This window comes from Cupressus sempervirens, chromosome 6 (assembly GCF_028749045.1).
Source record: "Cupressus sempervirens isolate cs-2001-9-10 chromosome 6, ASM2874904v1, whole genome shotgun sequence".
NCBI lineage: Eukaryota > Viridiplantae > Streptophyta > Pinopsida > Cupressales > Cupressaceae > Cupressus > Cupressus sempervirens.
In genome coordinates, this window is record NC_143123.1 from 214,420,744 (window position 1) to 214,492,832 (window position 72,089).

Here is a 72,089-nt window from a genome sequence, read left to right on the forward strand (position 1 = left end):
GATTTCTTCCCTTAATAATTATGCTTGCATATTAGGCAGAAATATGATCTTTGAGTAGTGAGTAGAATTGTAGCTCTAGTCAAGTGACAACTAGTGTACACTTGCCTTCATGTCTTCATCTATATTATATAGTTTATCATTGATTTCTTGAGTGAAGATAGATGTATTACATAGCTTTCTGAATAATGATGTAACATTATTTGTAGAGGTGTCTAATGAGCTAAGAATAGTAGACAAGTCTACTTGATATATTTCAATTGTTTATGTAATTTTCTCCAATACTTTGTCTTCAAATTTCCTCTTTGCTCTCTGTAGAAACCTTTCTTGTCCATTCAGATCTTCATTGAATTTATGAACAAATTCTACTAACTAAACCAAAATAGGTTGTGTACTATCAACCTAGGTACTTAGTGCATCTACAATTATGTTCTTCACATCTTCCAACGCTTGATTTTCTCTACTTTTCTCTTCTCTAAGCTTCTATTGTTTAGATTTCTTTTGCAATAGTTCATCTATGATGTTTATTTGATGAGGATTCATAGTAGAGATATCTCAATTTAGGATAACTATATCATCATCAAGATCAATGTCTTCTTCTTTATCTTTGTCCTTGCTTGAAACTTTAGTACTCGGTTGAGGCTCACTCTCAACTATCTTTGTACTTACTATTTGCATACTGGTAATTGCAACAATAGTAGAAATAGAAGTGCTAGCAAAAAAAGTAGATATTGCATTGATAGTGGAAATACCTAGTTTTTGTAAAGCCAAATTTGATGATGGAGGAAGTACTAGCTACTCAATAGATGAAGTGTTGATCACTTCACTCAATATAGTACTTAGCTGAATAGGTGTAAAGATTGATTGGGTGCATGGAGTTTTAGTGGTTGCCACAACCAACTTGGTAGAAGCTTTCTTTAAGCTTGATGGCTTTAAAGCTTTGCTCAAAGAGTGAGGAAATGAGGCCATAACTGTTGCTACAATCTTCTCCGAGTTGGTTTCCTCAATACTTTGAATCTCAAGGAGATTCTCCTCAGTAGCTTCTTGTTCTTGCTCATCATCATCTAGATTTAAATTAACTATTTGTATATCTTCTTCATCATTATTTTTCCTTTTCTTCCTTGTCATCTTCATCATCTATATCACTAACATGAACACCAAAATCACTCTTTTGATGAAGATTGTAGATATTCTTCCATGTAGTTGTAGCTATCTTTACTACATGTTCAATTTCATTAACCAATATCATGCAAGTGTTGAATTTCAAAGTGAGTTTTCTTCATTTTTATTCATGGATTTTTTCACTTCCTTATCACTAAGACTCGACATGAGCTACCTCAGAGTTTGATCAAATATATCTCTTACAATTTTCTTAGCATTTCCCATCTAGGCTTGATTCTTTCCATAAGCTCATTGGGAATTTGTTGTGCAAGTTGATCAGGTGAGTATTTCCATTTACTAATTTGGACATTATCATGTCTTCAACTTGCTTCTTCTCATCTACATTCTTGGTCTCATATTTGAGAGATTTGAAGTTTTCCATGACAAGTCCTGCATCAATCTCTTTTAGTTTTTCTTAAAATGTAGGTGGAGTTCTTTTGAAAATAATATCCTCTACATCTTCTTCACCTAATTTAAATTTCTATCTAGATTCGGATGCCCTTCTTGTGAATACTATAGTATATGACTTGGTAGGTCTGGTTATGATAACCTTACCCTTCTTCCTAATTGGCTCTTCTTCTTCAATTTTTTTTTCTTCTATCTAATCTTCTACATCATCTCCTTTTACTTATATCAATAAGAGAGTAGAACTTGCTTGCCTCATTTTCACTATCATCTTCTTCCCTTTATTGACTGCTTAAGGAATCTTAATTTCAAGTTCTATTCTAGCTTTGGCTTCATCAAAAGTACCAAAATATGTGGCCTTGGAATCCATAGGTTCATTCAATAGTTCCTTAATGATATCTTTGGTGTCATAAATGTTAACATCATAGCTTAGAGGCTTAACCCACACCGCTCTAGGTTTGACTACTTGAATGTACACCTTTTCATAGTCTACCATAAAAAAACATCATCCTTGTAATCTTCTACAAGTTTCTCAGGGATTCTAAATCTTTTGTTCATCTTTTCCTTGAATGAATCAAAACAATTATCCATGCTACTAACAAAGTTCTCACCCATCTCTACTATATATTCATTAATCTAATATAGTAATGGTACATCTTTTCTCCATATTATTGAACCTTTTGAAGGGAAAAACTTTTTCACAAAGAAGAATAAACAAGTCAAGAGTGAACCAAACTTACATGGGTTATTCTTTGAAGTCTTGATGCTCTCAATGTTCTTTTTGAATTGAATCAACATTAGCTCAGCAAGGTTGAAGGACATGTTGTTCTTCACCACCTTGAGAGCTAGATCAACTACCTCACATGATACACTATTGAGATGATTGGAGCTACAGATCTTATGTGCTATCACATGAATTCCAAATTTCAACTCCATGTCAATCACACTTTTGATCTTCATACCTCTTCTATCTCACTCAGCAAGAGTTTTTCTTTCCAGTTCTATTTGACTTAGGGTTTTGGTAGTCTTTGTCTTGTTCAACATTGGGAGCCTTGTGATTCGATGAATCATTTTCTTTGTTATTTTCCTATTCTATACATGGCTAGGGATAAACCTTATACATTTTATCTAAAAGTCTTGGGGCATATACAAAATGTATGTTAAACCCTTGGTCTCCAAGTGTTGATGCTCAGGTTTCAACACACCATTCACACATAAATTTTGCAGAGTCTCATCCATCTCTAGGGTTACAATATCTTGCATCGAACAACAAAAATGTGAACAAATATCATTAACAATTAATACCTTTGGTGGAATGTGTGACTAAGCTTCGGTTGGATCAAGTGCTTCTACAATTGCTGAACTCAATTTGAAGTCTAGTGCCTTTAAAATCGACTCCTCAAACTAACATCTTAGATCCTTTCTTGTTTTTACTATTGGAGGATGCCACGCTCAATAGCCTTTATTGAAAAATAAAAATCTTCAACAAAAACACATAGATCACTTGGAAGCATAGAAATCGCTCTCAACAAATAGCTCTTCAAAAATTCATGATGATAAGTGAATTTGATTCAATTCCTATTAACAAATTTTCACTTTCCAATCATGATAAATGCTTGGTATAATCACTTATTTGGTGACAGACTATCTTCCACTTAGTTAAATCTTAGTGCTTGACAAACTCATTCATAACTCAATGTCCACACAATGTTTTTGTGTATCTTGACCTTGCTTAATAGGGTCTTGCAACCCGAACTAGCTCGACAAGGTCTAGATTTTCCTTAGACACTTGGTGATCCCTTTACATCTTGAATGTTGATATGGATCTTTCCTTCTAGTTGGTTGGAACCAATGTAAGATGTCTACTTCAAAGTCTTAGTTGTAGTCATCCTTGTGGGAGATCAAGTAGAAATACTTGAGTGACATGTGCTTCATGGCTTGAACTTGCATTCTTAGAAGATTTTAGAATCCATTGCTACCTCATCTACTTTTTGATTTTGTCAACCTTTTCTTTCTTTTCATCTTCAATCCTTTCAGTGTTCATACAATTCTTGGCAAGATCTTTGAGTTTTGTACAAATAAAACATCTTCTGGTGGTGTCTCTTGTCCTCATGTGATGTTTCACAAAGTTTGCTCCAATGTGCCCAAATTTTCCAAAGTAGTGACATCTACACCATGTGTTGTAGTCCAAACCAAATATAGCTTTGACAATCTATTCTACTGGGTTCAATATCTTGGTTTTGCATTTAGAAGATTTGTGCCCATGCTTCTTGCATTTGTGACATTTGCCTTCAAATTTAGGTTTCTTTTTGCATTGATTAGCTCTATGCCATGCTTATTGAAATTGTAACACTTTCCATTGAATTTTTCTTTACCATTACTCCAACATTTGTTTGATGTATGACCTAACTTACCACAGTGATTGCAAGTAGGCCTTTGATTCTTTTGATCTCCTTGTTGGTGTAAATAAGTATTTACTATTTACACTTACTTAAGTTTACTTAGGTTAATGAATTATTTTAATATTTATTTATTAGCCACATAGGAGTTAGCACACTAATTAAGCACATGGTGTCTACAACCTTGTCATTCTTATCTACTCATCTAGAATGATGGATAAGGCATGTGGTTAGTTGTCATGATGATTATCTTATCTTCTAGTTCTTCTAGAGACATTCTAGGTGCTTCTTGAGAGGCTTTTATATACAAGCACTCCTAGTGTGTGCATACATCATATACTGAATAGAGCAATGTATTAGGACATACTCTAATTAATTGATCATATCCATTTTTGGTCTGCTGTTGTGCTTGTGTTTGAGTTCTTAGTTCCTAAGTGAATTTTTTCCTAAAGAAAATTCTTACATGGTATCAAAGCTATACCAAATTCTTATATGGTATCAAAGCTTGGAGATTTTCTCATCACATAACCGTTCAAGACCATTATTGCTTTAGCACCACAACCTGACTCTAGAGTATCACTATTATTGAGAGTGTCTAGAGCTAGATCTAACCTCACCATTGCTTTCAGAATGCTGATTTGGTGAAAATCAGCTATAAAGTTGCCTACCCTAGGCCAAAGTTGATTGTGAGGCAAATTTTTTTCACAAACCAGCACCCGAATGACCAATTTGTAGAATTGGTATGATCATTTCAAATCTATACATTTAATTGTCAAATCTACTTGTTTTCATCTGAATCTTTGCTATTTTTTTCAGATTTGCATTATTTTTCAAAAAAAATTGGCCATCGGGCTATAGGAGAGGTTTTTTGTAGGTGAATATTGAAGCTTGCTAGTGCAAATTAGATATTTGCATCACATTTAGAAGGTCCAAAAACTCCCAGATTGGATTTTCTTTCATCCAAATTAGACATCTAAGGAAAAATCTAGAGCCATTTGATTTTTGGAGGCGCAGAGGTAATTCAGAAAAAATAATAGCAGCAGTAATTTTCAAACAGTGATATCTCCCTCATACGGACTCCTTTTTGTGAGATTTTTTTTTTTTTTTGTGGTAGGATTTGGTGATCTACACATTGGTGTAGGAAGTTTGAGATCTCTATTCCTGAATTTTTTTGCAACTCGCAAATCCCAATTTTTGCCAATTAAAATGCTTAGTACGAGCTCATTTGGACTCCAAATCAGGTTCCATTTTTTTTGAAAGTGCATTTTTTTTGTCTACTTTCTAGACATGCAATTAGATTATAGGTTCTATGGACATAAATATTACTTTTAGAAATAGGCCCTAAATTGGCAAATGGCTATAGGGTGCCCAAATCATTCATTTTTTTTTTTTTTTGGGGGGGGGGGGGAGTGGTGGGGGGGGTCTTTGATTCTTTGGGGGTTCATTGATTGATCTCATGGAGGAGTATTGTTTCACATGTCAGCATGACATTAGACCCAGGTTGACAAACAACAACTATCACAAATAGAGTGATACACTCCTTGATCATCTAAGAAGAGAGCATACAAAAGTATTTCCTTATTTATGTTCTAATGAATTGATCTCTAACACTGAATCACAAGAACCTATTGGTAGACTAATTTGTATCATTCTTACTAGTCTCTCTTCTTCTGATCATTGTAAGCTAGTTGCCAAGATATGGCCACCACATGATTATTGGATGTATCTTCGAGAGAAGTATGGAGATCCAAACATTCCTCCATTCCTAGAAGATATCTTACCTCCAGTTGTTACTACATCCTCTTTAGATGAGATCACACCTCCAACTCTTTTTTCTCCTACTAATCCTATTCTAGCTACAGATGCTTCAGATTTAGTGTAGTAGGACCCTTTATGTCTTCCTACTCTACCTTCATGCGATGACTTCCTTCCTGCCCTTGCAAGACTATTCATGGAGTCTTACATTGAAGATATGGAAGACACTATTAATGATATTCATCTTCTCTTTGAGGCAAATACTTCATTCATTGATGCAGTGATAGATTCATGAGTACACATGGTCTTCTAGCCTCAGGTGATGACTTCTTGCTAGACATTTTAGCTCTATTCTTGGAGTCACACACAACCAATTTGGAAGACTTCTTTGATGATATATCACTTCTCTTTACTAAGAATGATCCTTCTATAGTTTTTGTGAGGGCCCACTCTGACCCTCATGTCCATTCTCTACATGATCAATCTTTTTGGGCTGATGTGATTATGGATACTTATGTGCAACATTTGTAGGAGGTCTCTTTGTCATTTGAGAAGATTGTTGGTTTTTTGAAATAGGTTATACAAAACTCCTTATTTAATATGCACTTCTTCTCAATAGTTTTGGAGGAAGCCATCATTAGCATCAACACAGGGACACTTGAACAAGTTTCAGAGACACCGGTTATCTTAGAGATTCCTTCTACATATAGGAGATGCATCTCCTTTGTACCCCTTCATTTGTTTCTTCCAAAGGGGAGGAACATCATACAATGGTCATGGATTAGCTTCTTCATCAGAGCATTTCTCACTGGTCGGCACACTACTTTTGGGGGGGCGAGTGACTACCTCGTCTCCGTCTTCTCCTTTTTGGGGGGGACTTTTTCTTCTTAGGGGGTTTTGTCCTTCTCCATTTTTCTCTTGTATATACTAGATGTATGTCATAATAGGGGGGTCTTGATTACTCCATCCATCCATGCATCCCTTTTCATCTCTCTCTTTTTGTGGGAGGGTTTTTCCCATGAGGTTTTCCCTCTTTCTCTACTTTATGAGAGATTCATATTTCATTATGTACATGGGTACCTAACATGGCCTAGTAGCCAGGACCCATCTTGCACTTCATCCTTGTTTTTGTAAGCTTAAGGGCGTTCCCCTAAGTTGCACTTAAGGGGGGGTGTTGGTGTAAATAAGTATTTACTATTTACACTTACTTAAGTTTACTTAGGTTAATGTATTATTTTAATATTTATTTATTTATTAGCCACATAGGAGTTAGCACACTAATTAAGCACATGGTGTCTACAACCTTGTCATTCTTATCCACTCATCTAGAATGATGGATAAGGCATGTGCTTAGTTTTCATTCTCTGATCTTAGATTCACGAGTTCTTCATTTGCATTAGTAAGTTGATCAATGAAGTTTTCCTGTTGAAGGGATAGATGTTGAATTTCATTGTTCTTTCCTTCTATCTCTTCTTTGGCCTTGTCTTTTTCTTCCATGACTTCACATGATCTTACTAATTAAATTTCTTGTTCTCTTTTCAGCTTTCTAACTTCTTCTTGAAGATTACAATTTTTTTCTAATAGTTTTTTGATTGCCTCATTAGCTTCATCTGAATTTCTTTCTAAATAGATATCTTCAATTCTTTCTTTAGTATGGATTTTTTCATTCATTCATGTTGCAAGATATTTTCTTCTTTTTAAGGATTGAGAGAGTGGCTCCTTTTCTTTCTTTAGTTGCCCAATAGCCAATTCTAAATCTAGCTTTTCATTGTCAATAGCCTTATCTAGTCTGAATACCTCCATTACCTTTGATCTTTGCTCAAGCTGTTAAACTTCTTCTTTGATAGTCTGATACCAATTGTTGGAAATATAGGATAGGCTAGGTTACTGAGAGGGGAGGGGTGAATTAGGAACCAATAAAACTTATTCTTATTTCATCAATTAATCCTTCATATATATTTTGATCTAATTGCATGCATGAAAAACTTAAAGTATCAAAACATTCATAACACTTTGACACAAGATATGGTGACCTAGAAACCTTCAAAATAGAAAGTAAAACTGGGGTGGGGATGATAACCACAAGATTTAGTACTATAGTATAAAGTTGGCTAGTTAAGGCTTACATTTGACCACTTTTGATAATCTTCCCTATTAGGAGCAATAAGGACTGCTAGGTCCACCTTGCTAAAGTATTTATATTTTTAAAATATTATAAAGGAATTTGTTGGTTGAGATTCCTTTGGAGTGTAATGATCATTTTGTTGTGATAAATAAATCTTTGTTGCTCCTTATACTTCTTGTAGCCTTCTTGCTTCGCACTTCTACTCTTATTATATTTTCATCATATGTTCTTCTATTATATCTTTCATTTGGATGTGATACAATACATTACATATGTACCAATTCAAATCATTATTCATCAAAGTCAACTATAATACAAGTTTCACCAAAATACAAAAAGTTAGCCCAACTACTGGTACTTGGGTTCTAAAGACAAACTTGGTGAGGTTCTGATACTTGGAAACCATTTTCAACACTCAACATTGTCATGCTCTTGGTAGATGTAGAAGTTTGGTTCATACTAATCACCTCCAAGTAATCTAAACTCAGTCAACACCGGTGACTTAGTGAACACTGAAAAACTTAGCATATATACTGAATCACTTGGTTGACACTGTAACCTGCAAGATAAGCTCAGTAGTTGCTAACCATTTGACTAAGAGTGAGTAACTATCAAACAAACTTGACCATAATGTGAACATTCACTTTTTATTTATGTTCATTATGACATATTGAGCTATTATGACTATTTGGTAATGTCCCCAAATTTTAATAAAATATCTTAATTAGGTTAATTATTTAAATGGTCCTAAAATTAAATAATAATATCACAAGGACTTATTTATTTAATTAATTAAATTAATAAAGAGGCCCAATTTGATTTAATTATCCTAAGTGTTTGTCATGTAGGCATTCTCTTGTAAACCTTAAGATTTATCTTTGAAGAGCTATTTAAGTGTGATATGTAGGTAGTTGTTAATATGTGATTTGGATTATTTTCTTTGTTCAATGAATTCTACTTGGAGTTTTCTGGTGTTCACTATTACAGAAGTGAGAGATCTTCCCTACTTGGCTCTCATGGTTTTGGTGGTGTTCAACCCTCACCTTATTCTGACCTTTGTACTACCTTTCTTGGATCTAGAAAATCTAGGCGTCATCTTTGTTTAGGGATATAATATTGTGCTATAGTGATAATTTGTAACATCTCTATATTTAGCGTACATATTGTATTTGGCAAACATTTTGAATTCAATCATCTAGTTTAGTTTTGCATTCTTAAATTTTACATTAACATTTCCCCTAGACTATCCAACCTTCCACTTGTATGGCTTCACACTACTTTCCCCTCAACACAACTTCTCCCTTCATACTCACCATCACCACACTATCTTTTGTCCCTTCAAAATTCTTGTATGCATCTCACCTCCCTTCTTCCAACTGTACCATGAATCACTTTATACAAACTTTTTCCCTTCCCATACTCCCTCTTTCCCTACCATCATACCCACATATTCATATGGTCCCGTCTTTGACCCCGTACACTACTCCCTCATGGACCCCATATGATGTACAGTCAATGATAGGAACATTTCAATGGTATCAAAGTTGGTGATTCTACTAGCTTGTTGGGGGAATTGAGAGTTTGGACTTGGATCACATTATGGCACCCAACAATGCCATACAATCTCTATCTTAGTTTCTAGCTGATTGGAAGGCACATCTATTGGTTGAATACTATAAGAACACTTTTGCATGCAAAAAAATAGATGACGATATTCAAGACGGCTAATACAAGGTAATTGATGACATCATCTACTACAAAGACATAATCCATTTTCTACCCAAGTCCAAGATGAAGGAAAAGATTCTAGAAGAAGACACTTGCACAAATAGCATTAAACCAAAACATGATGATCAACCTAATGGAAATATAAGTTCTACCAATGACTCTCTAGATAAGTAGGCTCTACTAGTAGTTGTTCATCTTCTTGGTGATGCGAACTTGATTAAGCATTGTTTGTAGGAGCAATCTTTATAATTGGTCAAATGTGGAGTTTACCCCTTGGATAGGCATAAGGAATACATGATTGCTACCTCTTTGTGTGAGGGACATCCTTATGGAAACTGCAAGTTGTACCTAAGCTATGAGCATGAAGGTATGAAGGCTTTGGATATAATCTTTAGAATGTATCAATGGGATCCTAATGACTCTAGGCTTGGCCATGTCTATTTTAGAGTGCCATAACAAAAGCTTGATGGATTTTTACTTTTCTCACCTACATACAAGTATGTGTATGTGATCATGATGTGACATGAATACTTTAGTAGATACAACTATTTGTGTTTGGTTTGGGATTCTGGAGCTGCAATGGGAAAACCACTTGATGATGGATTGCTCAAGGGAAAGCAATCTTTGGGCGGCAAGGATTTGTAATGTCCCAAATTTTTAATAAAATATCTTAATTAGGTTAATTGATTAAATGGTCCTAAAATTAAATAATATCACAAGGAATTATTTAAACAATTGATATAATTAATAAAGGGGCCCAATTTTATTTAATTATCCTAGGTGTTTGTTATGTCAACATTCTTTTGTAAACCCTTAGGACTTTTCTTTAAAGGGGTATTTAAGTGAGACATGTAGGTGTCACCTTTGTTCAAGAATATAATATTGTGCTTCAGTGATAGTTTGTTTCATATCTATATTTGGCATATATTTTGTATTTGGAATTCAATCATCTATATTAGTTTTTACATTCTATAATTTCACATTGGTATTTCCCCAAGATTTTGCAACCTTCCAGTCGTAAGGCTTCACAATACTTTCCCCTTTGTATGACATCTACCTCTGTACTTTCCATCACCACACTCCCTCTACTCCCTTACAAGTTTTTGTATGTATCTCACCTCCCTTCTTCCATCCATACCATCAATCACTCCGTACATACTTTTTCCCTTCCTATACTCCCACTTTCACTACCACTATACCCACATATCCATGTGGTCTCCTCTTTGACTTTGTACACTACATTGTTGTGGATCTCATACAATGTACAGTCAATGGAGAGAATATTACATTTTTTTTTATTTTATAGTTTTCAATATAATATTTAACATATATATCTAACTGAATAAAATTGTATGAATAAAATTGCAGGTATTATTGATTTTAATGTAGACAAGATCGTGGTGTTGGATTTGGATGACCCCAAGGGTGTGGAAGAATCTCCTAGTTAAAAAAGAACTAGGTCAAAAACAAGGAAGTTGAAGGCCAAGAATGACGAGCTAGACAAAGAGGATGTTAAAGTAGTCATCGAAAAGATCAAGGAAATGCAAGAGGAAATGGCTCTTGAGCTAACCTAAAGTGTGATAAGTTATTTGTTCAGCTTACTATTCTTCTTGGCTTTTTGAGTCTAGCTTAATTGTAGTTTTTTTTTTCATAGGTCTCAATCTTAGTTTTGTATTGGTTTCGTGGTGGGTTACTGGTTATATGGGGGTGCATATTATTTTAAGTGGTGAACTATTTTTAATATTTTGTAATAATTGTTGGAATTTTGAGGTCCCTATAAAAAATCTATTTTAACCCTTAATTAAAAAAACATATATCAAGCTATCACCTAATTGAATTGTACCTCCTTTTAATAAAAATACTAGTTTTTAACACTTTAATTCAGATACTCTTATGTAATGTGGAAAATTAGAATGACCTATCCTCTCCTCCAAAAAACTCCACAACACTTCATCATTGCTTTTGGACCACTCTTATTCCTTCCAGACAACAACTTCAAGGAGTTTCTTGCAGATTCTTTTTATTTTAAAAATTCTAAATAATATTTACCTCCTCAATTTTATTTCATTCTAGAAATTTTCCCACATCTATTGACTTCAACACCATTAAAGGAGTTTTAAAATAATCAAATTTTATAATCTTTCAAAAAATAATGTTCAAATTCCATTAAACACTAAGCTTGAATCAACACACTATTAACAAGCATAAAAAAATCCTGATCATCTAAGCTCCATTCATTTCATTTTTAGGTACGAGATAAGCAATCCTATGCAGTCATTAAATCTTGTCGATGTGTGTTTTATGTTTCATACTTATTTATTGTTTTTCAATTTTGTTCTTAGTTCTATTTCTTGGAATTCCCCCATTCATGGATAGAATAGCGGAGGAAAATGCATTAGTTCTACCCATCTCATGTCTAGGGATATTTGTAATATGGTAGGTTAGCATTCAGGTTATTTTTTTGATCCATCAAAATGAGTTGGTATTCTTGGTGGATAGGTGCTCTTGGTTCTAGAGCTACAAGTATTTTAATTGTCCATATGTTTTATTTAATTTGATTTATGTGGGACAGATAGAGAGGTAAACCATGAGATAATCAAATATAATAAAGTAGCTTTTAACCCCACATACCACATTGTCTATGCATTGCAACCCAACTCCTTAATTATGCCCTTTGTAGAAAATACATGTTGATTGGGGTTTTAATTAGCAGGAAAGATGAATTCTAGATTTAATAGGCTCTAGTTAGCTTCATATTTTTATGTATACTCTTAGTTAAGTCCTTGGTTGGGCAATCTAGCTGTTATTGCCTGCAATTTGAAGTTTGGTGAGGTTTTGGGCTTTGGCAATGCTAACAAGTAGAAAATCATAGCCTAATGCAAAATAATAGGACATTGTTCTAAGTAGCATCAATAAAAAAGAATAAACAGTTGTGAAGATAATCATATTTAGAAGCATAAAGTGCAGGGTTGAGCTGTGCACCCAATTTCCATAAAGAGTCAACTTTAACTATTTGTGGGAAAGGGAAAATATCGGTTTGATTTTGGAAAATCTATAATCTTTCAATTTTGTGTTAATGATTAGGGAATATAGATCAATCATAATGGGGCTGGTAATTTAGTGGAATGCTAATGATTAGGGAAGATTAAATCAGTCATAATGGGGCCATTAATTTAGCAGAAAAACATTCCAACAACAAATGGGAGGTTCTAAACTTGACTCTAACCAAAAGCTTCCTATCCTTTCCACCATGTTAAAGTTTGTATGGACCAATTAGGAGTTTAACTTAAGACCTTCTATTTGCTATTGGGATGTTCTACTACTAAACTATCAACCCTCTTTATGATTGGTCCATCTTCAATTCAAATATGACTAGCACAAGCAAAGGCTTAAAGAATAGCATATACCTTACACCACTTTATACATAATGAAAACTTAGTTTTTATATGAATCAATTAGAATTCTTTGATCTCCCATTTACTACGAAGGTGCTGTAATAATAAATTTCTAGTCCCCTTTTTTACTAGTTCATCTTCATTTCAATTATGGCTCCATTTTCAATAGTATTTCATCAACCATACTAGAACTGAAGATTTGTTAACAAAACATATTGATAACTTAGTAGTAGAGCATCCCAATAGTAAATAAGAAGTCTTAAATTTAATTCCTACATCTATGAGAAAAAATCAAACTAACTTCTTTGGGGGAGAAGATAACATATGAATTGTACCATTCTTTTAAAGTCCTTGCTTCCTTGCTTTCCATTCATACTCAGTTCCAAATGTTGGAGGCCTAGAATTATTCATCCATACCTTGAAGAGAATTCCAACAAATCTATTTAAAAGAAGTAAATATATAATTTAATAGAGACTATAGAATTAACAAAACACACAATTCGTTGTGTCATATTGTCATATTTTATCTACTAAAAGTAAAAAGTTTAGTATAACTTAAAATTCTTTTATATTACAAAAGATTCTACCATTCACAAATGTGATATGTCTATCAATATTTTCAGGTGCCATGTGTTTATATTGGTAGACATAGCACAAATAAATTGTGCTTACAAAAGGTAAATATGCATGCTTTAATAGATGGATGAAAATAGGAAAATCCAAAATGACATTCAATTAAAAAAAATCACTACATTGGAAATATTTTTAAAAAGTTATGGTATTGAAAAGCTATTTTCAAGTATTTATCAATTGGTTAGTGTGAAATAATTTTTACTTATTTTGAATCCATTCATGAATTTTTATGATAGTTTCATATGTTGACTGCAATACTCTTATACAATGTTTCCATATGATTGCTTGATTTTGTTTTCTATTTAAATTTAAGTAGTTGAAGTGTTCCCATAAAACATTGGAATTGTAGAAAAGGATAATATTAAATATTTTCTTATTTTTATAGCCTAGCTACTATTTAGTGAATAAAAAAAACTATGAAGAAAAGTGGCGATGGGGGGCATGGCTTATGCATATTGAGAAAAACTTCATTTATCTTCATAAATTTAATTAGCTCCCTTTTTTAAATTTATCTTCTCTCTAATTTTTATAAAAAAATAATATTAAAATTATTGTTTAAAAACCAACAGCAATATTAGCAATTGAATGGGGCCATCAATTCCCTCAAAAAACTTTGTAGTGCCTGCTAGACAAAATAAGCGCAAGAGCTTTGCTCTCGTATTATTGCAATGATCCCTGCTGAACTAAAAGAACAAAGCTGATTCAAAGATAAAGGAAGGTATTGCCAAGAGAGAACTAGAAGGTATGAAAATCTTTTCTTGTTGGACATGTAAAGAGTTTGGTCATTTTTCATCTAGATGTCCTAAAAGAGTAAGGAAGACTAGAAAGATTTTACTCTCTAATCAAGTTGAAGAATTTAGAGCAAGTATGGAAAGATCTTTGAAAGACTGTGATAATGAATATAGATTGGTAAAAGAAGAGAAAGTATTAGAAGAGACAACTTTGGTAACTATTATAGAAAGTGCAAATATGAAAATTAATGAGAAATTCATGATACAAGAGAGAATAGTTGATTATAATTTAGATGATGATGTTATTACTAAATGAAGGAATGATGAAGTATTTTTTGAGACTATCAATGATTTGTAGAATGAAGGAGAGCCAAGGTAGGAACAAAGCTTGGAACCTTTAGTAGAGCGAAGAGTTGAGATAACAACTCCTAGTTTGGGAAAGAGTATGATAAAGAATCACCCATCCGAATAGATCATTGGAAGAAAAGATAAAGGCGTGATGACAAGAAGTAGATTCAATGCAGAACTATGTTTGATATCTCAACTTGAACCTAAGAATGTAGATGAAGCATGTAAAGATGACTATTGGAAATAAGCTATGAAAAATGAATTTGATCAGATAGTAAAGAATGAGACATGGAAATTGGTCCCTAGACCACTAGAAAAGAATGTGATAGGAACTAAATGGGTACTTAAGAACAAGATGAATGAGCAAGGAAAATTTGTAAGGAACAAGGAAAGATTAGTATGTAAAAGTTACTCATAGCAAGAAGGAATAGACTATGATGAGACCTATGCTCTTGTGGCTAGAATAGAAGTAGTAAGATTATTCTTAGCCTATGTAGCACAAAAGAAATTCAAAGTGTATCAGATGGATGTCAGGTCAACATTTCTGAATGGAGATCTTGAAGAAGACGTGTACATAGAGCATCTTGAAGGTTGTGCTTTGATAGATGATAAGGACATAGTATGCAAACTGAAGAAAGCATTATATGGCTTGAAGCAAGCACCCAAAACCTGGTATGCAAGGTTGGACAAGCATTTGAAAAAGCTTGGATATAGAAAAGGTATGGTAGATAGTAATCTCTCTTGGAAAGAAATTGATGGTGGTCTGATGATTTTGGTAATATTTGTTGATGATATCATATTTGGATGAAATAGAGATTAAAGTGACAAATTTGTTGAAGAGATGAAGAAGGAATTTGAGATGAGTATGATAGGAGAAATGAAATATTTTTTAGGGTTAAAAATTGTATAGAACAAAGAAGGAATCTTTATTTCTCAGACTAAGTATTTGAAGGACTTATCAAAAAGGTTTGGTTTGGAAACATGAAAACCCATTAGAACACCTATGGTAATTGGACACAATTTTTCTACAAAGGACGAGACACCTACTATTGAGTAGAAGAAGTAGAGATCTATGATTGGAGGTTTGTAATATTTGACTCACACAAGGCTGGATATAGCAAATGTAGTTGGAATTGTTGCAAATTTCCAAGTTGATCCTAGAGAAGCACATTATGTAGTAATCAAAAGGATATTTAGATATCTAAAAGGAACATCAGAATTTGGATTGTGGTATGACAAATCTAATAATTTTATTCTAAGTGCTTATATTGATGTTGATTAGGTAGGCAATATGGATGATAGAAAGAGCACTAGTGGTGGAGCCTTCTTTCTTGGAGGAAGATTGGTTTCTTGGCTGAGCAAGAAGTAGGAATATACATCACAAAGTACAATGGAAGTAGAATATGTTGCAATAGCAAACAATTGCAATCAAGTTGTTTGGATGAAGTAGATGTTGAAGGATATAAGGATATAAATCCATGAACTTATTGTCATACATTATGGCAACATAAGCACAGTAAATATGTCTAAGAATATAGTGTTGCATTCGAAGACAAAGCATATTTCTATTAAGTATCACATGTTGAGAGAGAAAGTTGCAAAAAAGGAAATTAAATTGGAGTATGTGAGCACTAAAGAGCAGAATGTAGATATATTCACTAAGACTCTTCCCGAAGAAACTTTTAAGTATTTGCGGGGTATGCTAAGGGTTATGGCCCTTCCTACATTAGAGTAGATGATGCAAGAGTGCATTAGTCTAGTGTAATAGAGCACTATTGTTGTCTAGATTGAATGCCAATGCTTCTTGTATGGGGGAGTATCTGTGATGGATAGAGTCATCTAGGACTCTTGTTGGATATTTTTTTGAATAGTGTCTTTGGATACTTGAGCTAGTAAGAATTAGTTGTTGCAGAGTTTGATGGTTGCTGAAACCTTTGACATTGATGTCAATGGGGGAGAAGTATGGCATGAAAAACATCATATGGGAGAAACAAAAAGATCATGAGGAAGAACATCATAGGGAGAAGCAAAGACAAGCAAGAACAAGTACATGATGTTTGGAAGAAGTACAACATGGAATGATAGTTTGATGGAAAGCACATTGAGTTATATCAATGGGGGAGAATGATTGATGAAGATGATTTGAAAAGAATGATTAACAACCTTTTGTAGTTGGTATTCTTGGAACTAGATGTTTTTCATCTATGTTTCTATCAATGCCAAAGGGGGAGATTGTTGGAAGCATGAATGTTGATGATATTCCTACGGGGGAGTATTGCAGATATGTTACTATAATGATTTGTTGCATTCATGACTGAGTTTGTTATTGATGTCAATGGGGGAGAAGTACGGCATAACAAAACATCATATGGGAGAAGCAAAAAGATCATGAGGAAGAACATCATGCAGAGAAGCAAAGACAAGAAAGAAAAAGTACAACATGTTCAAAAGAAGTACAAAATGGAGTGATAGTTTGATGGAAAGTACATTGAGGTATATCAATGGGGGAGAATGACTGATGAAGAGGATTTGAAAAGAAAGATTAACAGCCTTTTGCAGTTGGTATTCTTGGAACTAGATGTTTTTCATCTATGTTTCCATCAATGCCAAAGGAGGAGATTATTGGAAGCATGAATACTAATGATATTCCTATGGGGGAGTATTGTAGATATGTTACTATAATGGTTTGTTACATTCATGATTGAGGTTGTCATTGATGTCAACATAGCAATTTTCTGTGGTATCTGATAGAAGAACAACAAAAAGATCAAGTTGGTATAGACAACTAGTTGAGTATTCTCTCTATCTAAGGTTATGGGAGATACTTTTGAGTATCTAGTATATCTAGTTAATGTTGAATGAATAAATGATAAGTCTAGAAGAAGTAATGTAAGTTTTGGTGACATTTGTTCTAAGATAGAGTCTACGGAGGCATATTTTAGTAAACTTGTTTATATCTCTTAGCAAAATTGTTATTCTAAGAATTGAGGTTGAGGATATGAAGAAGACATGTTGATGATGACATAGCTAAGTTTTCTCATCATAACATTACATGTATGGAAATATATTTAAGTTGCAAGGTAGAAGATTAATGTTATCACTATGTGTAACATTTTCTTAATGTTATCCAATAATGATTAATTGAGAAGGTCTAACAACCAACTTAGGGAATTTTTTTATATGCTCGATATAAAGGAAGGACATTTTCCTTTATCATGTGTATTGATTAGAAGTGATTGTAAGCAAAAAAGAGAGTGGAATACAAAGTTGAGCAGAGCAGAGCAGAGTGGAAGTGAACGAAACTTCATTGTCAAGGTTTTATTATGTGATCCAAGGTTTGATATTTCAATCCAAGGTTTTTGACTAGGTCTACAAGGTATAATAGTGTTTGGTTCAGTTGAAAAAACAAAGGAAGAAGAAACATAAGAGTAAATTGCATGTTTGAGTAGTGAACTCTTCTTGTAGTTGAAATTGCATGTTTGGGCAGTGGGCTCTTCTTGCATACATTGTACTACAACTCCTGATAGGGTTGGTAATAGGGTTGGAATCTCCCAACAGGGATTCAAAGTCTTCTAATAGGGACTCATATGTACTAAATGTTGTAATAAACTCTTAACATGGTCCATCCTCTAACAAGGAATATTTATCTTTAAGGGAAGTAGTTTAATCTTAAATGAGTTTTAGTGTCCTCAATATAGTATGGTCATAAATAAAAGTTCATCAGCTAAAGCTATGTATTTACCTTGATTGCATCAAAGCCAGTTATATATGATGATTTTAAATGTGAAATTGTTTCATTCATTCCAAGGATTTGAATAAGTGGCATCTAACAAGGTTGATTGTTATGTCTCAACTGCAAAAAATATTTGATCAAAATCTGAACGTTTTTGCGATGAAGGGTTTGGGCATGATCCTGACCTCATCCCTTATGATGCCAAAGCCTTGCACTTCAGAAGATTTGACCACTAGTGGGCCCTTTGTGAGCCATTCAACTTCATCAAAAGACTAGGGGCGCATTGACAACTTTTATTTTTGACAATGATTGGAAGCATAAATATAACAAAATTAAGTAGCAGCAGGGTTGATGCACCAAGTTGTGGTGCCAAAAACATGACCCAAAAAAAATTTAAAAATTCTAAAAGAATGCACACACTTTGGCTTGGTCTCCACAAGCCTTACGCTTGTGAAACCCAAGCCAAAGCATGTGTGCACTTTTTAAAATTACAAATTTTAATATATGGGCTACAAACCTGCAACCCATTTCCTTTCTTTTTGTTGTTACCTTCATTCTCCTCAACAACACGCATGCAATTTGTAAAACTTGAAGAATTTTCTCACCCACCTCCTCAAAATTTCTCCTCATTGCTAGAGATCAAGATCGGGATCACGTAGTATATTTTCTACTCTTGTTTTTGCATTGTTTTGTAAGTTTTTACATTGTTTTATAGGTTTTTTCAGTTTTTCTTTAAATTTATTTATTTATTTAGAATGCAATTGGTTTCTTATTAGGAAATGTGAATAATCAATTGACAAATCCGCATCCTGATCAACAAAATCAAAATTAAAACCCTCCACAAGAAGAGCAAGAAATTTCACAACCTCCACCAATTGAAAGACCTCCTCCTAGCACCCAAGACAACATAATGAATGAAATAGAAAGAGGGAAAAATGAATTAAAAGCAATCATTAGTAGGTTAAAAGCTTGTGGAAAAACCAATCCTATGAGAGCACAATTGACATCCTCGCTTGATTCCATTATGAGCCATGTAGCCTATGTTAGTGGTCAGTTGGATATTTGGCGTGTTAAAAGGGAAGAACAAAGAAGATGTTATGCAAACAAATTATCCTATAAAGATGTAATAAAAAAGGACATAGAAAAAGGCAGCATTTGTGAATTGTTTAAAAAGCCTAGAGAACAAGACACTATTAAACATATAACTAAAAGGTTCCCCATCATTGGTGCATACATGATGATATGAGAAATAATTTTTGGGATAGATGGTGGATGGTCTTTGATGCCCCTCCTTGCAATAATCATGAGGTTCCAATGTATTTCTTAAAGAAATTGTATTATGAATTTTTCCTTGGGGAGATCCCCAATTATTTTGATATGTTACAATGTTAGGGTAGAGGTGGGGGATCATCATTTGAGAGGTCGGGGGCATGTCATGAGCCTAATGTAGTTAGGGCACCTATTGACAAGCCACAAGGTGAGAATGTGATTATTCCTTCAGTTGTGAAGGAACTTGTAGAGACCAATACTCTAGGGGCTATCAATGCTTTGATGTAGACCCTCATTCATTGCACTAGTCCATTAGTTAAGGAGGAGACTTCTTTGCATTATGGTCACATGTGCACATCATGTGGATCATTATGCACATTTGGCAATCATGTTGGAGACAATATGGATGATGGGCTAGTCATTGATGAGTTCTTGAATGACACATTTTGTATTGACACATAGGTAAATTATAATTATAATAAATTAATTTTGATGCAGGAGCATCTTGGGTTTGCTTGAAATCATGCATGTTTGTGAGAGATTTTGGTTAAAGGTTATGGAGCTTGGTGAATACTGATGCTCGACATACACTGAGAGCTCGGCATGGTCTATGCAACTCAACATGGTCTAGAGCTCAGCATGGTCTAGAACTTGGCATGGTCTAGGGAGCTCGACATGGTCTATGTAGCTCGGTATGGTCTTAAGCTCAGCGTGGTCTAGGAGCTCGGCATGGTCTGGGAGCTTGACATGGTCTTGGAGCTTAGCTTGGTCTTTTTGGCTCGGCATGGCTTGGGATTTACTGGTGCTCAGCTTTGTTTTGCTAATGTTTGGCTTTGTTTTTTTGACACTCGACTTGGTCTTGGTTTATATTGGTGCCGAGTTGTCTATGAGCCAACTTATGGCATTTAATTTGTGTATGGGTTATTTAATTAGTGTTGTAGCTGACTTGTGGCTCGACCTATATTAAATGTAAGGGGTTTATTTTAATTTATAATTGCTAGAATAACTTGTGGCTTAGTTGGGTATAAGTAGGGGTTGAGAGGAAGTCTTTAGGCATTAATGATTGATTGAGGAGAAGTAGAGGAGATTGGAAGAGCAAATTTTGAGAAGGGATAGTAGCTGCAGCTTGGTAAATAAGGAGATTTCTTGGTGGGCTTGTGAGCACAAGTTCAAATCTTCCTTGGAGGTTTCTACTAGAGTGTAATCTAGACTAGCTTTGGTTTGGATTGGATCTTGAGGGATCTTGTAGAACTGTTATTGTAATTGCTATTGTATTTGGTCATAACCGGGAAGGCCTTATAGCCTGGCACATTGCATGTAACGATTATTTTATAATAAAAGAGTTGTGATTAGATATCAAATCTTGCATTATTACTTCTTGTTGTTGTGTTTCCGCTACATGGTTGTATCTTACTGCATTAGGTGGTATTAGAGCTCAATTTTTCTTGAATGTGTAGATAGATCGCTGAAGCTGAGGCAGTTTGCACTAGGATTGGGTTGAAGAGGGTTGATCTTATGGCTAATTGATCTTTTGGTTGGTGGATTTGTTGCTTAGGGTTTGTTAAATTTGGAAGATGCCTCCAAAAATATTAGATCCTAAGGAGATTGATGATGATATGGAAGAGAGGATCTTAAAGAAGATTAAAGATCTAAAATAGAGGAGGTTAGGGCAGAGTTTAGATCTCAAATAGCATCGATGAAGAGTGACATGATTGCTGAAATTGTGAGTGCTTTAGGTGGTGTACCTAGGCATATGGGTACTGAAGGTAGTTATGAGGAAGTTTCTATAGACTTTGAAGTTACTGGATCTGGTGGCGAGGATAGATCTAATCATGTGGAGAGATCTATTGGAATTAGGGCTAGTCAGTTTGCTCAACCTGGATCTCAGTTGAAGCTAAAGCATAAGATGAAGGTTTCTAATTTTTTAGGCACTTTGAGTCCTGAAGACTTGATTGATTGGATTGGTGAATTGGAAGACTACTTTGAGCTTGAGGATATTGAGGATCCACTTAGAGTAAGCTTGGCATAGACTAAGTTGAAGGGACATGCTGCTCTTTGGTGGAAAGAACTACAAAGAGATAGTGTAATGCCCCGCCCAGAGATCCTTGGAAACACGGATTCAAATCAAGCCAAGATTTTTTTTTTTACAAGTATGAATGCACATGATAACATCATACAGGGATCACAATGATCACAATGGAAGACTTCACCACAATCTTGACAACAAACAGATCTCCGAACGCCACTATCGACTAACACACGTGAACAAAAGCCAACAACCACCACAACAAGATGAGGGCTCAAGATATGACCACTCATAAATAAAACACCAAGTTAGGGTAAAATGCAAAATCTTAAAATTTGGCTTAGCCTGAAATCCTGAAGCCCTAAAAATTGGCTAAGTCTGGATTTTTGAAACCCTGAAATTTCCTAGAATCTATAACTTATCTCCGAGAGGTCTAAAACCTATCTCAAAAGATTCATCGCATTTATTTAAATATATCTTAAGTATCAACTTATACTTAAATGATATATTTTAAACCCCAAGAGACTAAAACAAAAACACAAAAATTGGATTTCAAGAGAAGCCAACTGAATTCAAAATGCAACAACATAGGGTTGAAGAACACCCAAAAGGGTATCCAAAACAACTCTTAGGAAGTTTGGATCATGAAGAAAAGTTCTTGCTGATGGCACCGGCAGGTTTTTTTACAAAAAATGTGTGACACTTTTTACTAAGGGAGGGCGACACTTCTCCTTAAGGTGTGCGACACTCTTCTAGTGTCGTACAACACTTCTCAAGAAGGTGTGCAACACTCTTCTAGTGTCGTATGACATTTCTCAAGAAGGCATGCGACACTTTACATTGTCGTACAACATAGTTTTCATGGGCGTGCGATACATTTTAATTTCGCACCATGTTGAACAAATGTTGGCCAAAGAACATGAAAAAACTCCCAGAAGCAAAAAGGACCAAAATAGAGCAAAGAACCTCCACACCAGGGAGTACCGTATCCACAAAGGCTCGAGGAATGAACACTCGAGTGCAAGAACAACACAGAATGAAGAACATCTATCCATCTAAACTATAATAGCAAAGAACACACTGAAGTAAACACCGTAGAGAGCTGAACAACCAAACTAAGTACGTGGTTCCTCCCTGATGTAGGAGCATCCAGAGGTATAAGGGCAATCTTGTGTCACCCAAAAAAAAGTGACTTAGACTTAGTTTCTGTTTCATGTCTTTACATTTTTGGATACCCATTTGGCTCAAATAAAGGTTCCAACTCTCATAGTTCAACTATCAGTGCATTTGAAAATCCCAAAAAAATAGGAGCATGTATTTGGGCCATTATTTCGGTAAAGTAGAAGATGTGAATTGGCCAGATGAATGTAATCATGATTTAGAGCATTCCAGAAAAAGAATCAGGTCAATAGGCCCCACGGTTTGAAAGTTATTGCAATTTTTCAGGTTTTGGAGACCTCCTAAGAATGCTTCACAGTCAAGTTTGGGGCATTAAATGACCTTGAAAAGGGTCAAAAAATGGGGGACGAGAAAAGCTGTCCATAAGGCTATAGAGCACTTTGAGAGCTTTCTGAAAATGTAAACAGTTCGTCAATCGGAGCTACGGTTCAAAAGTTATGCCTCCCAAAAGTTCGGTTACCGTTTCTGGATTCTTCTAGATTTGCACCGACTTCTAACGCAGCTTCCGAAACCTTCTATTTTGTCGGTGGATGCCTACTAGCACTTTCTAGAATGTACTCCTAGTCCTTAACCCTTTGGGGTCTATTTAAGGAGATTTCTGACATTGTAAAAGGCAGTTCGGAGTGGAGTTTGAGAGGAGGTGCTAAAAGGAGAAATATTCTCCAGATTTATGCTATTGTAAGCCCTTAGGGCATGTTCTGAAGTTTATTTTCTCTGTACTATTTGTACTAGCTTATTTTTTTAGTTAATATAATTTCCCTTTTCTATTATGTCCATTCTGTTCTTGGGTTGTGTCCCCATCAAGTGGTATCAGAGCGGATTTTCCTGAGTGTGTAGACATAGCGCCGACTGTGAGGCAGTTTGCACTAGGACTGTGTGCTTGTGGGTTCGAGTTAGAAGATGCCTCCATGAAGAGAGTGTGGCAGAAGGGCTAGAGCTATTGATCCTAAGGAGGTTAGAGCCCTCCAGAGGCAGGTACAAGCATTGCAAGAGGAGCTTCGTAGAGGAGCAAATGTTGCCACAGGTGACAATAGTGAGGATGACAATGAAGAGGAAGTAATGGGACCAGAAGAGGAAGTTGACAGGGAAGTTTTGAATCCTGTAGAGGAAAGGCTTTTTAGGGCCATTACTAAGTTTGGGAAAAGACCTACAATTGAAGTGGGTATATTTTCAGGAAATCTGAAACCAGATGAGTTGATCGATTGGATCAATGAACCGGAAGAATACTTTGAGTATGAGGATATAAGGGACCCAAATAGGGTTAAGTTTGCAAAGGCCAAACTGAAAGGCCATGCCAAAATCTGGTGGCAAGAGGTTCAACTGGAAAGACTTAGAAGAGGAAAGGAGGAGATCACAAGATGGGATCGCATGGTGGACAACTTGAAGAAGCAGTTCATTCCTGTGGACTACGAGCTTGATCTGTTTAAGAAGATGCATGGGTTAAAGCAAGTAGGAAGATCAGTCCAAGAATATACAGAGAAGTTTTACCGACTCTTGATTAGAGAGGGGCATGCAAAAGCAAATAAGGAGAAGGTTGCTCGTTATATTAGTGGGTTGCGACCTAGCATCTAGGAGGAATTAAGTTTGGTAAGAATGACCAGCGTTGAAGAGGTATACCAATTTTCCCTACGAGTTGTAGAAAAGCTGAATAAAAGGTTTGAAGGAAGACAAAGAGGGTGTGGTCAGGGAGGAAGGGGAAGCGGTAGATCATCTGGAGGCCGCAATGAAACCCAAAAGAAAAATGAAGATGTGGGTACTAGCAGAAACCAGAGGAATGAGGGTTTCAACTACTCTCATGATCAAGACTTTGGAAATCAAAGAGGAAGAGGTAGAGGACATGGACAAGGAAGAGGAGGCTTCCATGGTACCTATTTCCATTGCAATGAAGAAGTTAATCGTGCCTTTGAATTCCCTCAACGACAAGGAAGGACAGATAGGAGAGCTGAGGGCCAAGCTAGGGTTGCTCATGTGGATGAGGATGCACAATCATCACATTCAAAGGATGCAAAAAGAGGAGAGACCTTGGTAAATGAAAGAGTCCTACTAAGTGGTGAGAATGAACTAGGAAAACAAAGAATTTTGTTTCGTACCAAATGCAAGTGTGAGGATAAATGTTGTGACGTGATCATTGATGGTGGTAGCACTGATAACCTGGTATCAGAAGAGATGGTCTCTAAGCTAAATCTCAAGAGGGAGAAACATCCCCAACCCTATCAGATTTCTTGGGTAAAAGATGATCATAAGGTCCTGGTAAGTGAACAATGTTTAGTAAAATTCAAAATTGGGAGTTACCATGATGAAGTTCTCTGTGATGTTATTTCGATGGATGTTTGCCATCTATTGTTGGGTACACCATGGCAGTTTTATAGACATGCAATACATGATGGACATGCAAACACATACTCTCTGACAAAGGATGGAGTTTGCCACAAATTGAAGCCCATGAAAAAGGAAGGTGAAAAGGTACGTAGCAGTGCTAGGATTTGTCTTTTTGATGGAAGGAAGTTTTTAGATGGCATGAAACATTAGCATATGTGCTATGCTTTGATTCCTAGGAAAGATAAAGAAGGTAGTAGTGAAATACCATTTGAAGTTTCAGATTTACTAGGGGAATTTGGAGATATTATCTCTGATAATGTTCCAGATGGATTGCCACCAGTAAGGCAAATTAGTCATCAGATAGATCTGATTCCAGGAGCTAGTTTTCCTAACAAGGCTGCTCATAGGATGACTCCTATTGAAATAGAGGAGCTAAATAGACAGGTTCAGGAGTTGTTGAGGAAGGGCTTTATTCAAGAGAGCCCGAGTCCATGTGTAGTACCTGCAGTACTTGCACCAAAGAAGGATGGAGAGTGGAGGATGTGTACAAATTCTCGAGCTATAAATAGGATGACCATCAAGTACCAGTTTCCTTTACCAAGGATGGATGATCTTATGGACTGCTTGAGTGGAGCTCAGTACTTCACAAAGATAGATCTAAAGAGTGGCTATCATTAGATACAGATTCGAGAAGGAGATGAGTGGAAAATAGCCTTCAAGACCAAGGAGGGTCTTTATGAGTGGTTAGTCATGCCCTTTGGATTGACGAACGCCCGAAGCACCTTCATGCGGCTCATTAATGAGGTACTTAAGAAGTTCTTGGGAAAATTTGTTATTGTCTATTTGGATGATATTTTAATTTTCAAAAAGACTTTGGAAGAACATTTACTGCATATTTGTAGTGTCCTTGAAAGGCTAAGGGAAGAGAAATTTTTAATTAATCTAAAGAAGTGTGTCTTTGCAAAAAGGGAGTTAGTCTATTTGGGATTTGTTATATCACCTAAAGGTCTCAAAATGGATCCAGAGAAGGTAAAAGCCATCTTGGAATGGCCTACTCCAAGGTCTGCTACTGAGGTAAGATCATTTCATGGTCTAGTTAGTTTTTACAGGAAGTTTATTAAGAATTTCAGTGGCATATGTGCACCCCTAACTGATACAATAAGAGGGGATAGAAAAGAGTTCAAATGGACTGCAGCAGCTGCGAGAAGTTTTGAATTGCTGAAGAAGAAGGTGACTGAATAGCCTATGTTGGCACTTCCAAATTTTAGAAAAGTATTCCAGGTGGATTGATGCTAGTGGTAGCGCTATTGGGGCTATATTAAGCCAAGAAGGTAAGCCTATTGCATATTTTAGTGAAAAATTGAATGATGCAAAGAAGAAGTATTATGTTTATGATCAAGAGTTCTATGCAATAATTCAAGCCTCAAAGAAATGAAGGCATTATTTATTGCCAAAGGAATTTGTTTTGTATACTGATCATCAGGCATTACAGTACCTAAATAGCCAAGGTAAATTGAATCAGAGGCATATGAAGTGGGTAGAATTCTTGCAGAGTTATACATTTGTGTTGAAGCATAGAAGTGGAAAATCTAACAGGGTTGCAGATGCACTAAGTAGGAGACAGTTGTTGCTTACAACAATGCAGGTTGAAGTAGTTGGGTTTGATGAACTCAAGAATTTGTACCCCTAGGATCCTGATTTTGCTGAAGCATGGAAAGCTTGTAAAGAACCTGTTGCTGTAGATAGAACCAAGTGGTTAGACTATTTGATTCAGGATGGCATGTTGTTCAAAGGTAGTCAATTGTGCATTCCAAGGAGTTCCATGAGGGAAAATCTGATTAAGCAGAAACACAGTGGAGGGATGGCAGGACATTTTGGTCAGGATAAGACCATTTCCATTCTTAGATAACATTATTTTTGGCCTCAAATTACACAGGATGTGAAGAATTTTGTATAGAGTTGCCAGGTTTGTCAAGTTGCCAAGGGGTTTAGTCAAAATACTGGCCTATATCAGCCATTTCCTATTCCATCAAGGCCATGGAAGGACATAAGTATGGATTTTGTTCTTGGATTGCCAAGGACACAAAGGGGTAATGACTTAGTATTTGTGGTGGTTGATAGGTTCTCCAAAATGGCACATTTCATTCCATGCCACAAAACTCATGATGTTGTCCATATTGTAGACTTGTTTTTCAAAGAGGTGGTAAGACTACATGGTCTTCCAAGGAGTATAGTTTTTGACAGAGATACTAAATTTGTGGGGTATTTTTGGAGGACATTGTGGAAGAAGTTGAGAACAGACTTGAAATTTAGTTCCATGCATCACCCACAGACTGATGGCCAAACAAAAGTGGTAAATAGAAGTCTGGGCAATTTGCTGAGATGTTTAGTTGGAGATAAGCCCAAGGGATGGGATTTGATTCTACCACAGGCAGAGTTTGCTTATAATAACTCTTTAAATAGGAGTACTGGAAAATCACCATTTCAAATTGTATATGGGAATAGCCCAAGGACTGCACCAGAATTGAGGAAGATAGAACAAGGGGAGAGGACAAGTGTTGAAGCTGAGGAATTTGCTGAACACATCAAGCGTCTATATGAGGAACGTTCAAGCACACATTATCAAGATGAATCAAGAGTATAAAGCTAGGGCTGATCAAAGTAGAAGACATAAGGAATTCCAAGTAGGGGATCTAGTCATGGTGCACTTACAAAAAGAAAGATTTCCAGTTGGTACTTACAACAAGCTGAAAATGAAGAAATTTGGCCCATGCAAAGTTTTGAAGAAACATGACTCCGAAAATGCATATGAGGTGGAGCTGCCAGATGGTATTCACATTTCTCCCATTTTCAACATTGCAGATTTAACAGAGTATCATGATGATGGTGCAGATGAGGAGCTAGTTTTAGAGCCATGTCCAATTCCTGCTTCTAAGAAGGAGGAGATAAAAGACATTCTAGATCATCGTGTGGGTAGGAGTACTAGAAATAGGCAGTATGAAGAGTATTTGGTCAAATGGAAAGGATGGTCGATCGAGGACTCAACTTGGATTTCATCAGCTGAGGTTTCCCATTTGGGATTTCCTCTACCATTCATAAAGTGACAGGATCACTTTTCAATCTACCCTGGGTGTCTGATGCAGGAGCATCCAGAGGTATAAGGGTAATCCTGTGTCACCCAAAAAAATGTACTTAGATTTAGTTTTTGTTTCATGTCTTTACATTTTTGGATACCCATTTGGCTCAAATATAGGTTCCCACTCTCATAGTTCAACTATCAGTGCGTTTGAAAATCTTAAAAAAATAGGAGCATATATTTGGGCCATCATTTTGGTAAACTAGAAGGTGTGAATTGGCCAGATGAATGTAATCATGATTTAGAGCATTCTAGAAAAAGAATCAGGTCAATAGGTCCCACGATTTGAAAGTTATTGCAGTTTTTCGAGTTTTAGAGACCTCCTAAGAATGCTTCAAAGTCAGGTTTGGGGCATTAAATGACCTCAAAAAGGGTTAAAAATGGGGGATGAGCAAAGCTTGTCCATAGGGCTATAGAGCACTTCAAGAGCTTTCCAAAAATGTAAATGGTTCATCAATCGGAGCAACGGTTCAAAAGTTATGCCTCCCGAAAGTTCGATTACCGTTTCTAGATTCTTCTAGATTTGCACCGACTTCTAACATAGCTTCCAGAACCTTCTATTTCATTGGTGGATGCCTACTAGCACTTTCTAGAATGTACTCATAGTCCTTAACCCTCTGGGGTCTATTTAAGGATATTTCTGGCATTGTAAAAGGCAGTTCGGAGTGGAGTTTGAGAGGAGGTGCTAAAAGGAGAAATATTCTCCAGATTTATGCTATTGTAAGCCCTTAGGGCATGTTCTGAAGTTTATTTTCTATATACTATTTGTACTAGCTTATTTTCTCAGTTAATATAATTTCCCTTTTCTGTTGTTTCCATTCTGTTCTTGGGTTGTGTCCCCATCACTCCCAACCGTCAATAGCATCATAAAACCATCGTGGGTCTTAGCCATTCCCCACGCGTAACATCCCAAGCCACTGACCAAATCATCAGTGCTGTCATAATAGAGACATCATTACTAAAACATGCAACAATATAAGCATAAGAAAATCTAACATGCTAGTGATAATGCATAAGATAATCCTACAGTAGGTAACATCACCTATCACATACTAAATAGCAGTAAGCAACATATATGCTAATACAACAATTCACATCATCTAATCATATGCTACACAGCATAATATGAAAATGTGTCAAGTAAACTAACATCATCTAAACATGATATCCAAGCATTCCAATGAAAGTACAAATCACAAGAAAGCATACTTCAGAACTTGAAGTATCAAGTGAAGACATCCAGCAATGGTCACACTAGGACAAGGCCATCTCTGTACACCGGTCCCTAGCAGTGGTGGAGGTAGCTATGCCTCCCAACCATGTGGAACCCATAGGTCCACACCCATCGTGTTGATGGAGATAAAGATCCAACCAAAAACACACAAAAACAACATCCATGGCTAACACTCACGCCAAACAATATGATGGCTGAACCAAGAACCTAAGACAATGCAAGGAGTATAGGTTTTGGTCAGACACTCAAAAGGCTACGAAGTAGGGGCTGACATCATGGAGAGTCACTTGGCATCAAAAAGCCCAAGCTCAAATCTATGTAGCTCAAATCCCTCAACAAAAGGCCAATACACTGTGTAGCTCAACTCCCTCAACGGAAGGCCAATACACAAAAGTACCATTTTATTATCTTAAGTTTATTACCGATCACACATTTTATTTAGTTATCACTTATTTAAAACTTCCTATCCTCTGCCAACCCTATGGGACTAAGGTCACTAGGCTGTGAGATAGAAGCCCCCTCCATATGCTACCCTACCCTACCCATGCTCATCCTATGACAAGTGCCCATGGGCATGCATACTCCCATCCCAACCCCAATGATCATAACTTTCAAAAATACCACGGAAGATCGAGCCTCACAAGTCACCCAAAAAAAGTACGTGCACATACTTGTGTGTGGTGCACCACCATCATGAAGATCACAACACAAGGACAGGATGAGAACATAATGCAAAGAAAACACCCAACTGAAAGCAACACAAGAAGGACAGATTCTATATGAATCCCAAAGCCAATAAAATCATACATCATGAAATCACTCAACCGGCCTCAATCTGAGAGTATGGATTCTACATGAATCCCAATGATGTAACGAGACCAAAAGTCATGAACTTACTCAATCGGCCTCAATCCAAGAGTATGGATTCTACACGAATTCTAGTGTCCATGAAACAAGGCAAAGGTCCAAAAGAAACCATAACAACAGGTATAAAATTACTCAACCGAACACAACATCGAGAGTACAAATGCAACATGCATCCCAATGCAACATAAAAGTGCAGAAGTGGTGTGACTGATATCCAAATGGATCATCCAGGTCCACGACCCACATTGTGCTGAGAAAACTTGAGAAAATAGGGCGGCATGCAAAACGTGGCAAAAAATTTCAAAATTGAAAACTTGTAAAATTAAAACCCATTTGGCCTTTGGGTTCAAAAATTTCAAAAATTCAAAAATAAATGGAATCAGACACCGTATGCAAAAATGGCCAGCATAATAGTGCAACATTCCAAACCCTCATCCCAAAAAATAAGAAAATGTTTATAGCCCAACCGGGTAGAACTAACATACAAAAACAGAGGAGAACACTAGTTCTCAGCCTCCAAACAAACGGCTACCAAAAACAGAAGTAGAAACAGAGCAAAAAAAGTAAAACAAGAAAGCCCTACCTCATAGCCAAAAGGGGAAAATGAAAATCTAAACCATAAAATAAATATCTTGCAAAAGTAGCTGAAAATTGCGGCAATCTAATTTTTCCCTGAGCTGGATCCAACAAGCCCAACCTCGCGACGATCCCACGCCCGTAGCTCCCACAATGGACAAAACAATAAATCCCCCTAAAGAGGATTTTTGGTTTTACTCTCCAACTTTCTAATTCAAAAGTGAGAAGTGAGGAATTAAATTCCTCTTTAGATACTTATTCACTTTTCGGGTGAATAATCGATTAGGGCATTTAACTAGCCAATCTAGTTAAACCCCGAATCAACCCAAACGAAAATAGGCTATTCCTATAAATAGGAATTCATCTATGGAAAAGTTGCCAGAAATTAAAATAAATCAATTAAAAATCCTGAAAACCCAAAAACATATAAATCTCCTTAACAACTTTCACGACAATGCGAACCTCTAAAATGCACAAACACGCTTACTGGTATAACCACATAATGCAAATGAGTTCCGGTTTAATAATCACCAAAAGGTTTAAATTAAAAATTTAATTAAGGATATGTCGACCATATAAGAACGACATTGGTAAAATATGAATGGTTGAATCACTAACTCCATGTGCTACTACCATGGATATAAATCATGCACACTAAACAACATGATCAAGTGCAATTGCATGTAATAACATAGCCGAAGCAATAAATGCATTAAATCACCTAATTTAACCATTTAATTAATTATATTAAAATAATCTATTTACATCACTCACGTTTGCATAAAGCATAACAATGCAGGAATGAAGTAAATAACCATAGTATTAAATCCATCACATAACATAATCAGAGGTATGTCCAAAAATCAGATAACTAGATATCATCATAAAACACACTGTCATCTCAAAATGGCATCATCATGTAATATGATTAATTGAACAACATAGTAGTCTAAAATCTATGATACTAGAATCAAAGAGTAACATCTGACCCTCAGGTCATCTCAAATGTAAACATAACATGAGTAACAAATATCTCTCTAATCAGAAATATAACAAGGTAAATGTCTGCAGCACATAACCAAAGAATCCAACAAGAACAACCCATTTTAATTACTTAAGCATTTAATAATGATTGATTATCGAATCAACAAAAGGAAACTTGAACACATAAGCAAACATAGTCATAAACATGACTAACCACTGCTACAGGAACCTAGTCCAGTGTAGCATGGTAATAGTACACAGTGCAATCGTTGCACACATCTCAAGGTAATCACAGAACAACCTCATAATACCACATCGATCTTGGTAACCACTGGCACAAACCTCAGTGAACCAAAAATCACATTATAATCTCATAGATCAGTCAAAAGCATAAACAAAGCAACTGATACAGAAACATAAATCCAAACACCTCGATGGTGTAGACTACTCAAGGTCACAATCATGATCCCATGTCAACAAAAGATCAACAAGGTTGCATCCATCAGATGACTTACAGAAGTCAAATCGGAGAGGCACTACACATAAAGAAGGAAGGTGAAATGAAGATCACTAGATGGAAATTGATGGTGACTAAGTTGACGGCTAAGTTCATTCCTGCTGATTATGAACTTGAGCTATTTAAGAGGTTGCAAAATCTAAAGCAGAAGGATATGACTGTGAAAGATTATAAAGAAGAATTCTACAAGTTGACTATTTGGTCTGGGCATCAAGAATTTTCAAAAGAGAAAGTAGCAAGATATATTAATGGTTTGAGATTTAATATTCAGGATGAGGTTGGTATGCTGAATATTTCTTTAGTTGAGGATGCTTATCAGTATGCTTTGAGAGCAAAGGAGAAACTAAAGAGGAAGAATCAAGGTAGTTCTCAAGGGAAGGAGAAGTAGGTTAGTTCAGCACAAGCTAAACCAAAAGAAGAAGGTGAACCAAAACCTGTGGAACCAAGGAGAAGGACAGGTGGAGGTGGGTTTAGAGGTAATTGTTTCAAGTGTGGTCAAGAGGAGCATAGATCTTTTAAATGTCCAATTGGTAGGACAATTGCTGTTGTGAATGAGGTTGAAGTCTAGGAGAATTAGCCTAAGAAAGGAGAGAGTTTGTTGGCTCGACAAGTATTGGTTGGTGAGAGAACATTGGATTCTTGTCAAAGGACTAGTTTGTTCAAAACTCATTGCAAGTCTATTGGTAAAGTTTGCAAAGTGATTGTGGATGGTGGTAGTATTGATAAGCTTGTTGCTGAAGAGATGGTTCAAAAACTTGGTTTGAAGAGAATGAGACATCCTTATCCTTATAGGATTGTCTGGTTGCAAGGTGAGCATGCTTTGGAAGTGAGGGAGAAATGCTTTGTTGATTTCTAGATTGAGCAGTATAAGGGTCAACTGTTGTGTGATATTGTGGATATGAATAGTTGTCATGTGTTGCTTGGTAGACCTTGGCATTATGATTGCAGGGCTATGCATGATTGTGTCAAGAATATGTTTACAATTGAGAAAGGTGGCAGGAAGTTTTCCTTGATTTCTTTGTAGAATGAAGAGCTTGGTAGGAGGAACCTGAGTATTGGCGGTCGAGTTGAGTTGGCAAATTCTAAGAAAGTTGGGGATCAACATGGAAATTAGACCTGTGGAACACTTGTGGTAGATGTGAAGAAGAAAAAAAAGGGAAAGAGTGTACAAGTTGAAGACTCCGAGGATATGTATGTGAAGAACCAGTTTGAGATTTATGTGTTGAATCCCAGAAGATGTTCTTCTATTTACTAGAACATCTTTTCGAACCTAGGGTGTTTGATGCAGAAGCATCTTGGGTTCAATTGTAATCCTGCATGTTTGTGAGGAATTTTGGTTAAAGGTTATGGAGCTTGGTGAATACTGATGCTCGGCATACATTGGGAGCTCAGCATGGTCTAGGGAGCTTGGCATGGTCTATACAACTCAACATGGTTTGGAGCTCAGCATGTTCTAGAGCTCGACATGGTCTAGGGAGCTTAGCATGGTCTATGTAGCTCGGCATGGTTTGGAGCTCAACATAGTCTGGGAGCTCGGCATGGTCTGGGAGCTCAACATGGTCTGGTAGCTCAGCATGGTCTAGGAGCTCGGCATGGTCTTGGAGTTTAGCTTGGTCTTTGTTGCTCGACATGGCTTGGGATTTACTAGTGCTCAGCTTTGTTTTGCTAACACTCAACTTGGTCTTGGTTTCTGTTGGTGCCGAGTTGTCTATGAGCCAACTTATGGCATTTAATTTGTGTATGGGTTATTTAATTAGTGTTGTAGTTGACTTGTGGCTTAACCTATATTAAATGTAAGGGGTTTATTCTAATTTGTAATTTCTAGGCCAACTTGTGGCTTAGTTGGGTATAAGTAGGGGTTGTGGGGAAGTCTTTAGGCATTAATGATCGATTGAAGAGAAGTAGAGGAGCTTGGAAGAAATTTTTTTGAGAAGGGCTAGTAGCTACGGATTGGAAAATAAGGAGATTGCTTGGTGGGCTTGCGAGCACAAGTTGAGATCTTCCTTGGAGGTTTCTACCAGAGTGTAATTTGGACTAGCTTAGGTTTGGATTGGATCTTGAGGAATCTTGTAGAATTGTTATTGTAATTGCTATTGTATTTGGTCGTAACTAGGAAGAACTTACAACCCAGCACACTGCATGTAACAATTATTTTATAATAAAAGAGTTGTGATTAGATATCAGATCTTGCATTATTGCTTCTTCTTGTTGTGTTTTCACTATGTGGTTGTATCTTGCTGCATCAAATTTAATCATATTTCATATGTACAGTGAATGACTAATTAATTATCATGTCTTGACATTGTTCAAAATTCAAGATAAGAGTGTTGATGGCTCTAGTATAGATTCCTTGGCCCCATTTTATGTCCCTTCGATGAGTTAAGAGGTATGTATCAATTTAATCATTTAAATTAATAAATATATTTATTAAGTAACCATATGAAGAATTGACAAAAAAAATTATCCATGTGCATCAATTCTCTTCTGGACCATCGACATTCACAAGGGACTTTCAGCCTAAGCATGACACGAGCATTGTAGAGGTGAATTTTTTTCATGTTAATTTAATTCATTTGATTATATTTGTTTCATGTTTCATGTTACATATAAATTGCATTATATGACATGTAGTTGTTGACGTCTGAGACTCCTCATCTTCGCCAGTCCATTGATCATGGTGTATCTACCACGATGGCTAGTTTAGAGCCATTGACCGAGGTATGAAATAATTTTCTTAGTTTTAGTTGTTATTTATAATAGTTAGTACTAAAATTTCAAATTTTATTTATAAGTGATTATATTGATTGAATTTTTGTAGGGCCTTGTGTTACACCCGATCATCTATGAGCCTTTGAGGTGGATGTATAGAGTGACTATTTAATGGTGGTTAAAAAATAATTAATTTTGTTTGTACATATATTTGATTTCAATGTATAATTGTAAGAATTTTGAATTAGAGAAAAATTCACTCAAGATCAAGGAGCACAATCAAAAGCACACAATAGACCAAGAGTATGATCAATATATGAGAATGCTTACTATTATTAGAAGCATGTACACACACATTAGGAGAGCCTGTATATAAAGGCCTCTAAGATGCATCTAGAATGTGTCTAGAAAGAATTAGGAGTTAACCATGAAAACTAAGCACATATCTTCCACAATAAGAAGATAAGCATAATGAGGTGTCTAGAATGTTGTAGACACCATGTGCTCAAATAATGTGCTAACTCCTAAGTGTAGAAAACATGTGCATAGTTAGATTGCAAACTCATGTGTTGTCAACATGACAACTCACAAGAGTATGCATACTCCTAGGTGAGTAATAAATAAATAATACAATATATGCATTAATCTAAGTAAAATTAAGTAAGTGTAAATAGTAAATACTTATTTACACCAACACCCCCCCTTAAGTGCAACTTAGGGGAATGCCCTTAAGCTTACATAAGCTAGGATGAAATGCATGATGGGTCCTAGCTACTAGGCCATGTTAGGTACCCATGTACATAATGATATGCAATCTCTCATAAAGTAAAGAAAGAGGGAAAACCTCATGGAAAAAACACTCCCCCAAAAAGAGAGATGAAAAACACACATGATGTATGGATGGATGGAGTAATCAAGACCCCCCCATTATGACATAAATCAAATATATTAGGAGAAGGACAAAACCCCGAAGAGGAAAAGGACCCCTCCAAGAAAGGAGAAGAAGGAGACAAGGTAGTCCCCCCTAAAGGTAGTGTGCCGATTAGTGAGAAATGCTCCAATGTAGAAGCTGATCCATGCCCACTATATAATGTTCCTCCCCTTTGGAAGAGACAATGACAAAGGTACAAGTGAGATGCTTCCCCTATGTGTGGAAAGAATCTTGATGATGAAAGGTATCTCTGAAACCTATGCACATCAAGCAAGGATCCATGTAGAACCTATCTTAGAGAACCAAAAGTCTCCTAAAATGATAAAGAGACCTCTTGCAACTACTGTACATAAGTATCCATAATCATATCAGCCTGTAAAGACTGATCATGTAGAGAATGGATATGAGGGCCAGAGTGGGCCCTTGCAACAACTATAGAAGGATCGTTCTCATCAAAGAGAAGCTAAATATCATCAAAGAAGTCCTCCAAAAAAATTTTGTGTGACTTGATAAACAAACCTAAAATGCCAGTCAAGAAGTCATCACTTAAGGCTAGAACTAGAAGACATAATGTACCCTGCTATGCTAAAGTACATGAATCTATCACTATGGCAATAGATGAAGAATTTTCCTCAAAGAGAAGATGAATATCATCAATAGTGTCTCCCACACCTTCAATGTGAGACTCCATGAATAGGCCTACAAGGGAGGGAAGGAAGTCATCGCATGAAGGTAAAGTAGGAAGACATGAGGGTTTCTATTGCACTGAATTAGTAGAATCAATAGGAGAATCAAGAGGTGAGATCTCAACTAGAGTTGAAGGTACCATAACTGGAGTGACTGGATGTAGAATGTCCTCTAGAAATGGAGGAACACATGGATCTCCATATGCTTCCCAAAGAGCCATCCAAACATCATGAGGAAAACTTGCCATAAGAAGAGGAACAAAGGATTCCTTACTCATACTATTATACATAAATCCAAGAAGTTTAGAAAGATATTTGAATGAAAGTGGTATCTTCAAACAAAGAGAAGGAATCACTTTCTAATGTTCTCTTAGATGATCAAGCATCAAAGCACTTCATTTCAGATAGTTCCTTGGTGTTAACTTTGGTCTTATACCAAACTAACATATGTGACAAGCCTTCATGAGATCAATTAATGTATGCACTCCCCAAAATATAGAAATAATCAATCAACCCCCCTAAAAGAGATGCTTTTGGCACTTACTGCAATAGCCACATGCCAATTTAGGGCCTATTTTTAAAATTGGTATTTTTGTCCATAGAACCTATAATCTAATTTTAGATCTGAAAATTAGACAAAAAAATATGTACTTTCAAAAAAAATGGAACCTATTTTGGAGTCCAGATCAGCTTGTACCAAGCATTTGAAGTGGCAAAAATCAAGATTTGTGACTTGTTGAAAAATTTAGGAATAGAGATCTCAAACCACCTACACCAATGTGTAGATCATGAAATTCTACCCCAAATTAAAACAAAAAAAAATTTCTCGCAAAAAGAACTCCATATGAGGAAGATATTGTTGTTTGAAAATTGTTGTTGTTATTATTTTTCCTAAATCACAAACATGCCTCAAAAAATCAAAAAGCTCTAGATTTTGCCTTAGATGTCTGATTTGGATGAAACAATATCTAATTTGGATGTTTTTTGACCTTCTAAATATGATGCAAATATTTAATTTACACTATCAAGCTTCAATTTTCACTTGCACAATATCTCTCCTACAGGCCTAATGGCCAATTTTTCTAGAAAAAATAATGCAAATCTGAAAAAAATTGCAGAGAGGTAGATAAAAATAAATGTAGATCTAAAAATTAAATGTATAGATCTGAAATGATTATACCATTTTTGCAAATCAAGCATTCGAGTTATCAGTTTGCAAAATTTATTTATTTTTCCTCAATTTTTATTATTGCCCAACATAGGAAAATTTATAGTCAATTCATCAAATTGATGCACCAGACGTAGTGGTAAGGTTTGGTTTGGCTCTAGACGCTCCCAATTTCTACAAATTCTCTAGATCTTAGGATTGAAGGTGTTGGAGCAACAATGGTCTCGAATGGGTAGTGATAAGAATCTCCCCAAGCTCTGATACCATGTAAGAATTTGCCTTACAGCAAAATTCACCCAAGATCAAAGAGCACAATCACAAGCACACAGTCGACCAACAGTATGATCAATATATGAGAATGCTTAGTATTATCAAAAGCATGTACATACACACTAGGAGAGCCTGTATATAAAGGCCTCTAAGATGCATCTAGAATGTGTTTAGAAAGAACTAGGAGATAAGCATGACAACTAAGCACATATCTTCCACAGTAAGAAGATATACATGATGAGGTGTCTAGAATGTTGTAGACAACATGTGCTCAAATAATGTGCTAACACCTAAGTGTAGACAACATGTGCATAATTAGAGTGGAAACTTCTATGTTGTCAACATGACAACTCACAAGAGTACACATACTCCTAGGTGAGTAATAAATAAATAATAAAATATATGCATTAGCCTAAGTAAACTTAAGTAAGTGTAAATAGTAAATACTTATTTATACTAACAATAATAATTATTGATTCATATGTACTTTGTTTGTATCAGTTCCAGTTAGAGAAGAGCCTAAACAAGAGGATGAACGAGCATGTGAGGAAGACCCCATCATCCCCATCATCCCCTTCATCTCCCTCTATGCAATGACCAAAGACCTCTAGGGATTTTTTTCCTTCCCCTTATGGGAAGGAGAAGATATAGGGATAGTCACACATGTATAGAGATTAGTGGACATATATCTTGGATTTTATGTTAGTGGACATATTCAACATATATTTGATGTATATATGATATTTTATATTTGATGTATGACATATATTTGATGCATGACATTATTAGACTTATGATGTTATTGGTTAATATATGATAGATTTGTTCATGTATGACATTATTGGTTATCATAATATATATCTTATTTTTTTTGTTTACTTTTTAAGTACATTTCATGTATTTCATTTTAATGTAATTTGCATCTGAAATGATGCAGAGTGCTTACACCAAAAGCTAGTGCATTCCTAACAAGAACACTTTTAAGGAAAACTACCTTTTCCACCTTCCTAAGTGTCTTCAAAGACTCTTTCTGATTTGGTTATAGCACTGAACAAACTTCTACCCATCTTCACAAAACTACTTGATCACTTTTCCTATTCAATACTTGGGAAGCAATAAGGGAAAAATGAGCAAATATTAGAAATGGATCATAATCAACTTCTTGCTTCAGACTAACACCTTAGACACTTCAAGGAACACCTAAGAACTATCTCACAAACTTTAGTCTATCATCTATTCCATCCTTCCAAGAGATTCTTCAACATCCTCTGAGTGAAAACAATCTTCCAACATCTTATGAATGTATTTTTTTTGCAACAACGTGTAATCTGTTGAGTTTTGGTCAACTCTTCACAAAGGGAAGTGATTATGTTTCAAACCCATGAAATGGCTATTAAGACAACCAAGAAGATCCTTAACATCTTCCACTAGCTCCATTCAGTAATAAAATGTAGCTAAAGTGGTGTTTGATTCTGATAAAGTATGGGTTTGTTGTTCTAAACAAGGAGTAATGATATTTGACAATAACTCAATGATCCTATACGAGTAAATGTACAAATCTTTATCAGCCTTTTGTAAAGAAAAAGGCTAGCAAAAGTATGATAGTTCACCTCCAATGACATAAAACTAGCATTATTATATTGAATTTAAAAATGAAGTAAATTGATGAAATGTGTAGAAATGGATGAAGTTTATGATTATAATTTTTAATAATTATTTGGAGTAAGAATTGATATATTTCCTAATTTTTATAGAAAAAAATTTAGTACCTGAAAATTGATGAAAAATAAGGGTCTAGTTCCCACCACAAAACTATATGGAAATAAACTTGTTTCCCTTTGATTTCAAACTATGTTATATATAACATATATAGCTAGAACAATCAAAAATAAAAATTGTCTTTAGACCTATATTTTCCCTTTTATAATGATTTAAATTTTATCTCACCTAAAATCGATAGTTTTCATCTCCGACCACATTTTTCAAAACAAATCTATTTTAATCAAAAGAAAATTTATGCATTCTAGAAGATGATTCTCTCCTCTAAAATACCATATAACTTCTTCTTTTTTTATATGATTTAATATTTTCTCCTTTCTCAAAATCATCATCTTTTCGAGTGTTAAAATATGTGCTTGTAATATTTATTAATTAAAATATACTTTATCCAATTAAAACACTATAAAATCTATATAAGAATATTCTTAACTTTGAGCTCTATGAAATGGTGTTTATATGTTATTAAAATAATATAATAAAAAATAGTAAGAGTTATTGAAACTTTAACTTTCTAAAATAATTTGATTTCTTTAGTAATTGGATACAAAATAGTATAAAACATGCATTTAATTGGTATTTCCAATTGAAAAAGTGTGAGACCATATATAACTTAGCTACAATGAATTTATCTAGATCATATGTTTGAAAAAAAATGATTTTTAAATAGAAATACTTAAATTTATTCATTCTGATAAGTTAGCCTAAAAGGTGACATAGCTTTGTACTTTTACCCATATACAAGTTTAACATCAACAATGATTCCTTGCCATATAAAAAGAACTTAATAATCACCAACACCTTATTCCTCCTCTAAATTCATAGAGGGTATTTTCATCATTCAACAACCATTCCAACCAATTACTAGTTGGTTTGATTGGTTACAAGGTTAATTTCAATGTTTTCCAAAAAAATTGCAAAAAATGCCAAAAAGTTGTCAACAATGTTTATTGCAAAATGTAATTTTTGCACTAAATCTTCCTAGAGCTTAACCAAGTGGTTTTTGGTAACATATAGGACCTATATCATGTGTAATGACTCTCAAAAAACTTATTGAGTCAACTTATTAATAAAAATAATAAAAAAGCAAAAATCCTTAGGACTAAGTCAACTTGGGTTTACAAGTGACCTCAAGTTCCTTGACCTTACAAAAAAGGATTCCCTTATTACCATAAAAAAAAACATGTTCAAAATGAGGTGTATGATCACCCCTTTACCTTCTATCACAAGTCTCCATCATTGGATGGCATGACATATCCAATTACCACCTAGGTGCCTTACACCAAAAGTTTCAACATCACCTAAGATGGGGTCGCTAAATTAAAATGAAGTCTAATCTCCAAAAATTGAGAGAGGTTATTGTAGGTATCATAAACATGATGCTATAGACCTAAAATTACATACATACCTCACATGATCTTCGAGATATGCCTTGTCAAAGATTACTGACCTATGGCATTTAGTGACTCTTAAGGTCAATTTAGTTCGGCATGCCCGAGAATATTTGAGTGCTCAATGGGATGGGACAATATTGGTACTAGGGTTTACCTGTCCATGTAGAGCTAATGGAATAGATAGTTTGATCCCATGATAAATGTTGAGAGAGATTTGACAGTTGGCAACTTTGTACTAGCCAATACTACAAGTTTTAGCATCACCTGAGATGGGGCTGCAAAATCAAAATAGAATCTAATCTCCAAAAAGTGAGAATTTATTGTATCTCTTGGAAACATGGTCTTGTAGCACCTAGAATTTCATCCATACCTCACACAAGCTCCAAGGTATGCCCCGTTAAAGATTGCTACCCTTTGGCATTTAGTGACTCTTAGGGTCAATTTGGTTTGGCATGCCTGAGAATGTTTGAGCACTCAATAGGATAGGATGATCTTGGGACTTGGGTTTACTTAGACATCTAGAGCTAATAGAATAGATAGTTTGATCCCATGATGAATGGTGAGAGAGATTTGGCAGTTGGCAACTTTGTACTAGCCAACACTACAAGTTTTAGCATCACCTGAGAAAGGGCCACAAAATAAAAATAAAATCTAATCTCTAAAAAGTGAGAGAGGGTATTGTAGGTCTTAGTGAGATAGTCCTATAGCACCTAGAATCACATCCATACCTCATATGAGCTCCAAAATATGCCTTGTCAAAGATTATTGCCCTATGGCATTTAGTGACTCTTAGGGTCAATTTGGTTTGGCATGCCCGAGAATGTTTGAGTGCTCAACAAGATGGGAAGATATTGGTACTAAGGTTTACCTGGCTACACAAAGCAAATGAAATAGATAGTTCTATCCCACGTTGAATAGTGAGAGAGATTTGACAATTGGCAACTTTGTACTAGCCAACGCTACAAGTTTCAACATCACCTGAAATGGGGCCACAAAATCAAAATAGAACTTGATCTCCAAGAAGAGAGAGAGAGGTTATTGTAGGTGTCAAAATCACAGTCCTATAGCACCCAAAATTGTATCTATACCTTGCACAAGCTCTGAGATATGCCTTGTCAAAGAATGTTGGTCTATGGCATTTGGTGACTATTAAGGTCAATTTAGTTTAGCATGCTTGAGAATGTTTGAGCACTGAATGGGATAGGAAAAGCTTGGGACTAGGGTTTACTCAGTGACACAAAGCTAAGAAAATAGACAATTTGATCCCACAATGAATAGTGAGAGATATTCGACAGTTGGCAACCTTGTATTGGCCAACACTACAAGTTTTAGCATTACCTAAGATGGGGTTGCAAAATCAAAATAGAATTTGATATATAAAAAATGATAGGTTATTGTAGGTGTCAAAAATATGGTCTTGTAGCACCCAAAATTACATCCATATCTCACATGAGCTTTGAGATATGCCCCATCAAAGATCACTACCCTATAGCATTTAGTGACTCTTAGGGTCAATTCAGTTTGGCATGCCTAAGGACATTTAAGCCCTTAACAAGACAAGACAAGCTTGGGAATAGGGTTTACCTAGGCACATGGAGCTAATAGAATAGATAGTTTGGTCCCATGATGAACGATGAGAGAGATTGATAGTTGGCAACTTTATACTGACCAACACTACAAGTTTCAGCATCACCCGAGATGGGGCCGTAAAATCAAAACAAAATCTGATCTCCAAAAATTTAGAGAGGTTATTGTAAGTATCAGGAATATGGTCCTATAGCACTTAGAATCACATCCACGCCTCACACGATCTCTGAGATATGCTCCATCAAAGATCATTTCTCAATTACATTTAGTGACTCTTAGGGTCAATTCAATTTGGCATGCCTGAGAATGTTCAAGCATTCAATAAGATAGGATGAGCTTGGGACTAGGATTTACCTAGCCACCTAGAGCTAACAGAATAGATAGTTTGATCTCACAATGAATGGTGAGAGAGATTTGACAATTGGCAACTTTGTATTGGCCAACACTACAACTTTCAGCATCACCCTAGATGGAGCCGCAAAATCAAAATGAAATATGATCTCCAAAAAGAGAGAGAGGTTACTATAGGTCTTGACAACATGGTTTTGTAGCACCCAGAATCAAATCCATACCTTACACAAGCTCTAAGATATGCCCTGTCAAAGATCACTACCCTATGGCATTTAGTGACTCTTAGGGTCAATTTAGTTCAGCATCCCAAGAACATTCGAGTGCTCAATGGGACAAGATGAGCTTGGGACTAGGATTTATCTTGCCACCTAGAGCTAAAGGAATAGACAATTTGATCCCACAACAAATGGTGAGAGAGATTTGACAGTTGCAACTTTGTATTGGTCAACACTACAAGTTTCAACATCACCCGAGATGGGGCCACAAAATTAAAATAGAATCCTATCTCTAAAGAGAGAGAGTTTATTGTAGATCTCAGCAACACAATCTTGTAGCACCTAGAATCACATCTATACCTCGCATGAGCTCTGAGATATGCCCAGTCAAAGATCGTTGTCCTATGGCATTTAGTGACTCTCAGGGTCAATTTGGTTTGGTGTGCCCGAGAATATTTGAGTGCTCAACAAGATGGGATGATCTTGGGACTAAGGTTTACCTAGCCATGCAAAGCTAATGGAATACACAGTTTGATTCCATGATGAACAGTGAGAGAGATTCGATAATTGGCAACTTTGTACTGGCCAACATTACAAGTTTTAGCATCACCTGAGATGGGGCCACAAAATCAAAATAGAATACAATATCCAAAAATCAACAGAGACTATTGTAGGTGTCAGAAACACAATCTTCTATCACCTAGAATTGCATCCATACCTCACATGAGCTCCAAGATATACCCCATCAAAGATTGTTGTCCTATGGCATTTAGTGACTCTTAGGGTCAATTTAGTGTGGCATGCCTGAGAATGTTTGAATGCTCAACAAGATGGGATGAGCTTGGGACAAGGGTTTAACCAACAACCCAAAACTAATAGAAGAGATAGTTTGATCCCACAATGAATGGTGAGAGAGATATGTGCAAGATATGTATGCTAGGCCACTTTGTGCAAGATATGAGAAAAAGTTGCTAATTAGGCAAATTTGGGTCTTTTTGAGTTTTTGGTCAAGATAGCCTAGGATTATTTTTTTTAGTTTTTTATTAATAGTTTGGAACCTTTTCCAAGTCCTAGAAGTGAAATCTAGTGAACTTTGCATAAGTTGCACTTTTGTGCAAAATTGTAAAAGTTGCTTAAAAATAAAAATCTGACTGGAAACCTTCTAACCTTCAAAAATATGTTTTCCATGCTCATATACCTAATCATGGATAGTTACAACTTCCCAAACTTCCATTTGTTGCAAAAGTTGCTCAAACAACATTTTGAGCAACTTTGCAACTTTTGAGCAATTTTTGCTCTTTACATATTTAGGTCAAATGGGTCCATTTAGGACTATTCTAGGACCCTAGCTAAGATTCCTAGGACCTATTAGGTAACAAAATATCTTAGTTTCCCATGAATATTCAAAGGTGATGAATAAGAAATTGGCTACTAGCCACAGATATTTCAAAGACATTGAAAATAATATATTATTCTTTCAAGACAAATGAGGTACCAATTCTAAAAATAAGATTGAAATGATTCCTATCAGTGGCATGGACAAGAACTACTTTTTCAATAAAATGACTAATAGTTGGCCTGATTCCCCATGTCTTCTCATTCCCATGGAGGAAAGCTTAATATACAAAGGAATAAATACATACATACATACATAAATACATACATATATAGGACTTACAGCTACATCTACTAAATATACATAGGAAGATATAGAAAACCTACTTAATAGAGAGATTAGTCTAAGAGAAAATGATATTTTAGAAGAAAATCGTTATCTTGGTGCCATATAGGGTATGCCAATTACTTAGGATGAAGAGAAAAAACCTACAACTATTGGGAAAGAGTGCACATGTACACAAACACAAAATTTTCAGATAGAGAAGTAACAAGTGCTATATAATTCTCTACAAAGAAATGTGAAGTGAAGGCTCAAATTGGCTCATCAGTCAACAAAGAATCTAGTCACACACTTTATTCTAGCACTATACATGTTTCAATTAGAAATGCTTTTTCATCAATGGCCTTTCATTTATAGGACTTGAGAATCCATGATACTCAAGCTGGGCATGATCCCTCAAAGTTCTTATCGAAATATATTAATGATCTTACTAGAAAAACAAAATTCTCATTGCCACCTTTAAATGGAGACTTGAGTTCAAATGGAGATTGTCAATTCCCAAACATGTCCCTGTCAAGTACATGGCCAAGATGTTGCTTGAGTAAAGGGGATACTAGTTTATTAAGGTATCTTTATGATCCCACTTGCATTAAGTTACTATTTTTTGAGCGGCTAGCTAGCTGCTTCAGTGTAGAATTTCTGTAATATATAATGTCCTCATACATGTACATGTCATTTTTTGTAAACATTTTCTATTGTAAAGGATTAGTGAACATTATTTGTAATGTCCATTTTTGGGACTAAAGAATATAACTATTAAAATCCCAAAGCTTCCATGCTATTATAATGGAGATTACATGCAATATCATTTTGCTAATTCAGATTTGGTTAATAATATTGTATTCATATGTAAGAATAATCTCATTCATATATATTTGGTTCTTAATTGTCTAACTATTATGAATGACTTATTGCCTTTGGTATGGAAAAATCTTTGTTGTATATAATAGTCAATATTGGTATTCCTTCATATTTTTTATTGGTTAATGTTCATATATGCACATATATCCTTCAACGATGTTCCTTTTTTTTATTGGATGCACTTGCTTCAGATTCTCAGAATGACTATTTATTACCTACTGGAGGGTTGTGTCTCTTCAATGTCTCATCAAGAGTAGCATCTCTTCCATGCAGCGCCCCCCCCATTCTCTCTCTCTATTAAATCTAATGAACTGACAAGATCTTCTCTACATTTTAATGTCTCAACTATTGCCTCATGGTCTGACTCATGAACCTTTCAAAGAGTCTTATTATGTGGTTTTCCACCATATTTTATCAAGTGGACATTTGATGTGACAACAAGGTCTAAATAATGAAGAATCTTCCTCTCTGATTGTCAATCCTTGAATAACCACAAATTAGGGTTCTTCATAGAATACCATCTAATCCATGTGTGAGTTACAACCACCACATCGATATGGTACTCTAAACCTTTACCATCTATAACCCAATGATCCAATTTTTATTTGTCCTAGACACAATGACACAAATAATAATAAATCCCTTCTTCATGTCTTCAGGTGCAATAATACCAAAAACATGGCCTGCAGTGATAAATGTACAAAATACGGTCATTAATTCAGAAAATACTTAGGTAAAAGCTATAAAGTTACATCTTGAAATTACAAAGATATATATATATATATTACTAGGTTTCACTAGATCAGATAAGCGGTCAAAGTCAATGGATGAATCCATCTCTACCATTTCTAGTGCTTGTAGGGGAGGATAGGTGTCAATTGGGTCCAAAACCCTTATGTCCCATTTGTCCACCCATTTAGTTGACTCACACTCATCTCAATTTTTCTCTACACATGATGGACAATAGCATATCATTTTTCATGTGTGAATACTTTATGAACCTGCATTAGAGCTTTTAAAAGAGTGCAACTCACTTGATCATCTTAGTGTGTAACAATCCTCATATTGTGCAATGATAGTATTTTCTATCAACCAAAAAAATCTATGAACCATAAACTCACCTTCCTTACCTAGACCCACTATAGTGTTACACCACTAGATGGTGGATTTGGCATCTATCAATATTTCTCCATATTTGTACTTTAGTTCTTCATGAGCTAAGGCTCTTTTGATGCATGAGCTTGCACCATCATGCTCTCCCTTTCCATGACTAGCCTCTATAAAATTTCACATTTATTGAATTCTAGACAACTTGTGCATCATGCTCAACCAATAGAACATCCATACATTCTTGAATTGAGATGAACAATTGTTTAACCAAATAATGTGCTGATGATATAGTATGCCCCTATTAGCCAAATCTCCATAAATTAGTTGAATAAAATCATGTACAAACTCTGTAGAATGTGATCGATCACTACTGATGTAAAAATGGTACACTTCCAAAATCTTCCTGTCATCCTCTATACTTGTACGTGAATGCATGAATGTTATGTGAACAAATATGGAAATCTTTTAAGAAGTATAATACTTTGCTTGCACCTCATTTTGTGGTTGTAGTGTGTAGTTCTTTGCAAAATCTACAACCCAAACAATGGTATCTAGTGGAAACATATCCTTGCATAAGTTGAATTGCAAATACAACCATTGAGCTCTATGTATATGCCTTGCATACTCGTAAATAATCCTTTCACAAGTTTTTTTCCATGAATTCATACACTAGAATCTTTTGAATGACTAAATCACATATTTTACCCAGTTTTCCATCTTTTAGAGCATATGTCACAATCTTATATATTTTGTAATCTACTATTTCATTTCCAGTTGCATGTGTACTATCCATATGTTCACAAGTTGAAAAAAGTTACAAAGAACCACAAAATAAGCATGTACCATCAAAGCATGATGTTTTGTAAAATTGTTGGCCATCCCCTATTTCACATAAAATACTAGGTATGAATTCCCTTGAAGATCTAGGTGGCTCATTCATGTCATAATCCTATAGAACAAACTTAGAATGCAAAAGCACAAACAGATGCCCAAAAACATCAAAATGGTTAGAAAATTCAATATGTATCCTACAAAAAAAAGGTTGTGCGTGTGTGATTTATCTTCACATTAAAAGGTTTACCCATCTCAAAAAATCTTTGACTTATTCAAACTTGAGGATACATAACAATAATTTTTGCAAAAAATTGTGTCTAAGTTGAGTCCAAAAAATGTTTCACATGTGTGTTACAATTTTGGCTGCCAATCCTCCTTCTTACAACATCTCTTTGATTAGGGGAAACACATGTTATTTTTCCAAAAATATTCAATCAATGATTTCAATGCTTCACTAATTTCTTTATCCTTTCACGATAGTCTACTGCTAAATGTCCATAACTCATTTTTTGTTGGATCTTCCAATCTCTCACGCCTTAGCATGGCTCTCCTTAGAGTACCTCTACCAATTTTTAATGTTTTTCTTCCCTTTCTCATGAGTCGAGCTTTCTTCATTTGGGTACTTACCATTTATGATGTAAGTACTCGTCTTGTGATATTACTATCCTTGGTGCATGATTTAGAACCCACTTTGTCATATGCACTCATTAGATTCTTTACAATGCTTTTTTCATTTAATTGTCCATCGTTCTTAGCCCAAGAATCTTCATGATAGGCCTAAATTTCAAATTTCTTATCATTTCAAAAAATAAATGGTAATGAGTTAAAACATTTAATTCTTCAAATAATAATCTCTAAATACGATTAACTTTTTTTTGACAAGTATGCTTACTAATCTTGTTAGGCATTGATTTCAAAATGTCAATATCAATATCAATCAAATATTTTGGTCTTCTAAAACAAATTATATAAGGTGTTATAATCTCTTCCATTCCCTTAAAATTTTGAAAATCAACATAAGATTGAGTGTTTTGTGTACCTTGAACTAGAGATGATGTGCCTTGACAATACGATGCAAAAGATGGAATATCACCTACTTGATATGTTGAAGTTTTTCCTTCAACTTGACATGATGGAGTGTGTACATCATCAAATGTAAAAATTAACATCTCTTTAATATGAGATGATGATATGACTCCAAAATTGAAAGATGGTGTAGCTTCACAATTCAATTGTATTCTTGAGCGTAAAAATCTCATTCATTCTCTTTGTCTATTCAATTCTTCCTCTTTGTTTCTTTGTATTGGGGGTTCTTGTTCCTCTTGGAAAGACAATTCCTCATTATTGCTTTGCAATTTTTTTTGTTCATGTAGTAGTTGTTAGAAATCTAATTGAAAAGCTCATTATTGAATATCAAAGAGGAAGATTGTTGTAAAAGAATATTTTCAATCATTGTTTTGTCATTGATTTCAAACCTACTATCTGTAGGGATGACATTTTCTTATAAGACCCAAGTACTATCACTTAGTTGATTGATGAAGAGGATTTGATCAACAAGATGTAACAAGAGAACCTAGGGAAAGGTTGAGTTATGATGTTGTAATGAAGTGTAAAGATCAGTTAAGAGAATGGTTAATGATGTATTGATAACATACTCAAAGATACAGAGGTTGGTCACACTTAGAAACATTAAAGGAAGAAGTTGTAACAAGGTTGACTGCAAAGCTTAAACTAAGATCTTTAGTGGATGCCGAGAAAGTTAGTTGAAGCTGAGAAAATTATCAATAGAAGTTGAGTAACTGACAATTCTAGTGTGTTCCAAGTGATCTTCATGTGCCGAGTGAAGATTAGGTGTCGAGCATCAAAAAAAATTTGGTTGGTGCCGAGTGATCTTCAGGTGTCAAGCATCAAGAAAAACTTAGTTGATGCCAAGTAACACAGTATGTACTAAGCACCAGTATTTTAATAGTGTCGAGCTACTGCATTATTTCAAATGACAAAGATTTGCCAAATCTAAGCCAACATAGTGGTTACATTAAATTTTGTGAATGAGTTGGAAGATAAGAATGGTGAGTTGGTGGCACAAAATCCTATGTAAACCATTTTTGGGCAAATTCTAAAGGATTATTCAAGAAGTTTCTGGAGGGAAAAAATATGGGTTAGATGCAATGAATCCTACCTAATCCATGCGAATTGAAATTAAATAATGGAAGAATCGAGTGGGAAAAAGAACTCCAAGACTTCTATTTAAGGAGTCATAGACCATGAAGCAAAGAGTTGTTGATACTATTGCTGCTGAAGGGCCAAATCTACAAAGTAGTTAGAAGGGTGTCAAGGAGGAGACATCCAAGAGAAGGAAGAGCACAAAGGCTCTACTTCCACAAGTGGTCATTAAGAGATGATTGCACTGGTACATTGAGTATGGAGACTCAAAGAGGACTAAGCTTGAAAGAAGGACAAGCTGTCAAGAGTTGTAGAGATTGAAGGCTAGGCAAGGGTATGAGATGAGAAGTGATTTGAGATCTGCAAGATAAGTTGTATGTTGTAGTTAGGTCAATATTTACTAATAATCTCTAACAATTGTATTAGATCTAAAAATCCTATGGACTTAGGTTGGCCTAACAACCATTTGTAAATCCTTTAACAGGGTGGCATTCCAAGTGAATATTCTAAAATCTTCCAACTAGGCGCACTTCTAACAAGGTGGATAAATCCTCTAACAAGGTCACATTTGATAGTGTGTTGTAAGCCTTTAACGAGGAAGACCTTTCACAGGGCATCACTTTAGAAGAGTGAGAATTGAGTTGCATGTTACTAGTGGTTTTTTTCAAATTAGGTTTCCACATAAATTACTATGTCACATGTTGATTTCTTATGTGTTATGCTTGTATGTTGATTTACAGTAACTTGTTGATTAGATGAGTTAAAGCTTGGATGAATGAATGGTTGAATGGGTTCACTATACTTAAAAAAAAATTTGAATAAGAAATTTGGACCTTGAATAACTGATTCAACCCCACCCCCCACTCCTCTCAATTATTCTAAAGAAATTCTAACAATTGGTATCAGAGCCATCTGCTAATTTAGTTTCAAGTTACTAGAAGCAAGAAGATCAAGATGTCTAAGAGAGAAGTTCCCAAGCTCAACAAAGACAACTTTGCTACATGGTAGAGTTTGATGAAATTGCACCTTGGATCAATAGGTGACTATGCACAAACCTCAATTGGAACAAAAAATGTAACTTCAACAGGACCTCTTACTATAGATGATTTGAACAAAAAGGAGCACAATCAAGCAATGCTAGAAATTGCCTCTACACTTAATTATGCAAAATATGATGATATCAAAGACTGTGACACTGCATTCAAGATGTGGAAAGCCTTATCAGATATGTATGGAGATCAAAATGTTCAAAGAGATAAGAGAGAAATCCTAAGAGAAAAGTTTGATGACATGAAAATGGAGGAAGGTGAAAATGCTGCTAAATATGCTATGAGAATAAAAGAAGTGGTGAGTGCAATAAGATGTCTAGGTGGTCAATTGGAAGAAGAAAGAAACATCAAAAAATACTTAAGAACTTTTCTCCCTATCTCTACTATTAGAGTCTCATCCATCCAAGAGCTAAGGTGTGTACAAGGAAACACACTAACCTTTGAAGGAATAGTGAGAATACTTATTGCATTTGAGCTATCTAATTTTGATAACTATAGACCTGAGAACCTTGAATATGCTTTCAAGGCCAAGATGAAAATAAAAGACACTAAGGAGGAAACATCAAGAAAAAAGAGAAGAAAAGAAAAAAATGCATCCAATGATAGCAGCATAGATGAGGAAGATGTGGAATAGTTAGAAGCACTATTGGCTAGAAGATTCCATAGAGGCAAAGGTAAATTCAAAGGTAAGATCCCTATCATATGTTTTAATTGCAATAAAGTAAGTCATATTGCTACAAGATGTATACAGAAGAAGAACTACAAAAAAAGAAACAAGTACAGGAACAAGAAAGAGGATGATAATAAGGACTATAAGGAGAAAGGCAAGAGATGCTATATTGTTGAAGAAGATTCTGATGAGAATGATGATGAAGTAGTCTATGTGGCCATGAAAGATGAATCAGATAAAGATGAAGATGAAGCAACAACATTGGTTACCTATGTAAACAAGAATGACAAGTGGATCATAGACAATGGATGCTCACATCACATGACAAGAGACAAAAGTAAGTTCATTACTTTTACTCAGTATGATGGAAATAGTGTTAGATTTGGTAATGATGCTCCATGTCAACTCAAAGAAAAAGGTTCTATTAAAATCATAGAGAAAATTTCATGTGATAATGCATACTATGTTGAAGGATTGAACTACAACTTGTTGAGTGTATCATAGTTAGGCAATGTAGGTTGCAAAGTTGAATTTGGAAACAAAACTGCCAAGATCTATGATATTGATGAAAATCTGATAGGAAAAGGTGAATAGACTAGGAGTAATCTATTTTATCTTGATATGAAAGATGCAACATGTCTTGTTGTTAGACTTGATGATGTGTGGTTATGGCATAAAAGGTTGTCATGTCAACCTTGATAATCTAGTCAACATTAGTAAAAAGAACAAGGTCAAAGGATTTCCCAAGCTAAAGAAACCTAAAAACACTATGTGCAAATAATGTCAACTAGGGAAGATGACTAAGTCTAGTTTCAAAAGAAAAACATACACTTCCAAAGAAGTACTAGAGTTAGTTCATACAGACTTATATGGTCCAATAGAAGTGCAAAGCTACGTAGGAGATAGATACATAATGCTATTTGTATATGACTATTCTAGGATGATGAGTGCAATATTTTTAAAGAAAAAATCTAGTACATTTCAAATGTTTAAGTGGTACTTGGCTAGAGTTGAGAATGAAATAGGAAAGAACCTGAAATGCCTAAGGTCAAACAGAGGAGGTGAGTTCACATCAAAAGAATTTGAAATATTTTGCAATGAAAATGGTATCAAAAGGAAAACATCAGCACCAAGAACTCCACCACAAAATGGTATTTCTAAAAGAAGGAATAGGTCAAAGATTGACTATGCTAGAACCTTGATGATAGAGAAAAATGTTGCACTCAAGTACTGGAGAGAAGCTGTAAGTACCATAGTCTACAAACTGAATAGAGTTCAAGTCAAGAAAGGTACAAATGCAACACCTTTTGAATTATGGTATGGTCACTCACCTAATGTTAAACATTTTAAAGTATTTGGTTGTAAATGCTATATTCTTAAAGATACTAAAATGAAAAGTTTGATGCTAAGAGTGATGAAGGCATATTTCTTGGATACTCCACTAGAAGTAAGACATATAAGTGTTTGAACACTAATAATAACAAGATTGTGGAGAGTGCAAATGTAAAATTTGATGAGCATGCAGAAGTTCAGGTTGATGAGTCAAATTCAAATAGAGGATTACAGATCCTTTGTATACTTCTATGAAGGAATGACAGTTGAAGACAATGTTGTGAATCAAGTTGGGAATCAGCAAAAAACTTCAGTATCTGTTGAGTCTCAACCTATGAATGTCAAGTTGCATTCAAAAGCTGAGCTACAAAATGCATAAAATGCACATTCTAATGTAGAAAATATTATGCAAGAAAGGAATGATGAAGTGCTAGATGAAGAAGAATGAAATGATTCTGAAGCTAAAGGATCAAACATGGAAAGAAGGATTGAACCAAGGTTAGCCAAGTATGTGAGAAGACATCACCATGCAGATCAAATCATTGGTGACAAGTATGCCAGACCTATGACAAGGAATAGACTAAGGAATGAAGCATGTCTGCTAAGCAAGGTTGAACCCAAAATAGTAAAAGATGCACTACAAGATGATAACTGGTATAAAGCCATGGAAGAAGAGATAGATCAGACTGAGAAAAACAAAACATAGTCTCTAGTTCCCAGACCAAATGATAAGAATGTGATTGGTACCAAATGGGTGTTTAGAAACAAACTTGATGAGAATGCTAAGATAACAAGAAACAAAGCCAAACTAGTTTGCAAAGGCTATGTAGAAGAAGAAGGAATGGATTATGGGGAAACATTTGCCCCTATTGCAAGAATGGAAGGAGTAAGAACATTACTTGCATATGCTACATACAAAGGTTTTAAAGTCTACCAAATGAATGTGAAGTCTGCTTTTCTGAATGGTATACTAGAAGAGGAAGTCTATATAGAACAACCTAAGGGATTTTTTGATGAGAAGAATAAGGACATGGTATTCAAGCTACACAAATCACTTTATGGATTGAAGCAAGCACCTAGAGCATGGTATGAGAGGTTGTACAAATATCTTGTGAAGATAGGATTTGAAAGAATAGATGATAATAGCAACTTGTACATCAAAGCTAAAGAAGGTAAAAACATTTTGATATTAGAAATATTTGTGGATGATATAATATTTGGAGGAAAATATGTTTTAAGCAAAGATTTTGCTGATCAAATGAAGCATGAATTTGAGATGTCAATGTTTGAAAAAATCAAATTCTTTGTTGGATTACAAGTACATCAGTTGAAGCATGGAATATTTGTGACTCAATCCAAATACATCAAGGAGGTACTCAAAACATTTGGATTAGAAGAGTCAAAACCAGGTAGCACACCAATGGCAACAGGTCATAAGCTATCCAAGAATGACGAGTCTCCTGAAGTAAATCAGATATAGTATAGGTCAATGTTTGGAAAGCTACAATATGTTGTACATAGTAGACCAAATATTGCATTAGTTGTTAGAATAGTGGAAAGATTTTTTGCAAATTCAAAAGAAAATCACTTAATGGCAGTGAAGAGAATACTAAGATACCTAAAAGTAATGGATGACTTTGGATTATACTACAAGATGAATGAGAAATTTGAACTAAGAGCCTACATTGATGTAGATTGGGGAGGTAATATTGATGATAGAAAAAGCACCAATGGAGGAGCACCTTTTTAAGAAAAAGGTTGATTACATGGACCAGCAAAAAAAAAGTTGCACCTCATAGTCTACTGCTGAAGATGAATATGTGGCAGCTGCTATAAATTGCACCAATATTGTATGGATCAAACAGTTGCTGCAAGGTATGAAGGAAAAGGTAATCGAGCCTATGATACTTTATTGTAATAATAAAAGTGCTATTAACATATCAAAGAACCCTATAATGCATGCTAAAACCAAGCATATTGCAATCAAATATCACTATGTAAGAGAGATGGTGGAAGACAAACAAGTGAAGATGGAACATGTTAGCTCAAAGGAACAAATTCCTAACATCTTCACAAAAACAATTCCTAAAGATGCTTTTGAGTATCTTAGAGGTAAGTTAGAGGTGATACCCCTAACTAAGGCTATTTGAAGTAGAAGCAAGAATGCTCTGCATCAAATGAGCTGAATGTTGAAGATTTTATACATTGATGCAAAGGATGTTTACTTTAAGATTCATGCCTAAAGTAATAGAAGTGCTGAAATTCTAAATCACTCATAAACAAGGTGACAGAGGGAGAAATTGAATGAACCTATAAAAGCTACACCTGCATACTAAAATGCTAACATGTCTTTGGCATTGTTGTCAAAGAGGGAGAAGTAAAGTAGAAACTAATCAATAGTATGAGGAAGAAGATGTTTGAGGTTGATCATAACAATAGAAGATGAGCAATATAGAGGTAGATAGACAAAGAACAAGGATACAAAAACAAAGAGGGAGAAGCTAAAATGAAGTAATTAGAATAGTAGAAGGAGATGTGAAGCTACATTTTACTTTTTGGCATTTGACTTACTATTCTCACCTAGTTAGCTTGTGGTTGAATAGTTTAGTTTGATGGTTGATCGGTTTGGTTTGCCATCAATGCCAAAGAGGGAGATTGTTAGAAATCTATTTGAGAATCTCATTATTGAAGATCAAAGAGGAATATTGTTGTAAAAGAATGTTTTCAATCATTTTTTTATCATTGATGTCAAGCTTGCTATCTGTAGGGATGACATTTGTTTATAAGACCCAAGTACTATCACTTAGTTGATTGATGATGAGGATTTGATCAACAAGATGTAACAAGAGAACCTAAGGGAAAGGTTGAGTTATGATATTGTAATGAAGTGCAAGGATCAGTTAAGACAATGGTTAATGATATATTGATAACATACTCAAAGATACAGAGGTTGGTCACACTTAAAAACATTAGAGGAAGAAGTTGTAACAAGGTTGACTGCAAAGCTTAAACTAAGATCTTTAGTGGATGCCTAGAAAGTTAGTTGAAGCTAATAAAATTCTTAGTAGAAGCCAAGTAATTAACAATTCTAGTGTGTGCCAATTGAAGATCAGGTGCCAAGCATCAAAAAAAATTTAGTTGGTGCCGAGTGATCTTTAGGTGCCGAGCATCAGGAAAAACTTAGTTGATGCCAAGTAACATAGTGTGTGCCAAGCACCAGTATTTCAATAGTGTCGAGCTGTTGCATTATTTCAAATGAGGAAGATTTGCCAAATCTGAGCCAACATAGTAGTTACATTGAATTTTGTGAATGAGTTGGAAGATAAGGATGATGAGTTGGTGGCACAGAATCCTATGTAAACTATTTTTGGGCAAATTCTAAAGGATTATTCAAGAAGTTTATAGAGGGAACAAAATATGGGCTAGATGCAATGAATCCTACCTAATTCATGCAAATTGAAATTAAAGAATGGAAGAATTGAGCTGAAAAAAGAACTCCAAGACTTTGATTTAAGGAGTCATAGACCAAGAAGCAAAGAGCTGCTAATACTATTGCTATTGAAGGGCCAAATTTGTGAAGTAGTTAGAAGGGTGTCAAGGAAGAGACATCTAGGAGAAGGAAGAGCACAAAGGCTCTGCTTCCATGAGTGGTCATGAAGAGATGATTGCACTGGTACATTGAGTATGGAGACCCAACAAGGACTAAGCTTGAAAGAAGGGCAAGCTATCAAGAGTTGCAAAGATTGAAGGCCAAGCAAGGGTATGAGCTAAGAAGTGATCTAAGATCTCTAAGATAAGTTGTATATTGTAGTCAGTCAAGATTTTCTAATACTCTCTAGTAATTGTATTAGATCTAAAAATCCTATGGACTTAGGTTGGCCTAACAACCATTTGTAAATCCTTTAACAGGGTGGCATTCCAAGTGAATATTCTAAAGTCCTCTAACCAGGCCCACTTCTAATAGCATGGATAAGTCCTCTAACAAGGTCACATTTGAAAGTGTGTTGTAAGTCCTTAATAGGGCAAGCATTTCACCGGGCATCACTTTAGAAGAGTGAGAATTGAGTTGCATGTTACTGGTGGTTTTTCCCAAATTGGGTTTCCACGTAAATCACTATGTCATGTGTTGATTTCTTATGTGTTATACTTGCATGTTGATTTACAGTAACTTGTTGATTAGATGAGTTAAAGCTTGGATGCATGAATGGTTGAATGGGTTCACTATACTTAGAGAAAAGTTTGAATAGGACATTTGGACCTTGAACAACTGATTAACCCCCCCCCCCCCCTCATCTCATTTATTCTAAAGCAATTCTAACAGTAGTTTTATTTTATCTCTTTTAATTGCCAGATCTCTCTCTCACTCTTTTTTTGTTTGAGTTTTTGGTCTCTTCCTTGACACGATGATGATTTCTATATGTCAAATTATTCAAACATATGAATTACGTATAATTTGTAAATTACAAATTATTCAAATACATATACAAATTACAATTATTTCAATGAATACACAATATATACTATACAACTTCTCAAATTTACAACCATTTCCAAATAACAATTCATTCAAACATATAAATTTCAATGAATTCACTACAAATTAAACAACTTGTCAAATTATAATCAAATTTGTCTCTATATAGTAACAAAGAATATTTAAAAAAGATTACACTAACCTTTTCTATAGAAAGAATATTCAAAAAGCATTCAAATAGTGTATCCAATGATTGAATTTGGTGTTTGCTAGCTTCAAATAGAATGAAAGAATGTTCAAAAAGCCTTCAAATAGTGTATCCATTGATTAAATATGGTGTTTGCTATCTTCCAATAGCATGAAACCTATGTTTTCTATCAGAATAGTAGAACACACAATAGACAAAAAATAGAAAACTATAGTGTTTTCATATAGTGTGTATGCATTATAGCTTGCATGCCCTCTAAAGTGTGTAAGCACTATATAGTGTGTAAGCACTATGTGAAAAATATATCTCTCCCTATCCCACCCTCTCCCATCCCCTAGCATGTTGGGAAAATCATGTCTCTATGCCTAAGACATCCAAGATGCCTATCAAACCTGGGGAGGTGAGGTATTCTGTTGAATAGCTATTTGGTAGTAGAAAGAAGGGATGGTCATAACTCCATAATCATTCATCATAAATAATTCCTTTATGAAATTCTTGGATTATACAATTATCTATGTACAAAAGAAAACTTACATGTTATACATTGGCATGAGTTAATTCTTGGCCTCTAACAAAAGCTTCATTGAGTTTTTACCACATATTGCTTCTCTTTGGGTTGGGCTACTATTCTAATTTCTTGTCACACAACTAATATCTTGGTTAGTCTCTGCAGCACTCAGCCATGTCTGAGTATCTCCAAAATATTATCTAAAATTTAGAATTATGGAAGTGTTTTCCACTAGAGAGGTAAATAATTGATACAATCTAGTGCCTCCTATAGATAGAATTTCATGTTTCCTATGAATGTACAATCAACACAATAAAAATATGAAATTATACAAAATATATCAGTCAACACAAAGTCATTTGAGAGCTGAATCAAATGTTCTATAATAGAAATAAAAATGTGTCAAAGAAAAATAAAATTACAAGTCTTTTCAACTTACCTCCCATACTAAAAACTGCAAGTAGTACCCCACACTACATAATAACCCAAAAGTATAATAGAAAAGAATAAAAATATTACCTTGATCTTATGCATTAACCTCAACAATTTAATGAAAAAGTGTGTATAAAATAAACAAATTAGATATGTTATATGAAAAGAGTGCAAAGGCACTATTACCTACTGGATGATATTTATTAAAGTTTTTTGCAAATCCAAGAACAGACTGCAACACAACATGCACAAATAATACTAGCAGAAACAAAGCCCAGAAATAATGCATGCATTATTTTTATAAGTAAAAGGAAAATTCATATAAAATTTAATCTATTTTTATGTTTATATCTTCTATAAAATATGTGTATCCATCTGTTTCCTTTTTGTTCTCTTTCTACAAGGCACTAGACGAATTGCCATTTCAAATTGCTCATTGCATTAAACATCTTCATCATTATTCTTCTCTCCCATTTGTTGAGATTGAATGATGGTTGACTTCTAAGTTTTAGGAACATTTATTGCATCGTTTGAATGCATCTCATCTTCATGCTCACTACCAAATGATTCATTTGATGAGTTTGACTTTTGGGCTTCCTATACACAACACATTTTAACTATTAAAACTTAATTTATCCAGTTAAATTAATCCATGTCATAAAATATATTAATTACATACATCAAATTGATCACTATTGATTAATTTGTCCTCTTTATCAATCATATATTTTTGAAGGCCTTGTGAACCATGTAGGAGGGCATACTTCAAGTCCTCCTCTACTGCTTCCTTTTCAAAATGGTGAACCTATATTAACAAAGAGAAACAAACTTATAAGGTACAATGACTAACACAATAGAATTAACTTAAAAACTTATTACTGAGATAGTGAATATAATAGATTAAATATTCACTTACCATGCTAGCACGAATTCTATTATATCCACCAAATCTTAATTTATGAGATCCGATCCTTGACACCCGAGCTTTGGTTGCATTCATTGTATCATGAAGGCGTCTTTTACTTCCTCGCATAGATGGCTTGTAGTTTGGATTTTCATTGAGCTTCCTCTTAAACTTGGCATCTTTCACAAGTTGATCCCATGTCACTTGATTCGTGATCCAAGCTGGATGTGGATACTTAAATTTTTTGACCAATTTTAACCTTAAATTATCTCTTTTTGAGTGTATGTAGTTGCATGCAATATCTAGAATAACATCTCTATTAAAATTGAGATTGTCAAATGTTTTGATTAAGTAAAAATAGGTATTAAATTAAAGAGTTCTTCCTTTTTATCTTTATGTTGATTCCTCCAATCCTTTTGGATGGAATCTCCAAACAAATTTTCTACATGTCGATATATAAAGTGAAATAATTTTAGGCTTGTTTCATCCTTCAATACATTTCCTTCAGAGGTGAGAAAGATTGTGAGTTCTTGGAATCCATTTGGAGTTACTAATGATACTTTTTTAGCCTTGGGGGTTGAGGTAAATCCTCTTATAGGGAGATCAGTCACTAGGTCATTTACTTCCTATATTTATAATGAAATTATGAAATCAATTAAAGCCTAACCAAGATATTAAACTATTGTCAAATTTAAAATAAGTGCAAAGAAATTATTAATAAATGAGAAATGAAAGAAAATACAATGCTAACAAATTTAACAATGTCTTTCCTTTCATTGCTCATTTGTTAATAATTCCCTTTCATTGGTTCAACACACACACACACACACACACACACACACACACACACACACACACACACACACACACACACACACACACACACACACATATATGTATGTATGTATGTATATACTAACATGATGTTTGTGTGAGAAGTCATTGATGGGGAAAAACTATTATTTCAGTTCATCGATATTAGTAGAAAACAAAAGAAAGAGCAATCGTCATTTGAAACATATCTCTTACACTACAAGTTAATAGTGATAAATAAAATCTAAGAATCCATGATGCACAAACCAATCCTTTCAATTTCTAAAAATTTATAAATAACAACAATTGAAATCTATATTGCTGACAAATTATATGAACTTCACATGAACAAGAATGTATAATATCTCTAGGAAACTTTACCTGTTCATCTAAGGTAGTCCTTGTAGTCTCTAGTAATGCTCTTTCCCATAGCTAAATTTGTTTAATCATTTCTTGTGTGATTTCATTATTTTCAAGAGTATTTGGTAAGATCCTTAGCATTCTTGATTGTGAGTCTATATTACTCCTTAATGAAACTTATTCCAATGTAGGTGGAAGAATTCTTACAAAACCCACATTTGGTGTGCTCCTAATAGGGCATTCATTTGTGACTCAACAGGTCCGTTAGGAACATTAATGTTTGATGTAGATGGTCTTCTATGAGGTTTTTCACTTTATCCCACTCTTGTCATATGTGTTTTTTTTCTAGACATAGAGGGTATACCATGAGCCTCTACACCAGTAGATTGCATGCTTGTTGGAGTTGTCCTTGAAATATTCTACAAGTACAAATATACATATTTTGATGGTATAATAAGTCAAAATAATGTAATCAAGCTTAATCAAAAATTTCATCTGATCCTACCTTTGGCATACCAATAGATGTATTGGTCGGCATAGTTGGATCCTGCATACCAACACAATACATGCTCAATTGAGTTACTTTCCAAATTTCTTGTGTATACAAAAGCACAAAAAATAGTAACTATATAAACTAAAATGCGGATATTAAATGCATAATAATCTTGATCAGATTTTACCACTAGTATAGTACTAGATGTACTAATTGATGTAGTAGGAGATGGAATGTCTTTTGAAATGGCATGCATTCCATACATATAAAATAACATTATATAAAAGGTGGAATTGTGAGTCTATATTACTCCTTAAGGAAACTTGTTCCAATGTACATGGAAGAATTCTTACAAAACCCACATTTGACACGCTCCTAATAGGGGTAGTCATTTTTGATTCAATAGGTCCATTAGGAACATTATTGTTTGATGTAGATGGTTTGCTATGTGGTTTTTCACTTGATCCAACTATTGTCATAGGTGTTTTTATTCTACACATAGAGGGTATACCATGAGCCTCTACACTAGTAGATTGCATACTTGTTGGAGTTGTCCTTGAAATATTTTGCAAGTACAAATATAAATATTTTGACCATATAATAAGTTAAAATATTGTAATCAAGCTTACTCAAAAAATTCATGTGATCCTACCTTTGGCATACCAATAGATGTATTGGGGGGCATAGTTGAATCTTGCATACCAACAAAATACATGCTCAATTGAGTTAGTTTCCAAATTTCTTGTATATAAAAAAGCACAAAAAATAGTAACTAGATAAACTAAAATGTGGTCATTAAATGCATAATAATCTTGATCATATTTTACCACTAGTACAGTACTAGATGTACTAACTGATGTAATAGGGGTTGGAATGACTTTCGAAATAGCCTGCATCCACAGATGTAAAATAACATTATATAAAAAGTAACATTTGAAAATTGATATTATAAAAAATAAATTTCAAGCTTACCTACTGCACCATTATCGTTATTTTTTGCCTTGTCCATTTTTTAACATTTCAACTAAAGCATTTAAAATCAATGGATCCCCCACAGAAGAATTTGTAGCACTTTGGGCCACATTCTTGAAGTACACAAAGACAATTTAATAAAAATAAGAACATATTTATTAGAGAACATATACAAACAATATTAGTAATAAATTCAAATTTAGTTCCCTTTAACAATAACATATACAAATTTCATTAATCTTCAACATAAGCAGTGGTCAACATGCATTTTTTTGAGTTTTTCATATTACATTTATCTTGAGGAGGTGGTGATTGTATAAAGTTCCTAGTTTTTTATTGTGTAAAGTTTCCTCGAAATTCAATTGAGAATTTGGGGCATGGTATATCATGTGCCTCCACCAAATAGAAAACTATTTTATAAATAAATGCTTGAAGAGATAAACATGAGTACAATAGAACATATTCAATTGAAAAAATTGAAGTTATATGCATTTACATTACAAGCATCCACTAAAAATAATTCAAATTACTAAATGTTCATTAAAATTTGTGGATAATTTTAAATTGAATACTCATAAATATTTAAAATTAATGTATTTAATACCTACAATAATCTTAATGTGGGCATGGTTATCAAACCATTTCATCCTCACATGCAATGTCCTTAAAAATGTAAATACAATAAAACAAACTTACCCAATTAAAAAAAATTGAAGTTATATGTATTGACATTACAAACATCCACTAAAAAAGAATTCAAATTACTAAATGTTCATTACATTTTGTGTATAATTCTAAACTCAATACTCATATAGAAGTGTCTATTAATGTATTTAATACCTACAATAATCATAAAGTGAGCATGGTTATCAAACCATTTCATCCTCACATGTAATGTCCTCATCTAATGTCATAAATACCCCATCACTAATAGGCCCTAAATCCACAAATAAATTAATACTACCACTTGCATGTTCTTCGTCACCTTTAGCTATAGGCAAATGTAAATCAATGAAGTCATTGTCTTCATGGACTTGTTGTCCATGTGGTTCCTCATGTGCTTCATCCACTTCATTGAAATCATCACGATCTTCATCGTGGTCATATGTATCATTGACAATAAAGTTTTCATCGTCACTATCGTGGTCATCTATGTCTTCAAGTGGGACTTCTAAATCTTCAAGTAAATCATGGTCCTCTATTTCAACAAATGTTACTCTTCGCCCTCTTGGAGCATAATCAATAACAAATGACCAACCAAGTTGTTCAAAATTTGGAATAAGAAATATTTGGTCACATTGATCTGGAAACACATAAGGCTCATAAGTGGCTTCAAACCTAGAAGTAGCTCATAAGTGGCTTCAAACCTAGAAGTATTGATCATATAGAAACCATTATTGGGCAAAAAGAATTTTTTTTCATCACCCACTTTTATTTGCCTGTGCCATTCAACACAAAAAACAACTTTCGTGAAAGATGTAAAATCAAGTTCTATAATATCCATCAACACTCCATAATACTGACGTGTGCTTGTGATTGGTTGTCTATTATTTGCATGTGAACGACATTCCACCTCAAATGATGCTAAAACACCACAATCATAGGTTTGTCTCTTTTCATCAACTTTTCTAATATGAAAATGATGACCATGATTCCACATTTGTTTGTAATATTTTAACTAAAATCATTAAAATAATAACTAATTAGATTCAATTATACAAAAAACAAAATAAAACACAGTAAACCTATCTAGTATGCCTATATATATGAATCACCTCATCATTCATTGATCCTTTAACAAAATTCAATTGTTGTTGTGTCACTCTATTCTTCTTTTTTGTTGCCTCATGTTCAATATTAATCTTTAGCCAATTCCCTGAGCATCTATCAGTCCATCTTCTTTTATGGCTTGCAGGTAGCCCTCAAGCAATGTCTAGACCATGTTTATTATATATGTTGGCCCATGCCTTTTCATCCTCTAATTTCTTTTGTTCGACATAATTCTCCATCCATTCCAACATAAATTCAGAATTGTATGCAATAGACAAATGCAATGCTTCCCACTCCTTAGCATCTACAATGAAAAAACAGCATTGATTAATAAATTAATAAATTAATAAATATATAAATTCCTTCATTGTTAAATTTGACATAAAATGATTGTTTCAACATTATTGCATACCTTTTATCCTCTTTGATGTCCCCCGACCCTCTAATTTTTCTCCTTCAAATGATAGAGGTTGGTTATAATTCCATAATTGTGGAGCTTCAAGGTGCAATTGAGGCAAGTACTCACTCAAATGAACCATTGCCTAGAAAAACACATACCCCTCAACCATGGATCCTTCCGGTTGTGACTTTTGCCTAACAAATTGCTTTAAAACCTTCATATATCCCTCCACTAGCCACATTGTCTAAATATGTATAGGACCACACAACTTAATCTCTTCTACTAAGTGTACAAGGTAGTGCTCTTGCGAATTAAAAAAGCTTGTAAGGAAGCATTTTTGAATATCACACATCAAAAGTGAAATATCCTTCTTCTAGTACTTCAAGTCATCCTGATGTATCTCTTTAGATGAGACACACCTACAAACATTAGCAATTATTAGATAAAGAGTTTTGATATTTTCAAAACTAAATGATTAGCTTCTATGTAAGTACAAGTAATGATGCAGTTAAAATGATAAGATAAATATATAATTATGCATTAGGGCATATGCACCGAGTTGTGGTGCCAAAAAGGTGACAAGGTTTTTTCTTTTTTTTCCCTAATTTCAATAGCATGTATGTGCTATAGCGTGCATGCACTATAGCACGTACGCACTATTTGTGCAATCAAAAAAGTATATATGATGGGCTGCAGACCCGCAACCAATCATTTTATCTTCATTTTTTTCTATTCCCACAGAGAATAGCGTGTACGTGGGTTAAAAACCCAAGTTTTCACCATCATTTGCCAATATGCCTCCTCGCCAACGAAATTGAAGACAACAAGCACACCCACGATGATGTCATAAGTGATATAAACTTAACTTTGTGTTTTTTAATATGTTTTTCATATTGTTTTGTAGGTTTTTTATATTATTTTGTAGGGTTTTTACAAATTTCATTTAGATTTGTTTATTTATTTGGATTTCAATTGATTTTTTATCAGGAAATGTCCATAATAAATTGGAAAATCCACAAGAGCCTCAAAACCCTCAAAACCAAAACCCTCCTCAAGAAGAACAACAAATTCCACAACCCAAACTAATTGCAAGACCTCCACCAGGCACACAAGAAAATATAATAAATGAAATAGAGAGAGGAAAAACTTAATTAGAAAGATTCATTGCTCGGTTGAAAGAATCTAGACAAACTAATACAATGAGGGCTCAATTGGCATCATCCCTCAAATCTATTAACACCCAGATAGCCTCAGTTAGTGGTTAGTTAGATATTTGGCGGGTTAAGAGGGATGAGCAAAATATATTTTATGCAAATAAATTGTCATATGAAGATGTTAAAAAAAAAGAAATACCAAAAGGTAGTATATTGCATTATTTAGAAAACCCGGTGAGAAAAATATTGTTAGAGAGGGTACTAAATGATTTCCCATCCATTGGTGCATACACGATGCTATTAGAAACAATTTTTGGGATAGATGGTGGATGGTTTTTGATGCCTCTCCTTGCAACAATAATGAGGTCCCCATGTATTTTTTGAAGAAATTATATTGTGAGTTTGTCCTTAAGGAGATCCCCAATTATTTTGATATATTAGACTCCCAAGGTAGAGGTGGGGGGTCATCATTTGAGAGGTCGGGAGCATATTGTGACCTTAATGTAGTTAGGGCACCTGTGGTCAAGCCATAACACAAGCATGTGACTATTCCTTTAGTTGTGAAGGAAAATGTAGAGGCTAGCACTCTAGGGACCATTAATGCTTTGATGTAGACCCTCATCCATTCCATGAGCCCATTAGTTGAGGGGGAGCCTTTTGTGCGTCGTGGTCACGTGCACTTCATGCAGATCCCTATGCACATTTGGCACTCATGCTGGAGATGGTGCAGATGATGGGCTTTTCACCAATCGGATCCTGAATGACACATTTGTCATTGACACACAGGTAAATTACAATTATAATTTACTAATTTGATCACATTTCATATGTATAGTGAATGATTAATTAATTAGTATCTTTTGACATTGTTCAAAATTCAGGGTTAGAGTGTTGGTGGGCCTAGCAGTGATCCTCCAGGCCCATTTTTTGTCCCTTCCACAAGTCTTGAGGTATGTATCAATTTAATTATTTTAATTAATACATATATTGATTATGTAATCATATTAATGATTGACAAAAAAAGTATGCATGTGTATCAGTTCTCCATAGGACCCTCAACCTTTACCACAAACTCAAAGCATGGACATCGTACGAGCTTTACATAGGTATAGTTGTTTCATTTTAATTTAATTCATTTGATTATATTTATTTTATGTTTCATGTTAGATGTAATGTGTATTGTATGACATGCAGCTCATGATGTCGGAGGCACCTCCTCATCTGCAACAGTCTATTGATAGTGGAGTGGCTGCAACTGTGGCTAGCTCATAGCCACTGACAGAGGTATGAAAGAATTTTCTTCATTTTAATTGTTGTTTATAATAGTTAATCTAAAAATTTCTAATGTTATTTATAAGTGATTATATTTATTGAATTATTGTAGGGTCTCGTCACGCTTGATCATCCACGAGCATTTGAGGTGAACTTACAGAGCAAATATTTGTTGGTGGTAAGAAAATAATTGATTTTGTGTATACATATATTTGATTTCAACGTATAATAAATATTGATTCATATCTACTTTCTTTGTATTAGTTGGAGTTGGAGAAGAGCCTCAACAAGAGGTCGAGTGAGTGTGTCAGGAGGGCCTCGTCATCTCCATTATCTCCCTCCACACGACAAAAAAGGATGTTGAGAGACTTGTTTCCTTCCCCTCGTGGGAAGGAAAATATGTAGTTGATCTAGACATGTATATATAGGCATCAGTGGACATATTCGATACACATTTGATGTATATGACATTCTATATTTGATGTATGACATTTATTTGATGTATGGCATTATTCGACTTATGACATTATTGGTTAATATATGATATGTTTGTTTATATACGACATATGATATGATATGTTTGTTCATGTATGACATTAAATTAGATATGTTCATGTATGACATTAAATTAGATATGTGCATGTATGAAATTAAATTCAATACCTAATCTATTCAAAACTTTGATAGAATATTGATTAACAATAAACTTTATCATTGTTTAAGCATAAGTTAATCATTTCCAATATGTCATCGTCATATGATTTATGACCTTGTTCATGTTTAAAGTTTTCCTTCTCTATCATTTGTTTATCAAGTTTAATTCAATACCTAATTAGTTTGAATTTTTGATACAATATTGATTGGCAATAGACTTTATCAAGCAATATTCGTGGACCTCTTGGAAATTGGTCACCTAAATGAGAAGCTTGAGATTTATTAGGAACTCCATTAAAGAAATCAATAGTTTGAAATTACTCTATCCAATATAATTAGATCAAAAGTTCTCTAAACATTATTTTTAAAAATAAGAAAAAAAATTGATCACAAGTGGTCACAAAGTTTGTGTAGAAGAAAAAATCATTTTTATAAAAAGAATATAGACAAGAAGAAAAAACACAATTAGCTTGTTGAGCTTCAATACATAACCACCATTCTTTATCATCAACTGAAAAATGTCAGAGATAGTAGAGAAAAGATGGATTATTTGAAAAAAAAAAATCATTTTAAAAATCATAAATGTAACATAATCACTGATAGTTTCATGTGTTTTCATGCATTAATGATTGTAACATAATCACTAGTTGATTGGAATGTGTTGTTATTATTCTATAGTAACTAGATTAAGGTGGAAATGAAAGTTTAATAAATAGTTGTGATGTATAAGAAAGAGAGATATCTCACATGAGAGGGGGACGAATCTAAGATGACACATAAGATACTTGTAAGAGGGAGATATACTTGTTAATGAATTTACAATGAATGTTATGGAAAATCATAGAGCATCTTTAAAAGGAAATAAAAGAGTATGACAAGTGGAAGGAACATGTTGTTTTCTAGACTCGTATTCAAATTTGGGTGTCAATTTTCTAATGAAGGATTCAAGCACTGCAATTTGGTAGTTTTGGCTCATATTATCCTTGTATATCACTCTCTCTTATTCCCCCCCCCCTTCATATTTCTATTTTTTCCATATCTATGTATCCATCTATCCTCTTCATCTCCCCCTCACTAATGCAGAGATGTTGAGCAAGAAGTGAGGTTTAAGCACTTTCTTCTTCCTAATCTACCAAACTAAACATGTGGCCTTCCTAATATCTTACTCCTTTAGGATATCATTTTTGTGGCCTATCTAGAGTGATAGGGTCATTTGTGAACTCCTCCAAGGTGAGTATTTCTCCAATCAAGATCTTGCACCTTTTTGTTTTAGGGACACTAGCCCTATTCCAAACCAATAACTGTAACTGTTCACCAATGGCTTCACCAACCCCAAGTTTCTATTGGGACACCTTCATTATGTTGAACTAATTGAGAATCAACTCTTGGTTTAACCCTCCAATTGTCATACAGTACAAAATGTTGACCATCATAGAATTCCTTGTAGGTCTCCTAGTCTGATTTTCTAGACTTAAATTCCTCTTAGGTTAAAATCTAGCTATTCTATGGGTAGATTTAGACACCCTTTTGAAATTTATTTAAGACTCCAATTCCTAGATTCTCAATTCCATTCTTGTAGCACCTAACCCATGTAAAGTACATAAACCTAATAAGGTCACACTAGGTTTGGTTTTCAAAGTAATTACTAGATAATTGGTGTATGAATTGGTGCATGGCCTTAGACATCCTCTATTCACCAATATTTATCATCTTCAAATTATGATGAAACACAATAATGTTTCCACTTTTTTCTATTATATATTCCCCCTTATGAAATACTCATAGAACTAATAAACCATTTATCTCCTCCTTGAAACACTTCTCTACTTCATGTCTTTGCTTGACTCATATCTTAACTATAACACTTCTCTCCCTGAGAAGCATTCGCCAATAGTTCATTTATCCCCCTTTGACTCATATCTTCTATTTTTACATCACTACCTTTGATATAAGTCCATTCAATATTTTATCTTTATTAACAATTTATCAATGTTTTAAACTAAATTTCCCCTTTTCTTAACATCTTTAAAGTTAGTTAATATTGATTATCCATTGTCACATAGGAATAGGATGAGGTTGGGGATAGGTTTTACCTGACCACTCAAAGCTAACAGAGTAGACAATTCAATCCCACGATGAAAGGTGAGAGAGATTTGGCAGTTGGCAACTTTGTACTAGCCAACATTGCAAGTTTCAGCATCACTCGAGATGGCATTGTAAAATGAAAATGGAATGTGATCTCCAAAAAGTGAATGAGGTTATTGTAGGTCTCTGCAACATAGTCTTGTAGGAATTGCAATCACATCCATACCTCATACAAGCTCCAAGATATTCCTCGTCAAAAATTGCAGCCCTATGGGATTTAGTGACCCTTGGGGACATTTTGGTTCAGCATACCCGAGAATGTTTGAGCACTAAAGGGGATAGGATGAGGTTAAGGATAGGGTTTACTTGGCCACTTGGAGCTAACAGAGTAGACCGTTCAATCCCATGACGAAAGGTGAGAGAGATTTGGTAGTTGGCAACTTTGTACTAGCCAACACTACAAGTTTCAGCATCACAAGAGATGGCATTGTAAAATGAAAATGGAATGTGATCTCCAAAAATTGAGAGAGGTTATTTTAGGTCTCTGTAACATGGTCTTGTAAGAACTAGAATCACATCCATACCTTACACGAACTCTGAGATATGCCCCGTCAAAGATTGCAGCCCTATGGGATTTAGTGACCCTTACAGACATTCTGGTTCGACGTGCCCCAGAATGTTCAAGAACTAAAGGGGATAGGATGAGGTTGAGGATAGGGTTTACTTGGCCACCCAGAGCTAATGGAGTAGATAGTTTGATCCCACGATGAAAGGTGAGAGAGGTTTGGCAATTGGCAACTTTGTACTAGCCAACACTGCAAGTTTCAACATCACTTGAGATGGCATTGTAAAATGAAATTGGAATGTGATCTCCAAAAAGTGAGTGAGGTTATTTTAAGTCTTTGTAACATGGTATTTTAGGAACTAGAATCACATCCATACCTTGCACAAGCTCCGAGATATGCCCTATCAAAGATCACAGCCATGTGGCATTTAGTGACCCTTAGGGAGATTCTGGTTCAGCATGCCCGAGAATGTTTGAGCATTGAAGTGGATAGGATGAGGTTGAGGATAGGGTTTACCCAGCCACCCAGAGCTAATAGAGTAGATAGTTTGATCCCATGATGAAAGGTGAGAGAGATTTGGCAGTTGGCAACTTTGTACTAGCCAACACTGCAAGTTTTAGCATCACTCGAGATGGTGTTGTAAAATAAAAATGGAATGTGATCCTCAAAAAGTGATAGAGGTTATTGTAGGTCTCTAGAACATGGTCCTATAGGAACTAGAATCACATCCATACCTCACACAAGCTCTGAGATATGCCCCATCAAAGATCGCAGCCCTATGGGATTTAGTGACCCTTCGAGACATTTTAGTGCGGCATGCCTGAGAATGTTTGAGCACTGAAGGGGATAGGACAAGGTTGAGGATAGGGTTTACTCAGCCACCCAGAGCTAATGAAGTAGATAGTTCAATCCCATGACGAAAGGTGAGAGAGATTTAGCAGTTGGCAACTTTGTACTAGCCAACACTGCAAGTTTTAGCATCACCTGAGATGGCATTGTAAAATGAAAATGAAATGTGATCTCCAAAAAGTGAGAGAGGTTATTGTAGGTCTCTACAACACGGTCCTGTAGGAACTAGAATCACATCCATACCTCACATGAGCTCCGAGATATGCCCTATCAAAGATTGTAGCCCTGTGGCATTTAGTGACCCTTAGGGACATTTTGATTCGGTGTACCCAAGAATGTTTGAGTGTTGAAGTGGATAGGACAAGGTTGAGGATAGGGTTTACTCGGCCACCCAGAGCTAATGGAGTAGATAGTTCGATCCCATGATGAAAGGTGAGAGAGATTTGGCAGTTGGCAACTTTGTACTAGCCAACACTGCAAGTTTTAGCATCACCTGAGATGGCATTGTAAAATGAAAATGGAATGTGATATCAAAAAGTGAGAGAGGTTATTGTAGGTCTCTACAACATGGTCTTGTAGGAACTAGAATTGCATCCATACCTCACACGAGCTTTGAGATATGCCCTATCAAAGATTGCAGCCCTATGGCATTTAGTGACCCTTGGGGACATTCCAGTTTGGCATACCCAAGAACATTTGAGCACTAAAGTGGATAGGATGAGATTGAGGATAGGGTTTACTCGGCCACCCAAAGCTAATAAAGTAGACAGTTCGATCCCATGATCTTTTTTCCACTAACTTGCAAATTTGAGCAACTTTTATAACTTTCAACAATGCAACTTTGCACAAAAAGTGCAATTTTTACATTTTTCAT